General features: G+C 35.6%; 1 protein-coding gene across 1 annotated transcript; it reads right to left on the bottom strand.

Moving 5' to 3' along the window:
- Positions 1-11,418: 11,418 nt before the first annotated feature.
- LOC116176114 (integrin alpha-5-like) lies at positions 11,419-50,918 on the bottom strand. Its single transcript, XM_031494589.1, has 3 exons — positions 50,741-50,918; positions 43,660-43,748; positions 11,419-11,550 (listed from the first exon to the last, which is right to left on the bottom strand). The coding sequence occupies exons 1-3, from the start codon at positions 50,901-50,903 to the stop codon at positions 11,419-11,421; spliced, it is 384 nt and encodes a 127-aa protein (XP_031350449.1). The 5' UTR covers positions 50,904-50,918.
- Positions 50,919-64,101: the final 13,183 nt, after the last annotated feature.

The following is a 64,101-nucleotide window of genomic DNA, read 5'->3' as shown; positions in this document are numbered from 1 at the left end:
ATATTCAGATTAATAACAATAATTCAATTTGTTCAGTATAATTTTACTAAATTTACACAAATACCTACATTTAGTTATTTAAATTGGACAAATGAAATTAAATTAAATCTGGATTTAAATTATCATTAAGATTAAAAAGAGTAATCAAAACGTAGCAATTTGTTGTTAAAGTTAAATATAATTGTATTAAATTGACTCTATAAATACATTTGATTGTTTAAATGGAACTTTATCTATAAGATAAAAAATATTAGTTGTTAGTTATACCGTAAAAATGAAAACCATCCGGAAATTATCCTAAATTTTTAGATGTTCCGCTTTTATATAGCGCTTATTTTAAGAATTATCGTATGCGTTGTTGCGTGTTGTTGAACTGCTGTGGCAGGTAAAGCAATTTGCAATTTTGGGAAATATTTTACTCGTGTGAAATCAGCAATAATCATTCAGCAATAAATTTTGCATATTTCCTACGAAAGTAGAAATAACAATATAAATATGCATATGAATGCATAAAAGGAGTATTTAGGCACTAAGTAACACAAATTTGGCAGTTGGATGCTATTTCAGGCACCTTGAAGGCAGTGCACCTGCGCATTTTTGTTGATTATTTATCCTCGGACTAAGGGGTGGCTTTTTCAACCCTTTGGACGGTCGTGCAGCTTGGTATTTTTGTTAAAAAGTGGAATTGTTTCAGTACCTATATGGTGGGTCGCTTCGGGTGTATTCGGAAATTTTGGCCGTTCTTTTCGAACATGAATCAAAATATATCATTCAGCAGATTATCGGGAAACGCTGGAACTCTTGTACTAGTTGCTGTAACGGGAGTCCGTTTACGGATTTTATTTGATTCGAATTTCATTTAACTTTTTTGCTGCATAGAAAGCTTGGGGCGCTAGTAAAATTAGTTTTATTGATAGAAAGAGTTCCGAAATGTGTGTCCACCAACAAAGAAAAGTACTTAGTGGGAAGTAGGCAATTCGCGTCGAACCGCGAGAGGAAATTAGCGTCAAGCGGCCACAGCACATAAATCGGTCACCTGTAATTTGGGATAGGGGGTTGTTCAATGTGGTAAGTCAACCACGTTTAATTTACCACTTAGAAACAATTATGTATGTATGCTTTATTGGTGATTTATACTTACAAGTATTTTCACACGTCATTTTGCACAGACATAATTGACCATAAATAAAATTATCTACCAATACAATATAAATTTAAAACCTATTTTCTTAGACAAGATGACAATTAGGTAAAATGACAAAGGACAAAATAAATATACATTTAGACAACAAAATCGCAACATCTTCACAAACAGAGCTAGCAATCTAAGTCATTGAAACTATTGTTCAAAAATTAGTAGTGAGTAGAATGCTCGACGTTTTAAATATTCCTTTACACTAGCTTTGAATGATAGTGAATCTAAGTTTTTAGTTTTCGTGGGTAATGCATTATTAAACTTCATCCCATAATATGATACGCCATCCTTTGTTTTATTGAGCCTATGAAAAGTTATGTAAATGTGTTCTTTGTTCCTTGTGTTATAACTATGCAAATCCTGTTTTACAGTTTGTGAAACTATGTTCTCTTTAATATAGAGTAGGCATTGAAGTATATATGTACAAGGGAGTGTCAAGATACCTAGCTCAACAAATCCACTCCTACAGCACTCTCTGTACTTGATATTTTTTATTATTCGGATACACTTCCGTTGTAAGGCAAATAAAGTATTTGCATGTTTCGAATGGCCCCATGCAAGAATTGCATATGATAAAATTGAATGAAAAATGCCATAATAGGCTGTAATTACAGTTTCCATTGAAGCAACTCTTTTAAGATTCCTGATAACAAATATAGCTTTAGATAATTTAGCACTTTGAATAGCTACATGTCTGTTCCAAGTTAGATGTGGATCTAACGTTACTCCCAATATCCTAAAATCTGAATTTTGATTAATGAATTTTTGTTTCCTTAGCGTCAGTGTCATGGTTTGTGTCTTTGATATAGGTCACAATGGGGAAGATCATTAATATAAGGAACAAGATGGGCTCCAAAACAGATCCCTGTGGCACACCGTGCTTTAATTGTGACAATTTTGAAACACCATTATCGTAAATTACATACATGTCTATTTGATAAATAAGAGTGGATTAACTGTACACTTTTGTTTCCAAAGCCATAATTTCGTAGTTTATCGATTAAGATTTTGTGTGATACGCAGTCAAATGCTTTGGTAAAATCAAGACCTGCTAAACTAATGTATTTTTTATTTTCAAATCCTTTCATAACTGTTCGTGCTAAATTAGTCACAGCCAGAGCAGTAGACTTTCCTTTTCTAAGCCCAAATTGCGATTGACTAATTATATGATGATCCTCGAAATAAGTTTCCATTTGAAGTTTTAAAACAGATTCAAAAATTTTGCTAAACACGGGCGTCAAAGAAATAGCTCTATAGTTATTAGGATCAGACAAGCAACCTTTTTTAAAAAATGGTACGACTTTAGAAATTTCTAATACGGAAGGAAACGTACCACTCGCAATACATTTATTAATTAACTTTGTCAATGGATATAGTATAACATCCTTCATTACGGTAAATACGAATAATAGTGGAACATTTTAACCCACAAAGAATTAAAATCGTGTAACTTTGAATAAAGTTGAAGCGGATATTGTTGTGAGTCTTACATACTTTACGTTTAAATGTTGGCGTTATTTTTATTTAACGGATAATTGAATATCAATTGCAACATTTGATATAATTTAGTGACGATCAGTCATAAATAGAATGGATCCATTCATATGCATATGTTGTGGTGGATGTTACAAACTTTATAATAATATAATACGGAAAATAAATAATAAAATTATAAATGAAAAATCTTCGCACTGTAAAAATGTTGAATGTATATCAATATGCATATTCTAGGTTGTCGATCAGTGAGGTGACTGCTCTTTTCAAAGTTCTTAAAACAAGTTGTAAATCAGCATATGCACGATTAAAGCGCATTTTTGGTAATGCAGGTCAGTATTTTATTAGTGAAGTTTAAAATTATCGATCTCACTACTCACTAGTAATTTTGGCTGCGTTTAATAATTAATTTTATTTAATTTCAATTGACGGTACGTCTTCATTTTGAAAAACAAATCACAAAGTAAATAATAAGTTTTTATACTGATAGCGCTATCTAACGGTAAAATTATAGCACCTCCGAAACCCATATCGAAATTATTTTCTTCAATTATCGATCTCACAAGTAATAACTCAAAATAGACTAGAGCCTGCACATCTACACTATAGCAGAAAGCTTTTAGTGAAAATTTGAATTCTCTAGCTATTGTAGTTGAGGAGATCTCACGCGGACAGCCGGCCTGCCAGCAATAACGAATATAATAGCGTATTTTTTTCAAAAATGCGCTAAAAATCAGGCATTGCATTTGAAACCGGAAGTGATGCCGTACATTTTAATATGCCAACGGATAGATCGTGATGTCGCATATTTGACCATTTTTTCGAATTTCGCCAAATAAAAGAGATGTCCCTATAACTCACTGTATACACTATACAGGTTGTCCTTGCCCCCACTTAAATGATAAAAGTTGAAGATATTTCTGGTGAAACCGGAAGAAAAGTTATACGCCATTGTACAAGCTAAGACGATAAAGGGATATTTTAAAAATTGATTGACAGCGCAGCCACAAGTGAATTATCTTTCACGAGATGGTTAGTTTCCCTTTATATCGTCGTGTATAATACAAAATTTTATTTTATCACAGCTTCTAACAACTCTGAAATTAATTGACGTCAAAAATTGAAAGCTTAGGTTCTGCCAATGCGGTCGTATCTATAGATACAGCATTGTCATATGTTCTGAACGTCATATCGTGCTTCGCGTCCCATTTGAAATAACAATGACAGTTGCCATTAGAACGCACAATGCACAATCGTCAGTTTCACTTAATCTACCCGTTCTGAATCATACTTCTATTACCCTCAGCTTAATTTTAAACTGCGTTTGATCGTGAGATTCACCTGATACAGTGTATAGGTTAACTGTGGGAAAAATTGCGCCTTTTTTGACACTAAGAAAAGGCAATTTAAAATCTGAGTTATCTGCATCGAAAAACTGAAAATGTCCAATGTCGTTTTTATTTTCCCGAACTTATAAATGGGCGAGAATGGACGGGGTTCTCGGTAGCACCTTCCATGGACAATTTTTGCGAGAATCTGAATCTGTTATCTGAATTTCCATATAAAGCGCTAGATGTAGAAGCTATACAGAGGCTACTATTATACCTACGTTCTTATTTCTTACGGGCGCCATGTTGGATTTTTACAGAATGAGAGTGTCCAATGAAAACGAAAACAACATTTGACATTTTCAGTTTTTCGGTAATAGCTCGGTTACTTTCAAAGATTTTTCAAAAATTTCAAATGCGTTTTTTAGCTACGGAAAGGGGCAACTTTGCCCCGATTTAACCTAAACTGTATCCCTAACCGTTATACGGAGATTCCAATGGTGTGGCACGAATTTGAACCACCCTGTACAGTTGACCGTAGTGCGAAAAATCCCAAAAACAAAAATATTGTGAGATTTAAATTTAAGCTTGAGCCCCAAGCAACAACCCTGACGTTACCAGATTTCGAATGACCCATTAATTACAGATCAAGATGTAATTGAAGTAAAAATAGTGAGCGCTTTTTGGGTCACGACCGTCGTAAATGTTTATTATCGTAATCTAATTTATCGAGATTCGATTAATGTCGCACGAATTAAAGGACGACAAACAGATCGCCCTTAAATTCGATTAGGCATACGCACGAAATGGGATGTCGCGTATTAAACAATTGAAAACGTTTATGAATATAATTTCCAGGATGTTTTTCGAAAGTCGCTACCTGTTCGGTCGGAGCCTTTTAACGTGACGTGTGACGTACCTACTCGATCGCTATGGAAACAACCTACATAAGTTAATTGGTTTTTCATTTGCGTTTACATGAATGTACACCGGTTTCAAGGGCGTTTGTGAGGCGTCTTCGAAACTTTTGTGATTTCCCGCGCGATCGATTTGTCGTGCCTTGTAAACATATAAGCGCAAATCATTTGTAAAGTACACATTCTAATAAATGTACTTTATTTTCCAGTCAAAAAAGTTCTGCGAATCCTTGGAACTGGACGACTGTGACTGCGACGGGCGAATAACAGCAACCTCCACCTCCAGATAGATGGAGGTCCTTTCCGTACAGGTCCGGCAGCAGCCTATTCACAGGGTTTCCAGATTATCACTTCAAATGATAAGACAAAATTCCGCAGGTAGGTGAACCGCATAAATTTCGCGCAACACTGGCTCTAAGAGCAATGACTGAGAAAAAAAGATCAACGTCTGCTGCAGCTGCAAGCTATAAACTGGTACGAAGAAGATGCACTTCGTTCTGGTTCTGGTTAGGTGCGTTTCTGTTTCTCAGATCGACCAAAAAGACCTATTTACACGTTCCAATTGCGTTTTATGTGCACCGATAGGGCGTGGCGGACTGTACGTAACGGCTTTACAAAAAAAAATCTGGAGTAATTAGATTATTCCGAAGGTTAATCCAATAACGAGTTTAGCGGCACCGTCGCGCAATTTTTGCGACAAAATGGCGGAAAACGAAAGTGTGACGTCAGCGCGAGGAAAAAAGGTGTAGTATTTTCGTCCTTTAATGCGAAAAAGAGGAAGACGAAGAAGGTCACCTCTCGTTTCGAATGTGACATCGAACAATCGATACTTTAATGGGAGTAAAGCCGAGGCGAGGGTGAGCGCGCGCGCGCGGCGCTGTAAATTTTTTTAACCTCAATTTCAATGGGACTACTAAACTCGTGAACTCTCCTCCATTATGTATTTTCTAATATTAAATGGACGAAGCGTAAAGCTCAAGTTTTACGGTCGTAATCGCGTACGAAAACTTGAAAACACTCCATTTGCCAACTTTTTCGTGTTGGTGGAAGACTCTGCTTGAATAAAATGAATATTTAGGCTATTTATTTAGGTACAAATTATGTATGCAAAGCATTACCTACTTATTGACTATTGCAATGAAAGTACCTACATTACGTTCAAAAAGTTAATTTAATTCATCGTTGCTGGCCCAAATGTTTTCAAAGTTTATTTAATCCAAGTACCATCCATATTCGTTCATTAAGCTACCCTTAGGTGCCTTATAGCACAATATTTTGCTGTATGTTGTTTTATATTGTAAATATTGAACTAAGAGTAGGTACATAATCCCTCAGACAAGCCGCAGGTTAGATTTTCTTTGTAGCCGAATTGAATAAAGATAGAAACACAAAACCTTCCCCATACTTGTTTATTAGCCAATCAACGCGACTATAGTCCATTTGTTATTACTGTTCCGATATGTAATTTACCCCAATAAATGCAGCGTTAACTTTTTCTACCTCACGACGTCGATTTAAACATAAACAATTCTCTCAAACAAACTGCAACGCGCTATTGTTGACGTGCAGAATAAGAATGAACAAAGTACGGTGCCGCAACGGTTAATCGACTCTAGATCGTATTGCTTACGTCAATTAATATTAATTGGACTGAATTTCGCTTACATCCAGTTTTTGTTTACAACAATGTTGTTTACGCCTACTTAATGCCATGCCATGCAAGCGAAATTCACTTCAATTAACATTCTTTAACGTAAGCGATACGAGCTAGAATCGCTTAACCGTTGCGGTAAGTTACTTTGTTCATTCTTATTCTGCACGTCAACAATAACGCGTTGCAGTTTCTTGGAGAGAATTATTTATATTAAATCGACGACGTAAAGTAAAAAAAAAGTTAACGCTGCATTTAGTGGGGTTAATTACATATCGGGAATAGTAATAACGGATGGACTATAGGTCGTCTTCTGGTTTTAAAATTTGGATACTAAAAATATCTTTAAAACGGCCGGCGATAATAACGAATAACAGGGCAAGAATACTCCACAGCTCCCATGAAACTGGGAGTATTCAAGGAAAGCGTTGCAATAGTTGCAATTTCTCTCAACAAAATAATCCAATGATTTTTAAAATTAATGAAATACTCATAACCATCTTAACTTTAATGAAGAAATCGAGAGCATAGGAAGAGACCTCTGTTCCGACGCTTCCAGAAATTCACAAACAAAGAAAAGAAATAAAGGAACCCGAGTTAATCCACTCGGTAATTGAAATGACGATTGCTTAAGGAGCCAAAATACTTGTATTCAGATCCACGACTGCGTTAATTAACGTGTTGCAATCCCGCTCACATTTATAACACCATAAAAATCAAATCGATCATGGTTTGTATTATGTACTTTTGTGTCTATTATTGTTTTTATGCATGGACAATTACTACCTACTATTGTTTACATCTTGTGCCGCAACGTTGGTGCAGTACAATAAACATTATTATGGTCGGTGTTTCTTGTGAGAACTCAGGTCTAGCCTGGTTAACTAATCGCACGGATTAAAATCAAGTAACGATTAGTGTCTGTGTCTGTGTCTGGTGAAGTTATGTAGGGTCCTAAAAAAAAAAAAAAAATAATAAATAAATAAATAAATAAATAAAGAAAAAAAAAAAAAATATTCACACACTCACATTGGAAATCTACGGATAGTATGTAATTCATACTTACCAACATAGCTATTAATGGCCACAATAGTCAACGCTATCAGGAAAGAAGAAAACAAAACAAAAATATCATTATAATAATTCCTGTAGTTTTATTAAATAGAGTTTATTGTGTAAGTGTTTCTTTGGCTTTGCGTTTGGGTTGAATACGAGTGTGGGTTGTGATAACGTGGTGTGTTTCTGTGAAGAAGGAGTTTTGTGTTTTTTAACTGTGCTAGGACGTGTAACTTTATTGGGTGGACCTGTCTTTGTAGTGCAAGTTGCGTTTCTTGTATTTATGGTGTTTCTTTGTTCTAGAGGTTGTATTTGTGTTGTTGCTTGGATTATTATTATTATTATTATTATTATTTGATGGAACCCAAACTGGATTAAGCGGGTTTTACATGCTGAAAGTTTTTGGCGAAAGTTGTCTTAACCGAACACATGCAGAGTAGGTGCTCTTCTTGAAATTAAAATCATTTATTGTGTTGACAGGCCTAAAGGCAGATTCGAGGGCAGATTATTGAGCGAAAATTACAATTGCATAGAAATAAAAGAGAAACAGTTATGAAATGTGTCGATCTAACCTATACTTTTTAGGTTGGTATTAGCAAAATTTCACGTGAATGTGAAGTGTCATTGCAGCACGTAAAGCACCTATGTCACTTTAAAAATGTTCGGAAAGTTATTTCACTTTCGACTTTAATGACATAACTTTCAGCATGTAAAGCGGGCTTTAGAGATATCAGAATTAACTCGCCAATGTCCTATCTTTTCGATTGCGCTAATCTAACACATCAGGTCATTCAGGTCTTATAAGTTATAACACTTATATTATACAGGATGTTACATATGTACAGTGTGTAAAGCGATGGGGTATACAAGAGTAAATTTTTTTTTAATATTGATTTATAAAAAAAATTTATTCTTCATGATATTTTTTGCTTGCTTTTCAAGTACCAATAACGTTTCGATTGTTTGTGGTTTGATCTGCAATACGCTATCTTGATTATAATTTAGAATGATAACAATCAATAAAAAAAATTAATTTTATTATTTTTCCAGATTTCTATAAATAAATTTTAGATTATCGAAACGTTATTGGTACTTTCAAAGCAAGCAAAAAATATCATGAAGAATAAATTTTTTTCATAAATCAATATTTAAAAAAAATTCCCTCTTGTATACCCCATCGCTTCACACACTGTACATATAAGTATGTAAAAAATTGGGCGGTACAGGGGATCAGAACAAGCCCTTTTCCCAAATAAACTGTGCGTCCAACGTGTTTCGTTGGGAACCCACCCTCAAAAAAGTGGTGAAATTTGCTTTTATCTTTTAATTTTTTTCTCAGCAACCATAAGAGTTAGAGAGACTGGTGGCACGCCTTTGAATAGGTTTTGGGGTGTGCTCTTTCCGATTTTGCAAACATTTTTTCAAAATTCCTACCACGAAAGAGGCGAAAAAAATTCTGATTTCGACGAAATTTTGTATCTGTGGGGTTTTGAACATGAAAATCAGTAATCTGAAATTAGTTTTTGAAAAGTCGAAAAAAAAATTCCACTGTAATTCTTGACCGGATTGTGGATTTTTTTTAGAACTTTCAAAACCTAATTTCAGATTCTTGACTTTCATGTTCAAAAACCGTCAGATGCCAAATTTTGTTAAAATCAGAATTGTTTCTTAGGAGTGCGCCCCTCGGTGCGCCCTTCCATGGTAGGAATTTTGAAAAAAGTAAAAGTTAGAAATGATTTGTTTCAACAGGATGGTGCACTCGCGCACAACACCCTAATCCTATCGGTATTCTCGTTGTCTTGTAGAGTTCAAATAGTGGCAAAAAAAAGTTTTTTTTTTATTTTTTAGCGCCGAGGTGTTAAGAGAGGCGCTTATGTTTTCTCCCAATCGGGCGACCGTCACTCGCTGGCTTCATGTCCCTCGATTTAAAAAAGATTAGAAAACAACTGGAGCGGTTGCGATGAAATTTTGCAGGTAGATTCTTTATCAAATTTGTAGATCGGAATTCTTGAATTGGCAATGTAGGCCACAAAATAAGGATGGCCCTTTTGGCATCTCCGTAAGTTATGAACCAAATTTCATGAAATTTAAACGGGGCATAGCTTTAGCGATAAAAACTTCAAACGCGAATTGCGGGTGGACATCCGAAGTGCTGGTACTGCTGGAAGGTACTGCGCAGGGAATATGGGAGCCTCGGCAAGATGGCTAATAGAATAGTGATCTGCCACACAAAAATGCGCGAAAGTCCCTTCGATATCATAATTTTTGTCATCTCGGCCATTTATGAACCGAATTGCATGAAATTCAAACTGGCCCATAAACAGTAACACCACATCAAATGTAATGTCATCGCTTGGGCACTTTTAGATGTCTACAATGAAAGAGGAGAAACAAATAGAACAAAATCGGCAAATGTCGGTTTTTCTGGTACCTATACCTTCGGAAGTAATCGGAATTTTCTACTTTTTTTTACAGCATGATAATAACTCTTTAATTGTGCAACTTTTCCCTAACTTGACCATCTTCGTATGGTTTCCGAGATCCCCATGATAGGAACTTCTAGGGCTACTCTGCTACAAATTCTGTATATAGGTAATTACAACGTTAGTTTCGTTAACATATTAAGAAGGAAAGCTCGTCTTTGGATAAAGTCTTGGGTATGCCCTTTCCAATTTCAATTTATTTTTGAAATATTTCTACTCCAAGATAGCGCTGCCCTAAATGTGGGCGAGAAAAAATCCTATTTCACTGAAGTTTGAAAGCACAAAAATTCCGAATCTGCAATTGGTTTTTAAAAATTCAAAAAAAAATCCGACTGCAAGTCTTCACCGGACAGTTTAGCGATACGATCTTTGAAGCGAAATTTAGGCACATCAAAACAAGAACATTGCTACGTAAGTTACACACCTACGTGTTTTGAAAAATCGTATCAAGAGTGCAACCTAGATTCGAACGTGGTCTACCGCAATTTAATAGTTCTGTTATATATGACATAAGACGATAAAGGGATATTTTAACCATTGAGTGAATTAATTTTACGAGAAGCCATATAAATCATTGCACAGCTATTGACAATTCTGAATTTAATCAAAAAGAGCAAGTTTAGCCTCTGTCGTCGCGGTCGTTTCCATAGAAACAGCATTGTCATATGTTCAGAACGTCATTTTATATCGTGCTCAGAGTGCCATTTGAAATAAGAATGACAGATGCCATTAGAACGCGGATAATACATAATACTTAAAAATTTGGTTTCTCGGGAGTTACAAACTTGAGAAGGGTGTTTTTCATGGAACATAGCCAATCACGTACAATATCACAATGTTAACCTAGCGCACATCAGACCTCTCTCTGCACAGAATGAACTAATTAATGTCAATTAGTCGCTGTTAGTTACTATGTCATTAACTTCTTATTTACATACGCCAACTTCATTGCAAATTTGAGAGATGTTACTGTCGAGGTACAGAAAGAACTCGATTTCTAATTATACAACTTAGTCCAGAAATAGTTCCCAAATTCTTGCGGGAACAAAGAAATTGCTCTCTTCTCAATTTAGAAACGCAAACACTGCAGTTGTTCGACAGATTGTGCTTGTCCATAATCAAAAATGAACGAGTGCAGTTATTCAAAATCGACAACTGTTTTTGATATGATAGTTACCTACGTACATTAATAAACGATGATGCCATCAATAACATAATCATCATACATGATACACTCAAGGTTATTTTTAAAAATATCTTTTATTGCAAAACATAGATATTGCACTTCTGTAATCTACTTACATGTTCGACATGGCGAATATTCGGAAGAATCCCTAAAGTTGTTTTTGGTAATATAGCACGTTCCCACAGGATCTCGCCTTTCCTCTCTACTTTTGGTAAACCACACGTATCGAGGTGCACACGCCTAGAAAGAAAAGAAACCAACTTATAATCGTTATGCAATTTCGAATGTAGGTTAATATCACTTTTAAATTAGCACTTCCGTATTATGGATATATGTATTTATACGTGCATTAGTAGTAATAGTACCGGGCATCTGGATGAATTTTTTTACGAATCCATTAACTGACATTCGAGTGAACGATCTAAGCTCGGGCATGGTCCCCTTGGATGTAAAATTCAAAACGGTTCCAGAAGATTGCGAACCAAAAATATACAGGGTGTTCCGTCTAAATATCGTCATTAAGAACGCGTCGAACTGCGGACTAGTCACAGTACTCAAAATTGTGCACCTGCACACATTTCACGCCTCGACAACGCTTAACTAATTACGCTAGACGTGACGAAGGACAGGTTTCGTGGCACGACCTATACGATCGTAAAGGAAGTTTTTCATAATCTCTCATTTGCAATGAAACAATTCGTCTTTAACGATTTAATTAAAAAACGACTTCCTCGCCGGCATTTTAGTTGTACGTACTTCTCAGATAAAAGTAATGACCTTTCCACAAACGGAGGCCATCTGATTTAACCATTTTACTTGCATTATAAAAGTGTGTAACCCAATTTTAAACAAACCACACATAATTGATGCCATTTTCCCTTAAAATTAGAATCAGGTTCATCGACTTAACTTAATTACAATCGTTAAATGTAACGATTTACCTTACACGTCAAATTACTGCGTTTATTACCCTTATTCTGATGATGACATCGTCTCCAACTCCAACGCTTCATTTCAATCTTCCAAATTAATTTAGACAACCCTGACATCATCATTTGATTAGCAACGGACGGGTGCTATTGTATATATTTCGATTAGTCTAGTATTCCAAGGTGTACCAACTTGTAGATGAGTAGTTTATACACGCCTTGATTAAATTTGTCACACTGTCCCAGTTTTCGTGTAATCAATATAAATGTAAAATGACACAGAATGTACATACGCCAATATTTCAGCCGAAAGGTTAACGATGTTGCACCAGGTCAAAAATGGGTAGCGTTTCATGATAATATGTTTAGATAACACAATATGAAATAGGTTGGGTAATGGCTTAGTGAAATTAAAACACCTACTTGTACATCATCAGTTTTATTCCTAAATTAAAACTCATCTAATTAGCACGGAAAAGTGTAGTTCTGTACTCTTTAGTAAGGTTTTCTTAGCAGCTATCGACTATGTCTTTTTGGATTAAAGATGCGGCAAACGAAGAAGTTTTTAAGATAATATTGACAGGAATATAAGTTTAGAGTGTCCCGAATATTTTACGTTAATTCTATAATAAAAATGATAATAATACGTAAGCCATTTATTGGACATACTTCCACCTCAGTAATATATAATAACAAAACAAGAAAACAATTAAAAAAAAAAGAATAAAAATATAATTGTATGCATTTGTATAGCTAAAAATTAAACTTTTCAAATCGATTTCTCTCCATGTATATTGGACAGAGTGGGGAACGCTGGGATAGCCGGCAGGAGACAAATAAAATACCTCCGACCGACGGTCGGAACAGGAGAGAAACCCCCGAATATAAAACAATTTACAGATTTTGCAATCCTTGCATCGGAGACATTGCAAATGACAAAGAACAACGCCATATGTAAAAGGTAAAACACGAACTCTTATTCACTTCCGTAATAATAAAAAAGCATCAATAAATGCGTCATGCTCGTAATACTACGAGGACTTTTTTTTTGTATACCCCCCTTGTGCCATGTTGCCGCCTGAGTAAGAGTTCTCAGCCGCTGCCTTCATCTTAGTGAATAAATGGAAATCGCTTGGACCTAAATCCAGTTTGTAGGGCGGGTGGTCGAACAACTCCCATCCGAACTTCTTGAACAGTTCCTTTGTTACTGTTGCCGTATAAGCAGAGCCGGCACTGGTTTTAGAGAAAAAATTCAAATACAGCCTAAGTTTTTTGCAACAATCACCTCGCTGTTCGTTTTGGTGCCCCGTCAAGTCAACAACAAGCTTTTCTCAGTCTACGGTGATACGTGTAAATTTTTTTTAAATTACAAGTAGAATACTGGCACTATCCCCCATCACTTTTTGTGACGTCACAGTGCGTAGCCCTGAGGAATGAGATTCCCGGGTTACGTAATTAATGAGTGACCTTGTTTTGTGGTGCAAGTTCGTAGTCTGCTATGGTTAAGATTAATGCAATGAGATTATTGATCTTCAGATATTTGATGCTGCATTATAAAAATTGTTGCCATTTGGGTCTTATTTATTCTATTTTTGAGTGGACGGGGTTTCAGCCAAGGCTGCTCTACCAACCCAACCCACTACACATTTACAAATATCCATACGCGATCGCGGATACGAACCAGCCGAATTTCAACTGCACCACACCAGCGGGCTTAATCGGAAGATTATTTTGATTTTTGAGGTTATTTCATTGAGATTTTAATAATTTTACCCGTAAAATGCTTGATAGACAGAAAGATTTTTTTAATTAATTAGAAACGAGACTATGGTATTTTTTGTTTTTTCAGAACTTACGCCCACAAGATTGCAAATTCTTACAGCTCCAACTCACGAGTGTGCATAAATCTAGGCATAAATGATGTGAACTAAACTTTGCAGAATAAGGACACATGAATACAAACTAAATGATGAAGCAACAGTTCGCCCATCCGTTTCTTAGGGATTTAGGATTATCGTTTAAGCATCATCTACTAAGAACTAAAATTGAACTTGCCTTTCTAACAATTTGTTGCTAAACAAAATTGATGCTCCGGAACTAATGAATTACATACATTCACTTTTACATTGCGCGCCAATGTTATCGTGGTACATTTTAACTTCCACTAGAGGTTTTAAGTCTCGGAAGAAATAATTTTCAGAACTTGTAAAAATTTTCGAGTTTAATTTGTAGATTAACCAATAATTAAGGGTCACTAGAAACTGAATATTTGTCCACCCCTACTAAAATCCATCGCCAGTTGCCCTATGTGCACGAAGAAAAGAGTATGCTCATAAAGAAGTGCGTAGCTGGTACAGGGAGTTCGCAGAAGATCGTATAAACATGCACCCCGGCAGAGCAAGATTTTGACGAATATTTTCAAGTTCACAGGGTGTGTGCTAGGTGAGTGACGCGGATGCTCCCTGATGAACACAAAAAGAATCGCATCGATTCTGCGTCGGAGTGGGTGAAGAATGTTTAGATTCATTTGTAACGGGAGACGAGACTTGGGTCCAATATTTCACGCCAGAGACTAGGGAACAATAAAAAAAACATGGCGGCATTACAGTTTTTCAAGTGTCAAAAAGTTCAAGCAAACGCCGTCAGCAGGGAAGGTGATGGCTTTGGCATTCTGGGACAAGAAACGCGTTCTGCTGATCGACTATCTGACATTCTGAAAAGACGTACAACCCCCATACAGCCCATACCACGACTGATCTCTGCTCCAGTGGGAAATCATTGACCATCCTCCGTACAGCATTGATTTGATCAGTGACTACGATTTGTTCCCCAACTTGAAGCACCACTTGGGGGAATTAAATTCTCAAACGACGAAGAGGTACAGACAGCTGTCGGTCTTCCTGTGCAGGTCGGTGGGAGAGTGGTACGAGTACGACGCGGATACAAAAGAGCTTTCGGAGCCTAAAAGTGAAGTGTGACGGGGACTACGTCACAGATACCACTCGTACACCTTCGTATGCTCGATTGTGCTCAAAAGCTTTTCAGTTCTTCTTTTTATGTCTAGGAATATGTGTACCAAATTTGGGTCCAATCGTTTCAACCGTTTAACCGGAAATGAGAATACAGACCGACAGACCGATCGACATCATCGAAATTTTATTTGACTCGGATTCCTGGTGCTTCAAAACGTGTACTTCCGTAAAAAAGTGGGAGAGGGGGCGCATTTTTTACCCCAATTAACTCAATACCTCCCTTACTAACGTGCGGGTGGTAAAAATAGCTAAGAGTCATTGATTTCAGAATCTGTAATTGGTTGCAATAAAATGATGTTTTTACTATGTGAATAACCATTGGAGACCTCAATTTACGGACAACCCTTGTATATAGGTATTCTTGGAGAAAGCAGTGTGGGAACGCCCCCCCCCCTCTCCTCCCCACTACACCACTGGTTTAAACCAACAGTTTCTTACAAACACTTTTATGAAATATAACAGTAAACAAACGCATTAGGTAAACTAAAAAGCAATACGTGAAAGAGCAAATGGAGTTTATTGAAGCACACTTTCGTCATTACAACATATGAGATTTCTATAGCACACTTTGTAACGGATCGAGTTGGTTTATTTTGCTTGAATTTGTGTCTCATGTCTATTTTTCCTTTTAGAATTGTTTGTAATTGCGTTATTATTTGTTTTTCGCTTTTTAAATTTTTTTATTTAGATTCTTGTGTCTGTTGGGCAGTCAAATTGTCGGGGACGTCCTTCGCTCCTATGGCGCAATGGTGATTTTTCACGAGTACATTATCGTAGTATGAGATTGATATGCCGATATATTACAATTTAATTTCTTACTGTATAATCTCATCAATCTCCAGTTTACATCTTCTTCATATCATGCATTTTGATTTTGAGGGTGATATTGTCATATCCGCTGCAAATCGTCTTCGCTCCCTGCTAACAGAACTGCATTAGTATAGAATATTAACATCCCGATCTCCCATCTCTCAACATACGTACAAGTTTTATTATCTCGCCCATTATGATGTTAAATAGGAGTGGGCGTAGGGAGTCCCCTTGTCGGATACCACAGCCCACAGGTATTGGCTCGCTGAGGTTTCCGTTTATTTTAGCTCGGATTTGATTAGCTGCCTTTATATTTTCTATAGGTACTTTTAATTATGTTTAATTTCTCTATTGTATAAGAGATGCACGAAATCTCTCAACTGTACACGATCGAACGCCTTTTCCAAATCAATAAGTTTAATTGTGTTTAATTGTAAAACGTGAAATTGCATGTTAATATGTAGGCACATCTGGTCGTTTGCGATAAGAGGTTTTGTTATCGGACAACATTTAATTAGCGCATGTGTTCTTATCGCTGTTAGAAGTGGTAACGGAGATGCAGTTGTTTTGTTTGCGTTATCAAGTTTTATTTTGACTGGCAGGAGTTTGTGAAAGATCTTGAGGAAGCCGTTGAAAAAGCATCTACGTTTATTTACACTATACGGGTAGTCCGCCCGATTTGATTACTTGAAGATGTAGTTTGCGTCAGACGGAATGAGCCAGCAGCTGCTGTCGCAATTTTTTGCAAAAAAAAGTTAACAGCCCTCCGATCGCGTTCCGAATTGAAGATATGATATCGGGAGCACCCGAACGAATTATATGTTGAATTGGAACCAGGTGTTCGACAGTGCGATGGTTTGTCCCTATTTCTTTTTTGTTCATTAGTGAAAAAAAGAACTTAAAAATCAATCATATTGTGTACTTTGCTTAAGAGGTGCTTGTTTTCTGTGAGCACAAGTACGGTGGTTCTATCAACGACATGACTTAATCCGGCATACACAAAGCTCAAAGAATTTAACTTAGATACATTCCCTTTGGCACATTGATTTAAATAGGCAAACGCTCACTTGAGCGAAGCGCGGCGCGGCGTGTGAGCGAGAAAGGCGCTTCGCGCCGCGCGTGAGAGTCCGCTTTACGATCGACCCATCTATTCCGTTTGCATATGTTTCTCATTGACGTTTTTAATTTTTAAATTTACAGTTGCCACAATGCAAAGCCAGAAAATTTCAACTATTGCCTTTGTAAACTATCTTGCGCACTACATACGGAACAATCCAACTAAATCGCCACAAGAAATTGCTCGAGACGGCGAAACAGTGTGGAGATGTATGACGGAATCGGAAAAGCAACCTTTCAGAGATATCGCGGATTGTGCTCGGCGGCTGAAAAGAACTAAATCTAAAAGATCAAAAGTGTCAAGGAAGAAGGAATTTAAGAATGAAACTCAGGCGTTTAGTGGTCGATAGAAAGTTCCTGGATATCTACTCGTACTTTTCAAAAGCTCGCTATTGGTTTATAAATATTATAACGTCATTTTTTCAATTTAATCAATAAACTAACTTCGTAGCTTTGTTTATAGTTTTGCTGATGTTCCTTAAAGCCTTTGGAACAATCATTTTGTCCTAAAAAAATCATGCAGGCTTCAACGAAGTTAGAATCTAGGGTTCACAATCTTTGATCAGAGAATTTTCTTTTGGGCATAATAATTAATAATCTTTGAAAGGGTCAATGTAAGGAACAAAATTGTTATGGGTATTCGTGACACAGTTAGACGAGAAGCCTTACTAAGGGTTGATAAGTAAATAGCAAAATGCAATTCTGATATACTCCTGTCGTAAACAGTCCAAATTCACAAATTTTCATGTGGGGGATTCGCCCTCCTCAACTTGACTCAGGTTCTCCGGATTCTTGTATTTTTTTAATTATTGAAATAAGTTCTTCAGATTCGTCCGTTTCTTTAGATATTTTTGCAATTCTTTACATTCTTAAAAATGACCCCTTTCTTGGAATTCTTTTTACTCTTCCAATTTTTCGGATTGTAATGATTCTTTCCATTTTTTAGGTTTTTTGCATTTTTCAAATCCATAAACATTTTCGGTTCAGATTCTACAGACCCTACCCACTTTTTCCGTATGCTTAAGATTTTTAGGATTTTTTTGACAATTTTTGCGAGCCCCCTTTTTTAGGATTAATTAAATTATTCGAATTCACCCGTGCCTTTGGTTCCTTTACAATTCTTTAAATGCGAAAAGCTTTCACGTACTTCAGTCTCTATTTCTTAAAAATTTTCAAAATCATAATATTATTTGAATTCATCCTTCTTTTCGACCCTTCTCCTGAATTCTTTATGTGCTTTTGTCCTTTTCGTGGTTTTTAGATTTGAGATTCTTTAAGTTTGAAATCTTAAAATCATTCCGTTTTTTCAGATTGTTTCATTTCTGCTTAATAGATTCTGCATTTGTGTCACATGCATAGTATCATGCTATCTACTTCAACCCAGGTGCTAGCTTGCTACAATTCTTCATGTCCTTACCTACGTCATAATTTGGATTACATGGGTGGCTGCTTAACTATTGCTGATGTTATGCCATTTGGCACAAAGACTTACTGCAAGTGAAGCTGATTTAAGTATGTCATTTGTACACTTGAAAAGTAGGGCGTGGACATAAAATAAAAAAAGTAAAATAAAAGGATCGATTACATAATATTTGTATATTGAACATTTTGGCAGAGTGTCAAAGTTGGATTACTAATCGCGCTTGCTTTAGAGTGATGCCAAAATGAAATGAGTCGTTGTACCGGCATTTATAGCAATGTTTTTTATAAACTTTTTCAGGTGTGATTGAACCAGAGTGTCTAAATCTAGGTCTAAATTACGAACGGAAATTACGGTTTCACGACACAGTTCTAAATCCGGTTTCTTAGTTTTTGCTATTTTTGTAAAACGAGGACGAATAACGCATCCTTTTTAAAAATTAGATTGTTTTAGCAATTGCTCATACATCCGGACGGATCGACGGACAAATAGTCAGACGTTACAAGTCGGATAAATAGCTCAAAGCGTAGCTTTCGTGCTTTAATATATGTGTACATAGTGCGGACGTAAACCCCCACCCCTCCTCTAAATGAAAATGGTTTAAGATATCGATTTGAAATTTTGGAAGGGACAGTTAGGTGTGAAATACTACTTCTTGACATAAAACGTCCTCTTAAAAGTACCTTCCCATTTGTTTGTTGTTTACATTTTTAATTTTAGAAACAATACATTTTGGCAAAGCTCCATTTTAGCTGGTGTTACAATGGAAACCTAAAACTTTGGAGGTGTACTGCGGATAAAACTTCAAAATAAGGTATCGCATGACACCTCTCCATTTAAAAAAATTCAAAATGGCGCATAGTCGCCATCTTAGAATATTTAGCACATTTTTCTAACGCAAAAATGCTTTATGGTTTCATCTGTACGTCTGTCTGTGAGACTAGATCTCAAAACTGCAAAGAGTTAGAAAACCAGTTAATGTCCCGTTTAATGAAAAAAAGTATAAATCCCCCAGAAATGGCTGCAAGAAACAATTTTTGCAAATTTGGGCAAAATTGTCATTTGGACAAATTTCGTCCGTGGAAAGGTAAAACACATTGCCTTGATGCATACGATCTAAATTTTACCCTTTCTTATCTTGTTCCTTTTCTTTCGATTAAGTTGGTAACTTTTTTTTAAATTTAAGTCGGGAGTAGTAAAGACCCTGCTATTCCCCTGCTTTTGTAGACTAAACCTTACGCCACATTGATAAAAATAAAAAACAATTTAGAAACTTTACATCATTTAATTATTACTTTTGACAAAGTACATTAGCGGTAAGAGAGCGGATAAGGCAAATTTCAAATTTACCGCTCGCAAATGGTCATCGGAACAAAATGGCCACCCCGTTAACGACCTATTGACACCGGTATATAAATATCATTACACCCTGAATATTTACAATGACCCAGCTCACCCAGCCAATCAAAAATTTCAAATTTCTCACACAAATTCAAATTTACCGCCACAAAATGACGCAGCCCTAGGCGCAGCCAATCACAGCACAGCACGTGCAACGTCATAAAAAAGTGCAGGGGATGGCAGGGTCTTTACTACTGTCGGGAAAACGGCAAAACTTATTTCAAGAGGAGAATTTTAAAGTATTTTCAATCTTTTTCATGATTTCAGACAACATAGGCAGTACGCATGTAAAATGCGCTTTCTGAAATAAACGAATATGTGCTTTGTATTTAGAGGGGTAAAGTTGGATACCGATAGTCTTATCCCAACTTAAAATGTGTAGTTAGTAATTACACTTTACTTTCTAACCTTGGTAGTTTTGGTGTATCGTGACATTATAGAAAAACTAAAAGAGGTGCTAGAGGAGCTTTGGTTGTGAACATTTCTTCACCAATGGGATGTTGGACAAATACGCTTTATTTGCACTTATTAATTGAGGAACAGAGTTGTTGCTCCTCATCCGACTGTGAAATGGGTGGATTGCCTTAAAACAAAGCACCAAGTTTTTTATTTACTTTACACTTATGGTATTTTATTAATATTCAGGGCAGAGGTTAATTGGTTATCATTAACGTCTAGATTATAAACAAAAGACTTTCAGCTGCACATTTTCATTGTGTTAAATCATTAAAGTTCTGTAGCTACGTACTACTATTACATTATTTTGTATTAATATGTTATATAGATCAGACAGTTGGCGAGTTAGTTTAGAAAAATCGAAAAAAGTCAGAAATTTTTGCAGATTTTTGACCACAAAAATTCCATTGGCAAACCTGGATTTTCTCTCTCTTTACTATTTAAACAAGTCGGAAAAATAAAATCTTCTACCGGACCTATATGTAACCATAAAGTAGAAATTGACTGAACTATATATAAACTATGGTAGTTTTATTGTTTCCGAAATTTTGAAGAATCTCATTAATCCTATTACGCAAGATGATACCAAGATTAGTAATGAACGTAATTACATAGACTGAATTGTAAGAATATAAATTATGAACATTTAATGCAGTGGACGCATAACACGTACCCATTACTGTTCAACACTATAAATTCACCTTTCAAGATCCGTAAAATACAGTTATAAATTAATAATTCCTCCTCCTTGGAGTAATGAAATCAACGCTGCGCGACTGATATTTAAAGATTAATGCCATTAAAAAAACGTAAAATCATACAGATTATTCATTTATCCGCCATTTATCTCTGTTTACGATCTCGATAGCAATCATTTAAAATTACGATCTTTTCGTGCATACCCAATACCGTGTAATGGCAATAATAAATCGGCGTACAAAAAAAAGATGATAATGCGTAACGAGGTATTTTGTAATCGTGACTCTATTGTTACACATCTCATTCATCGGTAATTAAGCTTTTAGCAAAAAATTTTAGTGATTCACAAATAATGGGGGTGCTTCCGAGCGAGTGCAAAAAGCGCGCGTAATTAAGGACAATAAACATTTTTGCCGATCCTTTATTTAATAAATTGCAAGGTAATAATTCGAAAGTGGTACCAATAAATTTTATTTAAACGTTTAATTGCTTTAATAAACTCTTGTACTTATATACCTAAAACGTTAGCTTCTATTCCGTTATTTTATAACTTAGGGATTAAAAATCCTCGTATGTATTTAAACCCATATAAATTACCATCTGTTATTATTATATTTGAATATAGTTTAAGGTTTTTTGCTTTACCTACACAAATATAATTTATTAAAACAATTTACAACATTTCGTAAAAAAATTAAAAGATACCTACTATGTCATTCCCAAACGTATATAGTCTCCTTCCTTTCTCGTAAGGTAATTGAATACGGAGTACAATGTGTAGTCCGCTCTGTTTACTAAAATTTCAAAATCGGTGAAGTCCAATTTAATGAAATTTTCCACTGCTTAACTTGTTACATAAATTTGTACACACATTTCTACTGTAAGAACATTTACGATATCTAATTTTCTTATAAAACCAGGTGCCAAATTCTTGACACAACAGCTTCCTAGGTCAAACGAAAAAGCGTTTTTCACGCGCTTTTTTAGTGCATTTTTTAAAAATTCCGTCGGGTCCCACTTCTGCCGTGTTGAACTACTTTTATGGGAATGGTCGTAGACTCCTAGGATAGGTAGCCTATACCTTCAGCGCCAGACAGCATTTTAAATGCTACAACCAATTGGTCTCAGATTTTGCATAATGGAGGTTTGTCGGAGTAGAGTACTCACAATGGCAAAATGAATCACCTGCTCCTGAATATCTCGAAAATGTTGGAGGAAGGTATCTACAAAGGAAAAAACAATATTTTGGACAATTTTTCTAAGGGTTTAAATCTTTCATTTGATATAGCGTAGATTTCGGATGTATACCAGGCGGTCTTTCAATGTCTCCATCAATCATTTACCAAGAAAGTAAACATCGAGCATGTTACTACCTTATAACCCGATCATTTACTAAGCTATTTCAGTTTAAAAAAGGTGCTTCATCTGCACAAGAGTTGTGTACAATTTATACTAGTTTACTTTTGTTTGTGTTTATTACTAATAATAATTTATTTATTGTCTAAAGTCAAGCAACCTTGCTCCCGGTTGGTATTTGAATGGATAACCATTCAAAATCTCCGTTAGTTGTCTGTTTGTTTATTTTAACTTTTTTAGCTTCCTAGCTTGAGCTAGTAGTCACTATACAAAATTAGCGCTCAATTCACAATTTCTACAAATACAAGAATTTTACAGCATTACAGATATATAGAAATCCCCGGGCATGCAACTTGATTACGGCCTGATTCACCAGCGTATTTACAAGAGGTCATCGAACCAGGAGAAATCCATAGGTGGAAATTTGGCAATTTTGAATTTTTCTCGAAAATTTCAAAAGATTGCACAATTTACATAATCCGACGGAAAACGAATTTGGTAATGAAGATTAAGTGTAACTTAAACGTGTCTGCTTCCACATATATAAACGCGACCATATTTGAATACATACTTTTCTGTTATCTATATAAATAAAATGGATCGCCCAAATGTATATGCGCGCATCACTTCAGAACGATTGCCAAATTAGATAATTCTTTTTTTGATGTGTTTGTTATTATCAGGACACGATTTGTATAAAAGATCATTTCCAAAAAAATGCACTGATGCCCGTTTGCACCGATAAATTTAAGCGGAGCTTAGCTTAAGCGTCCCTTAAAATCCATGGCAACCATTGTCTCAATAATCGTTGCCATGGATTTTAAGGGACGCTTAAGCTAAGCTCCACTTAAATTTGTCGGTGCAAACGGGCATTAAAGACGTAAAAAACAATTATTGTTATTGTTTTTTTCGTCATTTTAAATCGTAATATAACTAACAGATGGTGCCAAAGATTAATCTATACTACAGTGACTTTATAGAGACAGTGGCGACAATAGAGTGTCTAATTTTTGATTGGCCGTTAAAATCGGCCGCCATTTTGCGTCAAATTTCACGTGTTTCCGGTAATAGATATGCTCACGCGCATTCCCGCGCTTCTATAAACGTCACTGGTTGACAAATTTGAAGTACAGGTGCCATGATTCCTGCAAAAAATAGTATCATGACAGATGACAGCCTGACATTAGCGACTTCTGCAGTCAAATGCCAGAGGCAGACGATGAAAAATTTGTGTTTCGATGGCCGTGAATTCAGTACCTAACTGTATTTCCGCGTGCAATTAGCATTGGAGGACAAACGCATCGAAAAATAGCTGAAAACGAATGGGGCGGAATATGTGTGACAATGTGGCAGCAATTGAGGATATTGTTGTGAAACGCGATACCATATTCGACTCGCAGTGCAATAGCCCATCGAACAATTTCTATGAGTTGGATTCAGCGAAGAGCTTATGTTGACGAGGCAGAGTAAGACGTTCAATTGAAAGGATGGTTTTCAGAAAGCAGGTTGATGGAATCTGGACCATCCAATCAAGCGGAGCTGTGGAAGTTGAAAGATATGATGCTGAACCTTTGCTGAACCCACTGATGTGTGACCTGCAGTATGATCAAAAAGTGTTCTCAATTAGACTGAAGACTTACTCAATGGTAGCGAAAATCATAATTATAGGTATTTTGCTTGGACCAATTATTTTCTAATAAACTGATTGGAGAGGAATTTTGTGTTTTATTTAATAAGTGTAATAATCCGTTCTTCTTGATACTTATTACTGTCTTTTCATTTCCTTCACCTGTAAAGATATTCAAAATTTTACATTGAATAAATGTTCTTAATTCTGATATTCAGTCCATTTTCATCTAAAAAGGAAAATGTCATGTCACATACCTACGTGTATTGTGTGTTGCCAACTTTTTGACGCAAAATGGCGACCGAACTCCTATTGTCGCCACTGTCTCTAGAAAGTCACTGTAATCTATACTAAAGTCCCTAGATTACTAAAGTAACGCGAATGGCAGCCATCTTGGCTCAGTTTGGGAACCGCGAAATTTGAAATTGAACAACACTGGGAAAGTCGCTCTTGGGTAGGGCAAGTTTTGTGAGTGTATTAAAAGTTTTCGAAAAATTGTCTTCACTTCTGAGTAATTTCTTTTTTCTGTTTCGGTTTTCTTGCAAAAGTGCGTAGATGCGCTTCTCGTGAATATGTACACACAACTATTATAATACAAAACAACAAATGTCAAACCTGACACTAGGTGTCAAACGGCCATTTTGGCTCAGTTAGCAGTTTGTTTTTGTCTAATACACTGGCCTAATGAATCGCGTTACTTTAGTAATCTAGGGACTTTACCTATACAGCTCTAGAACAATCTAAACCGTCGACTTCGGGCGAGAAAATAAACTGTCAAACGTATCAATATTCAATTACATTATTTCCTCGAAGGTTTCTAATGTAATAAACACTTTCTAAAATTCCAACGGGATCATACAAGTACAAAATAAATACTGATCACACAATCCCTACAAAGAATACGCAGTGTACTCTTTTGGGATTATACAATGGACCAACACAGATTGAGAACAAGTACAGAGAAACACCCGTACACTATTAACAAAAAACCATATACATCACCCTCACACCTCTGCTATACGACTTTACCTTCCTCGTTCGCAAGAGGATAGAGGACTTACAGACATAAGACGAATGCACCAAACACAAATACTTCCGACAATGCTTTTATAACGAATCAGGCACTTCAATCCAAACTTACATATATCAGCAATTTTATTTATTTATTTATTTTTTTTACGCACGCTTGGTTTTCTCAATGTGATATCTTCCAGGAACTGAAGATTTCAGTCAATACAAGACCAGGTCATTAACACACGCAACTATAAAAAACATATAATTAACGACAAAATACTGCTACATGATACTTGTCGACTCTGTTCACAAACATCAGAAACAATGCAACACCTAATATCGGCATGTACACGACTTGCACAAACAGCGATCAGGTACCTAAAGTCATGCATAAAAAATTAGCTCTTAAACATAATCTCATAACATATAACACCCATACCATAAGCACACTCCACAGATAACACTTCAAAACCACATACATAAATTATATTTAGATAAGACACTATTCACTGACAGCACTATTTACTATTTACAATAATCGAACAGACATTACACTTATAGATAATAAAACACAAAAATCGATTTACATAATAGACATTGCCATTTCCACGACTCAAATTGACTAAAACGCAGATCAGATTTGTATAGTCTTCTTCATTTGCTTTATGCATCAGGGCACAGTGGCGGTTTTTAGGGGGGGGGGCGACAGGGGCGATCGCCCCCCCCCCCAAACATACTGCTCAATTGTTTTTTTATTTCATTAGGTTTACATAATAATCGAATTAAATAGACCTAACCACAAACCACCTGACGGAAAAGTAAAATTGAATAAAATACAAAATAATGCCGGCGGGTGCGGAATCGTGTATTGTCCAGACTGCGACTCACGACTGCACTCAGCACTGATGACCACCGCACAAACTTCAATAAATGCATATTAATAACACGCCTGCTCATCTGCTGTAATGTCAAACAACCCTAATCCGCAGTTCGACAGTTCGACGATGATCCGAATGATCGCATTCGAAGTTTAGATTCTCTTTTTGTCTGTATTATTATTTATTCGCGATTTGCTCGGCTCCGGCTTTTCGTATTTTTTCTATCCTTCGTCAGTATTCGGAAATTAATGCGGCAATAGATAGTTTAACAAAAAAACAGCTGAAATTGGGTCAAGCTACTTAAAAAAAATTCCCGCGGACCTCTGCATCTGCAACTCTGTAGCTTTTTTGTTTTCGCCCCCCCCCCCCCCCCCCCGATGTGTCAAGATGTATTTCTCCTTATCGAACGAGTAATTGTGAGAAATTATTGTATTACTATCGAGAGAACATAATAAATAAATGCATTTTGTTAAGAAAATATTAAGTTCGATCAGCTAGAAAAGTTGTTTGCAATCAGGAGAACAGAATAAGGAATAGGATTTCTGCATATCAGCTTAGATTTTAACTCTGATTAGCTGACTAGCACCTTGTTTTTTAGGTTAAAATGTTGTCTATCGTTCATGTTACATAAAAAAAATGTGTGTATCACTTCTGTTCTGTTGCTGTTCAGATATCACTTTTCCCGACGAGTACCTACCCTGGAATACTGGTACTGCACGAATGTCTGTGCTTTATACAATGTGTACAATTTTGATGTGGCAATAGAGTATCATGTTAGCTCAATTTCTACTTGATCCAAGAAAGATATATTCAACAGGTTACCTCCACATAACCTACCATAATAATAAATTACAACCATAAATCGAATTCCACCCCAATTAAATAAATAATGCGTTTTTAATCTGTTACATTTATGCGCATATAAAGCGCCACGTCCTTTTTTGTGATGCAACATTTATAATTGACTGGGAAATAATAAGAATTCAATTTAATTACCTTGCGCTATCCTTTTAACATGTAATTGCTCGATACATGTCAGGATTCTGGTTTATTATGATTTATGTCATTTTAATTTTAGCTTATTCTGGAATTAGAATTTAATGATTCACGTCAAAAGACCTCTTCGAGTTAATTGAAAGGAAAAGAAATTGTCGAGATGTACCGTCGAAAAAAAGAGTAGCAATCAGGTTTGATATAGTTGTTCAAATTAAATTAATGGTAGTTTAATAATGCCGTACTTAATTGATATACCTATTCCATTAACGAGCAAGTAATTATTTTTAGTTGGAGTTTTATGGAAATTCACTCTCATTAAAGCGGTGCGTTTTGCCGTTTGTTTACGAAAGAGTAAAGCAAAGTTTGTTAAATTTACAAAAACTCCCTTTTTGACATTTATAGAGTATCTCCCGTAATTGTTAGAGCTACAAAAAAGTAATATAGGGACCATGTGCTCTTTTTGAGCTAAACTTTAAATGGAAAAATCAAAATTTGAAAATATTCCGATACGAAAATTGAAAAAATTGTCAATTTCAGAATGACCCTATATTTTGTTAACTAAAAGAGATACCGAAATATGTTTATCACAATAATTTCTATAATAATTGTTGAATAAGTTTCAATTTCAAATGTCAGACAAAGAAGTCCTAACCTAACCTAATTTTTTAAATGAAACACCTAATATATTTTAATCTAAAAAAGAGCATATTATTCTCTTTTCAAAAATATAATACAGCAGGGATAATATCCAAAAATTATTTAAAAAGTACAAAAATAAATTAAATGGATGTTTGAATTTTTTTAAAATCTTATGAATTTTTTTAATCAATATTGAATATTTTCAGTGTTATATATTGAAGAGAATTTAATATATCTTCTTAAAACAAAATATACAGAGTGTTTCATAAAAAAATTAAGGTTAAGTCCATCCACTTTTTTACTTGACCTCGTATATTTATTTTAAAAACGGTAGGTTATTCATGGTATCTAATGAAAGGTCTCATCGAAAGGAATTCGTTTGTACAAAAAAGAACTTTCCTACGCGACTCTTTTTTGAGATTAAAGGGCGAAAGGGGGAGAGGAACTGGTTCTACCGTTCATGGCATTGTAATGAATGGTCTCAACAAAATCAATTAATTTCTATCAACCATAGTCCTCCTCCTCGACGCCTTATCGGGATCGGATATAATTCCTTATATTTCAAAAACAGATTGTCGGGAGAGGGTACTCAGAAAGGGCGATTTTCTGGAAGAAATATCCATTGGTAATGAACTTTAAAAGCGAATATCTCGAAAACAGTTTGCTGGACGAGACATATCTATTGGTGAAGTCGAAACAAATATCTTGAACACGAAGTGTCGGGCGAAGGTACTCATAAAGGGCAAGTCGAGCGTCAGGACGATACATATCTACTGGTGACGTCAAAACTTTCATTGCAAATATCTGCAGAACGGAGTGTCGGAGGAGGGGCACTCTCAAAGAGCGGAAAGATCGTCTAGACCTATAGATGAAACACATATAATGGCGATGTAAAAACTTAATTGTGATTTGTGAATATTTGAAAATGTTGGAGGTAGGTTTCTACAAAGGGAAAATGCAATATTTCTGAGAAAGGTCTTGATTCTTCTTGCATTATATAACGTTATCTGCAGAAGAGTTGTGCACAATTTACACTTGTTTCTCTATAAACACAAGTTGTCTCAAAATCACAGCCCAACGTAATTTACCATAAATATATATAATATAATATGTATAATATAATATAATATAACATAATATAATATAATAAATAATACACGTTAGTTACTTTACATCATAAGTAGATGGAATAAACCAAAATGGCAATTTGTTATCGAGAAAAACTATACCACCATTCAACAATAGTTTATGAAATGTTTAGGGGTAAATAAACAAACAGAAAATAATACAATCCCCAGTTAATGGCAAAGGTGCCATGTGGTAGGTATTACTCTCATAAATAAAGTCGAAATTCAAACGTAAAAAGAAATCAGTTTTCATGGACCAAGTTTGACCATCCACCATGTTTGCATTTGGCGTTGGACGATCATTCTTGGAATACGTTCACTTTTCAGAATGCCTTTCTTCGGTTAAATCCTTTTAAGTCTGACAAAAGAATACTTGATTGCCTGTATTCGAATTTTGCACAACGCTCGACCCACATTGAAAAGGTTACGACGCTTTTATTATGTTCGCGAAGAAGTGCATATTCGCCCATCGCGGTATTGCGAATCGTCCGTCCACTTCGTCATAGTCCTTTTGAGAATTGAGTATTATATGTGTGACAATCATTGACAGAAGATCGAAGTTAAAACCCGAACTCGATCTACCGCATTACAGAACCGATATGTCCGTATTTGTTACAACTGACCGCGGTTTTTATTGCACACCGATCCATTACAATTCTTTAGACGTTCCGGGTAGCGGTTCAACGTCCACCGACTCTACACCCTTATTTTTCATTCTCGGCATGTTTTCGGCTCGAAAAACAAGTACAAATTGTTATTCGCCAAAAGGAAGTTTCGTTAAAGACGAGCCGTGTTTATTTTAGCGATGCCTCCAAATTTATGCGTTTCTATTTTCTTCTTTGTTTAAATCTCTGTTCCCCGAGAGGTAATTGGCACAATAGCTGTAAATGTTGACAACATCTGTCGCTTAGCACGTGCTCGCCAGTACTAATGAAGCTTGAAGACTGCTGGAAAGGGGGTTAAAAATAGTAAGGCTCTCATTATGGTAGTTAAGCTTACAGTGAAACAATTTTGATGAGCGTAACTTTTGAACAAAAAATTCGACTACAAATTCTAGGCCGTAGAGTTCTTAGTATGGGGTTGCACTGCGTAAGCAAAGTATTTTTTGTCGGTGGAGTGGATAAATGTACCTACACCCTACCCTATTCGGCGGTGTATGTATTTCCATAGTACTGTGCAAGTTCATTACTTGATAGGTAGGTACCATACTACAAATGGCAGTATACGGGTATAGGAAAACAGTTGCCAATCATATTGCCATTGTAAGTTTTGCTAATTATTTACTGTTGAGCAAATAATAATTGACAACATTTAACACTAACTGCTTGAATTTGACACTTCACCACTTTACTGTTTTTGAATTTTACTACACTTGTGACATCAAAATAACACACATGGTTTTTGAATGCGGCAGCCATCTTGTATTTTTTTAAATAATAACATTGCTCCTGTGATGCTTCATTAGAAACCTTATTTTGGCATCTTTATTATTAGTTTAAACATGCATGGTGATAAATTAGAAAATAATGCAAAAAAATTAGAAAAACCTTGCCATACTCTTGACCAGCTCTAATGTATTGCACTTTGCAATTAACACAGGCAGGAAGAAGAGCCAGTGAACAAAAACAAATTGTTCAGGAATCAAGAAGCAAGATAATTCGATTTTATTTCGAATTGCTTTTATTGCGGTAAAAATGAAGAAAAAAGAAATAATAAAGATGTTTTAATGAATTTAGTTGCAAAAAAACGCTATTTACCTACTATGTCAAAATCGGTAGGTATATATCTTAAAACTGTTCCCCCAGTTTTTGCCGCTTTTCTTAAAATTTTTCTATTAGAATAATATTTTTTATTTTTGATTATTAAAATGTAAGTCCTTACGAAAATTTTGCAACCCACGCACCTCTGTACGATGAAAAAAAATAGATTTTTCATCCCCTTGAAAAAGAGGTGTTTTCAGAAATCGTGAGATCTTGGAAACGGTTCAACCTTATGGGCCCAAAAATTATCTTCTTTTTTATCATAAAACAAGTTATGTTTCCTCCAAATTTCAAACCCCTAAGACTATTTTTCGCAAAAATAAGAATAAAGACTTTGTGAAATATAAACCATTTAACAGACCTTTTCTCCATTATTTTCTAATTTAACACCATTAATTATTAAAGTAGTAAGAAAGAGAAGAATAAGGATTGTAACTAATGACGTATCACATGACCTATATGCTGCTATTTAAAAAAATTCATGATGGAGGTGGCATTCAAGAGCATATGTCAAAAAAGCATTTTTTTTAACCTTAAAATACATTAAATAATTTCAAATGAAAGCGTTCTAATTTTCATGTCTACATCTCAAACGGTTTTAGCGTGAGAGCTTTGTTTCCATTTTTATAGCGACCATACCATATAGGTATATTGTTGCAGTTCACACTAGGCGCATTTAAAATTCTTACTTGTTTGTGAAAGAAAATGTGTTTCAAAATTGGATTTGTACTTCGTGACAAAATGACATCGGTCACATTTTAAATACTTGGCAGGTTCATGCTTTAACAAATGTTAGATCTTAAGAAGTGCTTTAAGACTGGATTTATGTTGCTAACGAAATCGCACTGGGCACATTTTAAATTCTTGTTGACCTTGTATGTTAATAGACGTATTTTATAATTAGATCTATGATTTGTTGCATGATCGCACCGGGCACATTTTAAATTCTTGGTAGACTGTGTACTAAAATGCTATTGCGCATGTGCAAAGTATATCTCTATCTGTGATAGGTATGTTGGCCCACTTATTGAAAGTAAATTGGAGGCTACGTCAGGCAATGATGAATTTCATTGAATTAGAGAATTTATACTGGCCTCTCATTCTAATGTAATGTAGCAAATGTTTAAGTTATTATAGTGTCCACCCAGGTATTCTTATCACGTTCTCCCTTTCATAATGTGTCACTTTATTTGAAATCCTGCGATCGGCATCATGATACGCCCATTGCTTAACCGATTCGTCAGATCCAGAAACGTGAAACTATACCCTTCTTCTTTGTCTGCTAGAGGTATTAAAAGGCAATTCGGGACGAAAAGTGACAGTACATAATGAAATGTCAAACAATTTAATCATCAGTGGTTACCTTCAAATGCACATTGTGGTTCTTGCACTATATTTTATAATCATTATACCGGTTTCCAGATTTCCTGTTGAATTTGGGAGGGAATCATCGTTTTATAACTGCTTCTACGGAGTTTTGGATTATAATTTCTGCATCGGTTATTTTCTACAAGAATCCTTAAATTAAACTGAAATCTATTATTTACCGTAACAATCAGTACAAGGTATTTTGATTTTACAAACAAAATTCTTTCTTTCAAATGTAAACTTTGATCTTGTATTAAACAACAACATTTAAGTCAAAGGCTGTTCTTTAGTACAATTAATATTCCCAAAGGAGAATGGATTTGTTTTTTTTTATCTAAAAATTTACTAAACTCTTCGTGCTTCTGCTTGAGACCACCTGATTGTAAAGAAATAGAATTGCGAATTTTTGGAATGTTGACATATATTAAAAGGAAAATTTAAAAATCAGTACTTACTAAAGTTGTACGAGATTAATCAAGTAACTTTTCTATTTAAATGTAACCTATCGTCCCCTTGATCAAATCGTGAAAACGATTATTACATTTTTTTACAAAGACATTACAATATTAACATCTTTGAACTCAACTGGAAGATTCTCGTTACTTAATATTACATTCAAAAGAAAAAAAAACTTTACTTTCTTCTTGCTCGGTCCACACATGGAAAATCAATCTAATGAAAATATCCGATTCTGGAAGGGTTTTTTCTTTACTATTTGATTGGCAATAATAAATTCTAAATTAAACATTCTTAAAGTACGAATAATCTAAGGATATGAAGAATCTAAAAACCGGAAAGATACGAAGCGGATGAATCTGAAGAATCGATCATTGAAATATGAAGTTTCAATGGAACTTGAAAAAAGTGGGAGTAGGTACAACGCTCGTAGAATCGAATGAATCTAAAAGACTCAAAGAAATGAAACAAATCCTGAGGAAGTTACAGACGTGCAAACATTGATAAATACGAACAGTATTAAGCGTCCAAGGAAATCATTTTAAAAAATCTTAGTAACAGAAGGAAACTGACGGATCAGTAGAATGCGAATACTGTGATATATACGAAGCAACAAAGGTAGTCGAAGAAAGTAAAAAATCGGAAGATCGAAAAATCTCAAAAATCTGAAAGACCTAAAAAACTGGGAAATAGGGAAAAATTAAGGAATCGAGTTAATCCTAAATATGAGAAGAAATGAAAGAACCCGAAAAACCAGGAAAATCTAAACATTTGAACAATCTGAATGCTAAAAATGATAAGATTTTAAACAATTTGAAAAACCGAAAGGATATGAAGACTAACCTAGAGAATCAGAAGTCGACTTTTCTGATAAATTCAACACGTCTTAAAAGCGTCTGGAGAGTCTAAAAAAAACTGAACGTTTTCAATAGTCTAAAAAATCACTAAAAAACTGAAGAACCCGCAGAATCTGAAGGACCTCAAGAATCTGAATACCAGTTTTTGGAACCACTAGCGGCATGCATATTCAAAATTTGAGACAAATTGGTTGTCGCTCCTATAAGACGTCAAAATTTGAACGCCGTCTGGAACACCTTCAAGGTATAGGGTACGTATTGCAAAATCTTCCAGGACTCTCCACCCAATTCTCCTAAAAGTAGTTCAAAGCCCGCGCAGTCGGTCTGGACAGACAGACGGACAGACACAAAACGCACACAATAGCATATATTTTTTTAATTCTTAAAAAATAAACTAAAAATGTGTATTGAGAGGGGTGCCCAAAAACTGATGTATATCCGTTAGTTTCACAGTTCTATATGCAGAGAAAAAATTTTGGGTCCTTCAAAAGCATGCTTATTTTGGTCGGATTTTCAAGCCAATTCTTTCAAATCATACCATGCGTTTGAGGACTGCATTGCAGAAAAATGTCGCCATTTTGATAATAAATGGAGAACTTTGCATTAGAACGGGAAAATTTGAGACCAGGGGTACACTGCGGTCGAGATGAGAGAGTCACCTCAATATCTCTTTTATTTGGCGAGATACGAAGAATTTGTCAAATATAATTGTATATGTGACATTACGATCTATACGAACGTAGGTATATAAAACTTCACTTCCGGTTTAACCAGAATTGGAGGACACTTTTGTTTATTCAATGCAATACCTATGTTTGTAAGTGAAAAGTACCTTTTTACCATCAGGTGACGCCACTACTGTTAATGCCGCTCTAGAAGTAATACTACTACTACTTTCGATACCAATGGCAACATTACAGCAGAAATTACACTTCAGTGGAAAAGGAAAAAGAATCTTCGGCTTGCTTTATTTGCCTTTAATATCAGCATGTTACAAATTTGCACCAAGTTAAAAAACCTGCGCTTTGATGTTTAAATAAAGAACATTCAGGAAGTTTTAGAATCGCATTATACTATTATTGCTTAGTGCCTTTGCTCTTGGAATTTCCGGTCGTTAATTGCAGCGACCTGTCTACATCCCTTATGGAAAGAACATTTTTAGTAGCGACACAGTACAATGTAACGCATAAACTACTCATTTATGTTTTTAAGACATGCTTATGAATACATGAAATTCGTCTTCTAATTACACGTTTCTGTATGCATACCGTATGGGTACAGACAATATTAGTGAGTATAGCTCATTACAAATAGTAGTTATTTCCCCTCGATGTACCTACACTTTGAAGTGTCTGACAGAAAGCCAACAATGGACAAGGCAACATCAATAATTATAAGTGTGGGAATAAAAGTGAATAATTCTGAAACTGGCATTCGTACATATGCATAGGTTACTACGCTTAGAAACAATGTAAAAATAGCGACTTCAAAGATCCAGAGTTCTATTAATACTAAATATAGTTACAACGGTAATGCAATAGTTCAAAAATATAGTTGACCAACTGTCTCATGTTGCGGTAAACTTTTTTTGAGATTGTCAGTAGTTAATACAATCGGCTACCTTCATCGTTCGATGACTAACCGCAAAAATGTTGAGCACCAATCGTCTATATTTTGTTTGATTCGGATTCATAGTGCTTCAAAACGTCTATTTCCGTCAAAAAGGGGGGGGGGGGGGTTACAAGGGGTTTCCCCCTATTTTGACCCCACCGAATCCGATTCTGCCTGTTGCCAAGTCTGAAAATGGACCGGAAGACATTCAAGATGGCGTCCAATATGACGGTTTTTGGACCTCTCTGGCGTATTCCCCATATAAAATACCCGATTTTTACAGTTCAAGGATCTCGGCCCACGTTTTTGTGATCAAGGAACAGTGAACACGATGGAAGGGTTAAAAATGAGGCCGAAAGTGATAAACCCCGACTTCTCATATTTGGGCCAAAATTGTGCTAAACATTTCGGTTTTTCTACCTTTTATCAGAATGCTCTGAATTTTAAGATTCTGGTATGCGGATATAGGTTTCTGGAGTCAAAGAACACAATAGAATGGAAAAAAATGAGGTCAGATATGGTAGAAACATGATTTCTCATATTTCGGCCGCCTAAATGGCGCCACATAATTGAATTGTTCTAACTTTTTCAAAAATACACTTTCATTCAAGTTTCTTTATCTGGCTGTAGGTTTTTGAGGTCGAGGAGTGCAATTAAAGGAACTACAACGGGTTATCCGCCACAAGGCATTCCCGTTGTAGGTTGTCTCGTTTTTCGTTGAAATGCGCCGGTTCGTATTTTCGCCTCTGTACGAGGAGTAAGATATTCGCATCGTGCTCGAAATCATATTTCTTTAGCGTTTCGGTTTTTTATTGTGGTAAGTACTCCCTAAAGTTTCCGCTCGCAATGGAAAGTTTTGAAATTTCGCGCTCTGTGCTTACTGCGAATAGTGAGTTTCCTGTCAACTCAATTAAAATCTCTGCCAATGATGCTCGAAGTTATGTAGTTTGGAAGTAGACCGAATTTTTTACACCAACTAGTGACGCCCTACGCCTTCACATAATGAGATGCCAATACCAAGTATAAGATTCATGCGCATGTCTTACCTGGCCATTATAACATTGGAAATGTTTATGTTTTCGTCNCACAGCAGCAACCATCTTCCTGGCATTATGAGAAAAGTAGCAACACTTCCAAATTTTGGCGCCATTTCAGCCCAAGACCAGATCTAGGAATGACATTCACAATTTAAACCTTAGGCATAGAGGGCTACTAATTATATCCCAACATAAAACAGTACTATTTGAGCGGCCATTTAGCTACACCATTGCTGTGATGTACAATGCATTGCCGTCGCCTGTTAAGAGTTTACCAACTCGTCAGTTCAAAAAACAATTGTTTGGCCTTTTATTTCACTCTTTAATTTGATTTCTTGTTGCTGTTGATTATTCCTGTTCGTATTGTCTTTTATCTTTCAATCTGTTTATTCATCATTTCACTATACTTAGTAAGTAATTACTCTAATATAATTTTGTTTTCTTTCGTTGTTTTGCTCTGTACAAATACTCTTTGTTTTGTGATGGTGTAGATGGAAGAGCAGCGTTTTGCTGAATCTATGCCATGAGGTTCTAAACATTTTTTTTAAATAAATATGATTATTATTATTATCATTATTATTAAATAAGAAAAATCGCGGTTTTCCAATTCCGGTCACATTTTTGACCCTTCTATTATGTTCTCTGGCCCCAAAAACCTACGCCAACATACAAGACACTTGAATGTAAATGTATTCTGGCAAACGTTAGACCAATTTAAATATTTGGCATCATTTTTGCCAAACTATGGGAAATCACGTTTCTGCCCTATCCGATCTAATTTTTTTTCCATTCCATTGTGTTCGTTGACCCAAAAACGGACCTATGTCGGCATACCAGAATCTTAAATTTCAGAGCAGTCTGAACAAGATACGAAGAGTCGCATACGATTTTCAATAGGGGAATTTTTTACCACTCAGTTCGCATTCCGAAACCAGACTTTTGACCCGGCTCATATTCAAAAGCACTGATCCTTGAACTCGTAGAAATCGATTGGTGAAGGTTATGGCATCGCTGTCTCTTTTCATTCTTGAGTTAGACGGGGAACAGACAGACGGGCAAAACCATAACATTAGGGGAATTTTTTTCTTTCGAAAAATTCCTAAAAAAAGGTAGAAACATAGGAATTTTTATCACCATTTTGGCTCATATATAAGAAATCGCGGTTTCTCATTTCCGGCCTCATTTTAACCCTTCCATCGTGTTCCGTGACCCTAAAAACGTGGGTCCAGCGCCCCTGAACTGTAAAAATCGAGCATTTCAGGGTAGTCCAAAAACTGTCATATTCGACGCCATCTTGAAAATCTCGCTTCCAGTCCATTCTCAGACTTGGCAACAGGTAGAATCGGATTCAGTCGAAGTAGGGGAAAACCACTTATAACTCAATTATTGTTATAGCCCTGACCGAAGTTTGGATTGGCGAAGGACCTCAAAGAGCTTGCGGAAATGTTGCTGGTGTTGCTCGTGGTCGGACGATGTATCAGTAATGTCGTCCAAATAAGCCCTAGCGAAAGGCAGGTCGCGGAGCAAATGGTCCATCGCTCGTTGCAGGGACTGAGCTGCGTTGCGTTGGACCATAGACGATCGGGTGAATTCGAAACGTTGTGAGTTGTGACCACCGATGAGTTGAACAATTGACAAATTCCCAATTTTATTGCAAACATTTGCGCGTCTGGTACCAAATTACGATTGGATAATGCAATTACATTTTTCCTTTAACCATCAGAAACCCAATGTTTGATTGACTTAATATTAGAGCGAAGAGATTCTATCTGAGAATGTTAGTTACAAACTAAATATTCGTAGAGAAGATCCTATCTGTATATTTAAATGATGCACCCAACCTTTGTTTCATCTATTTTTTATGAATAAGCAATAGGAAGTAATATCTACCACCGACGATCTGGTTTCGTTGAAAGAACGTGCTCCAAGTAGTATTAAGACACTTAAAATGGCCATGAAGTGCCTCAAGCAGAATTAAAGAAAGCACGTGCACGAGCCATATCCTCCCTTGATTGTATCGAGCGAGACGTAATAAGTTATTTCACCTTTCTTCAAGTTCTTGTCGGGCCCCTACTTGTAGCAAAAGATGACATGGCTTTTTATATAGATATGATTGATCTAACAATTGATTCTTCGTGTAAGTAAGCTACTTCGAACAAGAGGCAAGGGTCGCCCGGGTCAGGCGTTTTGTACTTTTTTGGACATACGGTCGGTTACGCCCAACACGCGGCGGAAAATACAAAGAAGATGCAAACGTAACGGGTAAGTTTAACCTAGAATTAATTTCTTACAACTTACACTCGACTGAAGAATAGGCACATACCAAACTTGGGAGATGGCATGGTCTTTGTGCGAGACGCCGGTTTAAGAATCATGTAATCGCATAGTTGGAGTCCGACTAATTTGTTGTGATGCGGGTCATTTGTCTTCGATGTCGTTTGCTTTTTTTCGTGCCGAAACCAGTTAACTACCAATTCACGAAAACCTACGATACAATACCCGCTACCCGTTGAGGGTGATTCATGCACCTGTTAAATTAAAAAAGAACCTCGACTTTACGTCTCATTAATTACGTTTGATTGTATTAGCAGATAGACTTGCATGACTTAATTGCTTTATTTATAACCGAAGAAATTAGTAGACGAAGAGAAAGGGTTACATTTCTACGATTCTTTACATAAGGAGAGCAGTTATTTTTAATATCTCTACAGGATGAAAACCGAAACTTACTGACCTTATTATCGGTTCTATATTTATAGTTGTGCTGGACGTATGCTACAACGAAATGAATTGGTTCAAATATCGCTAAATTAATTATTGATACAATTGTGGTTTTTATTCAATGATACAATTCAGTCCAATATATGCGACACGGTATTCAAATGAACTGAAAATATCACTTTTATAGAATCAACGACGAAAATATCCCAAGATTTTGAAACAGGAAGTAGTCGGCGGAAATCAACATGCCATTTTGAATTCCTATTTATATTGCTTTCGAAAAAGAAACGTACCTACTTTCTGTAAAAAAACCAGTCACCCTACACAAAATGTATATATATTATTAACAAAGCTTCCGTTGTGACCGTAGACCACGGGTAGAAATGAGCCATTTTGGATTTGGACTGTTTTCCACATCAATTACTATTTCCTCCGTTGTCAGATGAAGGCCTACAAGAAATAATTTGAAATCTTGAAAGCTAAAATTTCAAAATACGAGGTTAGAAAAGGGCACAAATAATATTGCACGCAGAGGTACTGGAAAGGAAATGTCAAACCGTCGGTAATCGACGGGTACTGTTAGCACCTTCTATGGGCCCTTTTTTTCGGAGAATCTGAATCTGTTTCACTATTTCCATAACACACTAGATGTAGGAGCTACAGGCCACTACTTTCTTATGGACGCCATATTGGATCTTTACAGAATGAGATAGACGACAAAAACAAGATCTACCCGTGGATGTTTTGTTGAGAAATGAATGTAAAACATTTTATTATTTTTCTTGGAAATTTATGTAAAAGTATAGAGTGTGACACGTCGATATTTTCTTTTTTCGTCTCTACCTCATTCCAACATGGCGTCCAGAAGAAGTAAGAAAGTGGTAGCCTGTAGCTCCTACATCTAGCGTGTTATGGAAATTCTGACAATCAGATACTCCGAAAAAAAGTGCCCATATAAGGTACTAACGGGAATCGTGCATTTCCAACCGTTTAAGCTAGGCAAAATGAAAACGAAATTTTCAGTTTTTTAATAAGATCTCAGTTGTTTTCGAAGACTTCAAACATTTTAAATGCGTTTTTTTAGTCACAAAAAGGGGCCACTTTGCTCTCATTTAACCTACACCTCTCTCACCGTTGCGGAGATCCTATTGATGAGTCACGAACTTGAACCACCCGGTACAAAAAAAATAACGGAGAGTAGTAAGTCGGTAATGAAAGTAATTTCAATCACAACATCGATAACCACATTTTCTTGATGCGAAGGTAGAAAGAAATTTTCTAGAGAAGTGCGAAGATACATAAATAGCCCTACCCCTTCTGAATTTGAAACCGCTTGAGGGGGGTCAGTATCTAAATAAGGTATGAAGTAAAATTGATAGTTCCATAGGTATCCCCAGGATGGCGGTTGTGCACCATTTTGAATTTTTTAATGGGAAGGGAGATCGTGTGATACCTCATTTTGGTATCCGGAGTTCACCTCCTCAGTTTCAAGTCTCGACTGTAACCCCAGCTAAAATTGCGCTGGGTCAAAATTTATTGTCTCTGAAATTAAAAATGTAAAAAAACAATACTACAACATTAAATTAGTTTAGGTATATTTGTGACCATACGTACTTATAGGATTGCTTATCACTACAAATTAATTAATGCCACGTAAAAATCTGAGCAAAGTAAATTGATTTAATTTGGCGTTAGACTGTTAATTGTAACAAAATGTTGTAATGTTTACTTGCAGATCGATGTGGGTGTTAATAATTACGGCCGTTCAAATTAAATGAAATTAAAATGCACCTGTTAATTAAATGTAGAGGAGAGAAAAAAAAACTACAAAGTTAGATTTTAGATCTTAAAAACTGGTCACAGTGGAATTATTTCAGTCCATTATTTTTTTAAGAAAAAAGAAGATGGTATATTTAGATCTTTATTGTTCGGTTAATTATTTCGATTCAGGGGTTCTTATTTTTCGTTGGTACAAGGAACTTACTATTTATTTAGTAGATCTCAGGTTTCTTCTCTCTTTATCGCTTTATCTTAACGTCTCGATAAATAGTACATTGCACTACAGTATTGTAATAACCTACACGCGCAGAGCCAAAAAAACCATTCAGTTTTTGGATTCAAGAAATCAAGTATACGGTCCATTAACTGAAAAAATGCAAAAAAGTTTTCGCCCTCAGGCACATTTTCCATGCATTGATCAGTACCTTCCAAAAGGCCATAGCTATGTTTTTTTAGTACAAGCATCTATGGTTACGGTTTTTTCTTTGCCGATTTAAATTGCATTTAAGTAACCGTCGATTTGTACTCTTATTTAAATTTTTACGCCATCCGCGCGGTATAGATTTTGTATTGCAATAGTTCTTTATTTTGCCCACGGACGTCGTGCAGATGTTCTATCCTGTTTTAATTTGGTCTTGCTGTACTTCTTCTGCAGATAGAAAAATACGAATTTTTTCTCAAAATAATCTATATTAAACTTTTCTGTAGGTTATCGATTTCGAAACAATGTTTCATCTTCAGACCTAGGCGTCTAAATTTTCTGATTAATATAAAAACAATTGAAATTAAAATATTTGTACATATTAAAATTGTTGGACGAGGACAAGTTACATATTAAAATCTGATGTTGATAGTGGCAGAAAAAATGGCAAATGTGTTGATTTTAAGGTGAGGTGTCACCTAACTTCCACTATCGACATCAAATTTTAATATGTAACTCGTCCTCGTCCAACAATTTTAATATGTACAAATATTTTAATTTCAATTGTTTTTATATTAATCAGAAAATTTAGACGCCTAGGTCTGAAGATGAAACATATCAAAAGTTGAGAAAGTCTTGTGTCAGTATTCGCCTCTTTCAAATTTCGAAGTTATCTAAATAACAATTTTTCATATCAAATTTTTGGCATAACACAGATATTCGTTTGGAACCGATTTTTTAGTTTTTTTGTTATAATTTTAACCTGAATTTTTAGCGAGGATAAATTGTTTTGAGAGACAAACATGCATCACTTTTACATGTAACGATCAATTTGTCTAAAAGTGTGTATACATATGGCCCTAGTTATACCAAGTTAAAGAGAATTGAAATGGGGGGGGGGTACTTTTCATGGGTTTCAAACAACTAAAGCCCTCCCTCCCACCCTCTTAGTTTAATTAATTAGTGAGTGGTTGTAGGGGGAATGGAGAATATTAAAAACTGGTTTTATCCGTCATTGTATTCTAGTTAACAGTCTCATTTCTGCCAATGGGGGTTTACAGTATAGTTGAATTCCGTAGTTGTAATTTAATAAGCGTGTACCTGAAACCATAAAACATTTTTTTGGACAGTAATAGTTTATTTAAAAATAAGAGGCTGATTAGCAAAAAAATAATGAACATGTGCGGTTTTAAGGGATTATTCAAAACGATATGATTGTGGCCGGCTCTGTGACGTAATAAGCCCGACCAATCAGGTCATAGAACCATTCAGATGACATAACGAATTGGCAATATTGCAAGAGAATGTCATTTGTAACTTGCGTCACCTATCACAGGCACTTGTCACTTGTCGTTCACTTTCGCGTTAGATGCAGTTAAACATGCTTCTTAAAACGTGAAATCCGACAAACGTCAGACCCTCGCACAAGGTTGCCGGCTCACTTCTACGTGATTGGTTGTAGGTTTGTGACGTATTTCGACTGAAGCGTTTCAAATTCGGACTAAAAACACAGATTTTCAATAAATTATTTTGGGTTTATTTTACTCGCAAATAAAAATTGAGGACACACGGGTCTATGTACCATGTATTTTGTCAGGTGATCTTTAAATGTTCATGTTTAGAACCCTCTTCCCCATTAATCATTTATGGAAAACTTGCGCTACCAATTTATGTGAAACCTTGACCTTGTCTTGATTTATTTCCAGTGGTTCCCAATAATTTACTAAGCTATTTTGGCTTAATACTGGCTAAATATACTTGATATATTTTCCAAACGATCGCCAGAAAAAAAACCAATGTTTTAAATCAAGGTTCTTGTGCGTAAAAGAAGAAATTGTTGCAATCTTACTCTCTCCCTCTCTCCTTTGAAATTGTATTGATAATCCGAAATGAAAGATTTTAAGTAGCAGATCATCCATAAAATGTGAAATAAAATGAAATGAAATGAAATTTTATATAATCCTATAGCAGACTAGCTCGAGGATGGGACATAAGTTTTGTTTCACCTTCACCTCACCTCGTTCGATTTGACTACATCGTAAACCTTGCGGGCATACGTCCAGCCATTCTCCAAAGTTTCATCGCCATCGGATGAACGATTTAGGGAGGCATAAGAGACATACACACAGACCGACAAACATTCATTTTTAGTTATAAGCAAAATTTAAAAAAAGTAGGTAGCTTTTAATTAGCTTTCAAATATTTTTTTCAGTGCTTATAATTCAGAGAGAGGGATAATTGTCAAATTAAAACTAAAAATCGACCTGTTTAAGGTTTTTTCGCAATACTACAACTCAGTACAAGTTGGTGCTAACAAGTTAAAACTTCGTAGGTATTTGTCGACCCGTGTGGCGCAGTTGAGTTGAAGCTCGACTGCGGTACTAAGGGTCCCTGGTTCGAATCCGGGTTCGGGCAAGGATATTTGTAAATGTATAGTGTGTTGGGTTGGTAGAGCAGCATTGGCTGATACCCCGCCCACTCGAAAATAAAGAAAAAAAAATAAAATAAACCCTAATAAAATGAATTTATTCCATACATATGGATTGTTGTTTATTTACCTCGTATAGCCTTCGTCCTTGCACTTTACAGCAGCAACCTGCGAAATTTCGAAAGAAAGACAGTGTGTGTCGTCAAATTAAAAGACATCCTTTCACAGAACAACTTCCTAAATGACTATCAGGGAAAGTTTCTTTGTAGACGGTAATTAGCGAATAACTATATTACGGGGAGTTAAAATGATCACTGTATTTCCGAAAACTACTTTGTAAATAATAGCCATTCGAAATATCATTACTTATCTGTTAGGCATGTTATTAATGTTAGCATGTCAGAAACCTACCACAATAGGCAAGTCAGGTCCAGCGCTGCTAACTGTCGCTCCAAACCATTGAAAATCCTTATCATCGATTGGCTTCTTGTCTCTTTCACCTGCAAATGAAAACGATTCAGTGCCACAATTGAAGAACACTCTGTAAGAGTCATGCAAAAATTCGAATTACGGAAGAATAATAGAGCTCTAACAAGGAAAGAGTTGAATTGGGTTAGACGTATGACGACATGGCATATTTAGAAATCCCACGATCTACCTACCCATTCACTTAAAGAAAGTTAGTTCCCAAATAACAAATTTGTCCACAAAGCGAAATGCTCTCTTTTCTAAAACGAGTCGAAAATTGGGCTGTAACGGTATTTAAGTGAATCTTCAGGTGCGTTACTGTAATTAACGAAAGTAATTGCGCAATGGCGCCATTGCGTTCGTAAATACTATAACTTTTTATGTAATATCTTACCGACCTTGTTAGGCAACAACAGGTGAGGCTGAATATATTATAAACCCACATTTGAGCGTCAATGAATTTAATATATGCATCCCACTAAATTCGTTCATTCAGGTGCCGGACGAGCGCAGCTACCGTTTAATCTTGCAAAAAAAAGAGATTAAAACCGACACGATTCGTAGGTATTCATTACGGAGTAAATCATTACCCCGATGGTAGTGATTAAAATGGATCGCATTCTTATGCTGTCAGATAAATTTTCAATGTCGAGGATTCAATTGTGTTAGCTGGACCACATGGTGTGCCAGTAACGATCTATCTCGTTGTCCCATAATTGAAGTTGAAACTTTCTAAAAAGGGTTGCAAATAGACTGTTTGTGGTTGCGGTTAGTGTCCGGTAAAGGGACACCATCGCGGAAATGATCAAATTAATCTTGATTGTGTTGTTCCCACTGACCTAATAATTTTTATATGAAAAGAGATACGAAAGCGCGCAACTGTTCTAACATTTCGTTTACGAACATCTAATTTGGGATGCAGATCGAAAGTTTTGATGACATGTGTGAAGAATAAGTATCGACGTAACAATTGTGAATGGAAATTAAAACCATTATTGTACTTGTGACCAAGATAATTAAAACTAATTAATATGCTATAAACGTTTGCTTTGCTTGACTGTATAGGTACCATTATCTACTACACAAAAACTTTATGTTTCTAACGAAATACAACCTTATTTGCATTTCTAGCTGGTTGTCTAATGGGGTGGCATGACATTCTCGTTCTAACGGTACAGAATCCTGTCGGTATAAGAAAGTTAGCACATTTTGGGAAGCTTCTAAGACGCCAGCAAGTGGTTTTACATTCAAGATATAACTGCAACATTGTGACTCATAATTAGGGACTGGACTTATATGCATGAAAACACGTCAAAAATGCACAGATATGTACAGTGTGTCCCCGCATGGACTGAACAAGAGGGAAAAAATTTTTAATTTTAACTTTACTCAAAAATGTCATTCTTTATAAAAATTTTTGCTTGCCTCAAAACCACCTATTCTGAAATAAAAATCTAAATATTCCTTTTAGCAGCTGAGAAAATTACAAAAAACGCAAAATCTACAGCGGAAATTTTTCTAAGTTGCATGTTTTTGATTAAATCAGACTATCATTGTATCTTCCATGGCAACCTGATAAGCAAATCAAGTTAAAAAAGACACCTTAGAGCTTAAGAAAAAGAATGACATTTTTGCGTAAAGTTAGAATTAAAAATTTTTTCCCTCTTGTTCAGGCCATCCGGGGACACACTGTATATGCACAAAAAATATGGCAAAAAAGCGTGAAGATATGGATGAAAAATTAAATAATGCACAAAAAATTATTGAAACTTTTTTAATTCAAACTATTTAAACATAAGCTGTATTAAAACAATTAATGATTAAGTATTGTTCCAAGTGGTCTATCTTAAAATATGTGCGCCTATTACTTAGTACGTGGTTATTACACAGAGAAACATCTTTCCGCATCGACACGAGTAATTGGAGCGTACTTTAGTTGAGGTATCAGAGGCGGTTCTACATTTAAATGTTTAACATTTTCCCCAGCCCCATCTTATTTGTTGAACTTTAAAAGTTCCTTACATTATAAATTAATGCTGAATTGAACACCGCTGAAGTTTTATAATTTAACAACCTTGGGCGCCATATTTTTTTGTATTTCATTTACTTTTGTATTTTTTCTTTTTTTTTTCTTTTTCTTTTTTTTCTATTTTTATTGTTTTCTTTTGTTCTGTTTCTATCTTATAATTTTTATTTTATTTGATTTATTATTTGTTTATGTTGCAATTAGTACCATGGAAACTTGTTTTGTAATAAAATTGGTTCAAAAAATTAATAAAATGCTAATCTATCTTTATATATGCACCAAAACCCCAAAAATGCAAAATATGCACTATTTTTTTGCGCCAATGTGTCATTGTTGTTAGTTCGTGTAAATTATTGCTTTATTTTCAGCTGCATACAATATTTAGGTAATGCATAAAGCATGAAATCCGGTCTCTACTCATAATGAATTAGGTATTGTCACGCTGTATACAGGCTGTTTCACGCAAACCGTTACCTAAAAGTATTCAGGCTCTCATTAATAATTTAAATCTGAAGATTTGCATAGCATAATAGTTTTTCGTAATCTATCGAAAGCACATATTACCATGATCGTTCCACTTCCGGTTTTACCGGATGTGGATAGCAACGTTCTTATTTTAAATCGAACATATTTTATTGCATTTTCGAGTATCAGAGGTTTTCAAATTGTTAAAGATTTTTCAAAATTTTTGACGTTTGACTTTATAAGTTATAAAATGATTTTGACCAGGACCATATATAATTATGTTGTAACATGCCAAACAAAGCATGTTTCTCGCAGTTCACACATTAATGGCACTTTGTATCTTTATAGGGAGCAGAATATTGGGTAATTACAAATCTAAAGAGTGTCGTCATACAATATTGTTGTGTAAACGGACGTTGTATGAGGCTTCAGTAAGTACCTACAGTAATGATGGGTCATCCTGTATATATAATTTCGATTATTTTTGACGTTAAATGTGGTTATAAATTGGGATTGAACGCAAATCTCGATCATATTAGTTGAAACTTGAATCAGAATTATTTAATGTTTAATTTTGTTTTATAAATTTAAATTACGTGTTAAAAGACTAGATTTATTCAGTTAGGAATTATTCGCGTGGTATTTGTAAAAATGTACCTCATATTGTCTCCGGCCGTAGATAGGAGTCTTTATCGCTGTGTAAGCTAATTAATTTCAAGATAAGATGTTTTTTGCTGATAAGAAAACACAGGTGTTTATTTTATTAGAAGACCCATAAATCTGTTAATGAGGCGGAAGTTGACAAGTAAAAGAAATTGTTTTAAATAAAAATGGAATTTAGGCTTCTTTGGTGGTAGACGTTTGAAACGTAGCCGTTTGTTTTGATGTATTGCAATTTTTCAGCGTAAATATTTGAAAAGACAGTCTGTCTGATTTAATTTAATACAGTTGTGTAGAAAAAAAAGAAAAAGAGTGTCATGATAAAAATCGAGTTGAGCGGAGGCGTGTTTTCACGTTCACGAAGAAGTTTAGTCAGAGTACTGTGGTTATAGAGCGTTTGTCGCTAAAGAGAAGATTTATCCGTTAAAGGGAGTTTAACCACCATGAAAGGACAAATACTACAATTGTAATAACAACCAGTCAGTGTCGCTCGAGGTGTCGTCTAATTCGGGTTTTATGTGAAGTTAAAAAAGTTCCGAAGCATCGTTAGCTTGGTTTTTGTGTTGTGTTAGTGCGCCTGTTTGTTAAAAGCTGCAATAAGGATTATTCAACTTAAGGTAATTAAAAAAACTTTATTTAAACTTAATTTGTTTAATCGATCGCTAGTTGCGTGGTACATGTGTTATCTGGCCCTGAATGCCTACTTTAGCACCTCACCTCGGGGAGGGGCTACAGTTTCTCGAAGACAAGAACCGTCCTAAACATGTGAGGGCGATGGTATGGGTTGTCGGGGTGCCCACAGGAACCGGAAAATCCACAACCCAGGCATGACCGTGGAAAGAGGAACATAAAAGGTACACTAGATTTCCAGAGGTGAAGCGAATTCAAAAAAATATCCATTACCTGGAAAAGAAGTGATATAACCTATGATTAAGGTGATTCAAATTAATCTGCGTCACTCATAGGCTAATACAGTGGCCTTGAGTGATAAATAAATGAAACAGGTCAAGATTTTTCCTTTACTCCAAGAACCCTGGGTATATAAAAGCCAAGTCAAGGACTTCGGCCTTTTTTGTGGCGGTTACCACATTCCCTTTGTTGGTACTCACTTCTGAGGTCCCGTTCACACGCAATTTCCATTCTAGTGGATTTCGCTAAAAACCTTCCACAAAATAGTACTCAATTTTTTTGGGGGCACTTCTCATAGCTCGAGCTTCTACTGTCGACACGAGAAGGAGAGGCCGCGATTTGAGCTCTAAGAAACTTTTGGGCGCCCAAAGTTGACTACCCCTCGAAAAGGCGCGTCTTGCAAAAGGTGGTTAATTTCACCCCTAGGAAAAAAACGAGATTCTGTCACGCAGACGTGCGTGTTTACAAGTTTTTCCGCCGACCCTACACCATGTAACCCCTTCCCTAAGATTGTAAATTACCCGGTCCCGGTAGGTAAACGCACACTCGTCTTTCTACAAGCGTTCTTCTACGGGCCCGCATTTGCTGCCAGCCAACCAGCCAGCGGGCCAAAGTGAGATTAAAAGCTACCTTTTTAGAAATAAATTTGCAAAAAAGCCCTAAAAATGCATTACTGTAACACCATTATGGAATGGCTTCGTCATGGTTTTGAATTAGTGTAGAACAAAAATGTCTCGGATCCGTTCAGGAACTTAGAGGTTTTTTTATGTGGCTGAGGGAGCAAGTGAGTGGAAGAGATATCGTACCTCTCTCACAGAGTATAACAAAGTAATAAGATGAGCTAAGAAAGAATCATGGGAGGCAGTATCGAAAAGATACTTGAAGTGACGAGGTTCCAAAGGGTTTTTCAAAAAGGGCAAATAGGAAACCTTCGAAAAAGTAATGGGAGCTACACGAAACCAAGAACACTGGAACTTTTGCTTCAAAACTATAAAGAATAGAGAAAACTCAAACCTGCCAATTCCAGATTGAAAACGAAAAGGACGAATAGGGAAGTATCAAATACGACTATACAGAGTGCCCCACAATAAAAGGGGCCAAATTTTGCTACGGGTTTTCTTAGGTGAATTTGAGTCGAAGATGGGTCCACAAATGCTTCGTTATCGAGACATGATTTTTTGGCTTTGTGCAAGAGTGCATCCGAAACCACGTCCAGCTGGCGGAAAATATCACGTCTAGCAGCTAGCTGATGTGGGTACCCGGACAAGGTTACGAAATGCCCGTCGACTAGCCAAAGAAGGTTCTCGGCAGTTGCCTGACAGGTAAAGGAATTAAAAGCATTTCAAAAGAATGGCACGAGAAATACTGAAAGCAGCTGACTGGGCAGAACTACGCCAAAGCGTTGGATAAGAAGCCAGATAAGGGGCTGAATACGTATATGCTAAATCACAGACCAAGCTCAGACACCATCTTTGTGTTTAAGTCCATAACTAGACAGTGCCAAGTCGCAAACATCTAGGTATCAGATCTTCTGCTGTGTTTGCTGGTGAGTGAATGGAGAAGGGAGCGGTTTGTAACAATCCAAACAGTCGGATGTATCGTGCGCTACTATTATGTCGTAAATGGGTCACATGCCAAATGGAATTGCTCGCCTCCACGTGTTACTGTAGTAGCATTCATTGGTAGTAGTTAATGGTACCTACGGCAACTGCGACTGCAATGATGTACCACGCCACCACAACTCACTTAAAAATGTATGAGGTAATACGAGAACTTGAGGGGGATATAAAAACGAATTTCAAAGGAACTTGAACAAGCTTGAGAAAAAATTGAAAGGAACATAAAAGAAGTTGACAAAAGTTGGAGGGCGAAGAGAATTTCGGGAGAGAATTTGATGGAAACTTTTTATTTATTTTATTTTATTTTGCCTTTGTTTTTGAGTGGGTGGGGTTTCAGCCAAGGCTGCTCTACCAACCACTCACTATACATTTACAAATATCCATGCCCGAACCCGGATTCGAACCAGGGACCCTTAGCACCACAGATCAGCTTTAACTGAACTGCCCCACACGGGCATGTTCGTCTAATCCGTCTCTGAGGATACGAGGATGTAAGTTTGTTCCACTAAGGGACGAGAAGGATAGAATAGGTTCCTAGTGACGTCACTTTGTCGCAGGTGTCTTCCTTCTACTATTGTCTGCATTAGTAGTGACGAGATGTGTAAGGTGTAGTTACGATGTTTATTAGATATTGATCAAGTCAGGTTAGCGGTGTCGTTGCCGTATAAGTAGCAAAAGTTGCAGACTATACGTAACGCTAACTTTTTGTAATGAAAAAAGTCTAAGTGATTGAAAAATCTTGACCTCGTTATGCAAATATAGACTTTTGCTAGAAATACGCTTACAACAGGATTGCATATTTAACACATGGGTACCGCTTTGGATTCATAAATGACAAATATATTTTAGGTAGAAATTAAATTTGGAAGTTGACTTTGAAATAGTTATATCGGGAAGCATAGAATAAATAAACAGATATTGCATTGCAATCTACGTCATACATATCTTATACAGTTGTTAAAATTAGCATAAATAAAAACTGAAATTCGAATAAAGCGCAGTTCTCTTCGAAAAAGGAAAACAGTTTTACGATATTACAAAATCGGTGTAATAAAATATATCTCTATATATAGAGTAAAGCGTGCGGATATCTACATACAATGCGGCCATGAACAGGTCAGAGGCGTCCGTCACAGATAGTTGTGAGACTCTGCCAACTTGATACCATATTAACATAAAATATGTAACTACCTTATATAACAAACTACTGTATACGTTCGTGCTGCATGAAGAAATACTTACATGGGCGAGGAATAATTCCTTTACGTAAAGCATCAGACGTGTTAGTTAAAATTAAGTGCTGTTAGAAAAAGGCTGATTAAAATGATAAAAAGTGTTTAATTACTTCTTTCGTCGTTGAAAATAATTTCATCACAACCATTATCGCTTGTTGTTATGCACTTGTATACGGATCCTCCTCGTACGATTCCAGTGTTTAATTCACTCTGTGCTTCGGGAGCACCGACAATCACCCTGTAACAAAAAAATATATGTACTTTCCATAACATAATAAATAAAAGGTGATATAAAATGCAGTCCTAGTATGTAAAATCGAATCGGAAGAAATCAATATAATAATCAATAATAAATTTTTAAAATCGCTTGAAAAAATTATTTAAGTGACTATATAAAAGCACAGATTAGTTAATCTGTGATAAAGGTAATGAAATGTATATATACTTTATACATCAGTTATTATAGTTACTGTATATTTTTGGAAGACATCTATGTCGGTTAAGCTGATTAGCAGACAATAAATAGTATTGAAATGATTTTTCAAATTAAATTTTGCCTTCCTTTCTCAATTTTTTTATTTTATGATTTTAACAATGTTTTCTTGCTTTTGAGTTTTAATAATTATTATCAACCCTTCTGACTGCTTCATACATTTGAATTTTGTAGTTTTGAAATACTTCTACCTCCATTCTTACAAAACCTTTTCTGAATATTTTTGGAATTCACGAGTTTTATAGTTTCTCACAGCTTTTTGGCATTCTGAAACTTGTACGCCTTGTTTAAAATTCATCAAACTGTTCTAAATGTTTATGATTATTTCATAGTATTTTCTCTACCTTTTCTAATTTTTTAATAAGGGAACGTTTCGCTAATTTACCTTTGGCGCCTACTTTTTTGTTATTCAAACAGCTCCTGTCATTTTGCTGAACGACTTTTTTGTATCTGATTCTGAATTTTTTGAAAATTTCAGAGACCTTTGGGATCAAGGGTAGAGGTGGAAGGCGAAGTTAAAACAAGTAAACTGGACTATCGTTATACGCATGGATACGTAAACTTGATTATTCTTTTAAACGTGTTTTTAGTTAAGTTCTGAAGTTTTCAGCAAGTTTCTGAATTTCTCAAGTTTTCTTTTTTGCACGAATTTAACGTGTACCTAAATTTTTTTAATTTTCGCAATTTCCTAAATTTTTCTGAATCTTAATTTCGTTGAATATTGGCGAGTTTTTCGAATTTTTTCAATTATGACCAAAGTTTTCAATTTTCAAAATTTCCGAATTCTGGAGATTAAAAAAGTGTTTAATTCTGTAAATTTCTTTGAATTCTTTTTTGTACATTTTTATACATTTTTGGAGAGCTTTTCGAATTTTACCCAATTTCTTGAAGATTCAAAATTTTTTAAATTCCAAAAATTCCTCTGGATTTTAAAATTTGTTAAATCGTTTGAAATTCTTTGAATTTTCCCAATATTTTTTCTGAATTTTAATCCATTTTTTAAAATTTCGGCAAACTTTCCGAAGTTTACTTAATTTCTTGAATGCTCGATATTTTTGTGAATTATTCAGATTCAAATTTTTAATAATGTTAAACTTTGTTCTGAGCTAAAGATCCAGATTGTTCTTTTTTATTATACCTGAATCACAATCTCCGTTTTAAACACTCAAATGCGTGCGAAAAAAGGCCTTTAAAACACACGTGCTTTAACGTTGCTAAGTAACGATACTTCAAGTATGACTTTTGAAAATGTCATCTGGGTGAAATAAAAAAACTTCCTAAGTCGCTTTCTGTAAATGCAGAACATTTCTTTGGCTTGTACATATCCTTTGGTTGAAGCTTTTACAAACGCGCGTAATTTAGGGTATGCTTCCAAATCTGTTCCACTTTTTAGTCCCAGCAATAAGTGAAGTTTTGAATTAATGCACCAAAAGATAGAAGATTTAAATACCTTTGACATTTCCTTCATATATGCCAGCATTATCGATGCATTTAAGACTTTATTCGTAAGTAACTTCCTATTCATCCATGGAAACAACTTTTCATATGCTTGATAATAGGATTTACTGGATTGAGATTTTACACCTACCAACGTTTGTTTAGATTTTACAATAAGCGATTTAATGGACGGTGTATTATCTTTTTCAACGGAAATCGTTTTATTCACAAAGACGACAATTTTTATAAGCAAACGTCAAGTGACATTTCCATGGTAATCGTGAAATTACGAACACCCAGCCCACTTAATTAGACATGTATTCGAGTATAACGTCAATATGATTTCATTGTATTTCCTATTTTTAAATTATACTGCAGGTATAATAAAAAATACTATAGGATACACGTGTATAATTGGTCTTTAAAGCACTTGCAACGTTAAAGGCACTCCGCTTTGCGTCGTGCCCTTAAACTCGTTGCGCGTGCTTTAAAGACTTGATTATACACTTGTATCTTAATATACTATTTAGTGTATTCCTATAATAGCTATATCAGGTGTCCAAGATAAAAATAAACAGCACGAGGATTTCGGATGCCATTAAACTTAGAAATCCGTATTGCATAGTAATTTTGCGAACGTCATCTTGTACAACTATAAAAGTTGCAATGACAAAATGCATTTTATTTCTGTTTCTCTTGAAGTAACCTAAAAAAATAAGTAAATCATGATATTTCGTATTTTTTCATCTCGGGAAGTAAGCATACTTTTCTAATTGTCGAAATGGCATAATTTTGAAATGTTGTTGCTGTTCATTTTCATCTTGAACACATGGTCTGCTTACTCCTACTTTGAGAAAAAAAAACACTTTCAATTTTTGGTTACATTTACTAGAATTTTTAGAAATTTTCCGAAGTTTTTAATTTTTGTTCTGCATTTTTAGAAATTTTGAATTTTCTTCTTAGAATTTTAGTATAAATTTCTTTAATTTTCTCATTTTTCCGAAGAATTTGGCCGTGTTTCTAACTCTTAATGGAATTCCATTCCTATTTTTTGAAATTTTTTGTTTTGTTTACTTTTGTTTTCACTTTTCTAATTTTTCGTAGGATCCTGCTAGATTTGAATTGTTGTGTACACCTAATTGTCTATCTATCCGATTCTGCCTCTAACAGTTAACTTATAAAGACCATTTTCAGAACTGCCATAATTTAGCGCCTATCGGGTAATAAATAGATTACTATTTGTAAAAGTGAAGATCCAATTGCTATCCCATCCACAAATGTTATTTTAGTTAGCTATCTGCCCAATCCTTGCTTTTTAATACGCTTTTATTACGTGAATAAGGTCCTAGTAGGCCTCTCCGTTAAACTAATTACTTTGCAGATTGTACGTATTGCATGGGTAAATATTTATATCGAACCTTTAGCATCAATAGAATCTGCAGTTATATCTGTATCGCAAGGTAAATTTCACGCACGAACTAGCTGGAATAGCAGCGATCCATCTTTCATGCAAAAAAGTAGTAATGCTGACATTTTTAAAGGGTAGATAACCAACCAACCTACAGACATGACAGAAAGATTTTAAATAATCTTCTTATCGGCCTATAAAATTAAACTCGAAAGTTTTTACAAGCTCGGCAACGTATTTCAAATATCGCCCTAAACTAAAAACCTAATAACCCTCAAAATGTTTTTAAGATGCCGAAAGATCATTAAAATTTTTAAATCTACTGAAACTAGAACATTTTTACAAATTTTGAAACGTATTTCGAATATCATCCTAATCTTTTTTTACCAGCATAAAATCGCGAAACTGCGAAAATTATCGACCACTGCCTTTTTGGCATTCCCAACGCTGTCTTGTAAACTATCCATTCGGTTTTGATAATATTTGAAATATGGTTAATTGGCATTAAGGTAAATAAGATTCCGAATACAGAAAAGTCCTTTTGGCACACGTAACCCCAGACCACGACTTTGGTTCAGTTTCCAAGGCCACGACTTTGGTGCAGAATCCAAGACCACAACCTTGGTCCAGAATCCAAGGTCCCGACATTGGATCAAAATCCAAGGTCACTAAAAAGGACGTGCAATTACCAAAAACCGGTTCGTGATTATTGAAATAGATTCTCGATTTCTAAAAAGAGATCGTCGTTTCCAAAAAGAGATCGCGTTTACTAGAAATAGTTCACGATTGTAAGAGCGATATTTTATGGTAGTCCTTGATAATGAAAAAGTAGAATGTCAACGCAACCCCCGTTTCATAGATGTGGCAAGCTGACTGGTCAAGTATGCAAGTTTGGCGTATAGGTAATAGCCCTGGAATATGAGTGTCTCTCACGTATAGTGTAACGAAGCACCTATTTTCCGCTTTGAAGTTTCATAACCGAAGTTGTGACCGCACCGTATGTTTGTGGAATCGGCCAGCTGTGCTGAACGCCTGGTATAAAGCAGCGTCGTTGCGAACATGTTGTGCCGAAAGTGTTTGTGTTGACAACCGTTCCCTTCAAGATATTTCAATTGTATTTGTTGCGTCCGAACGCTCTTGTCATTTGGAGGACGAGGGCGAGTTAATGTTTTAGAATTTCAGTCACCTTAAGCCGTTATTTACAGGTTTTAGTGCCCTATGTTAATTTAAAACGAGCATTGGAACTACAGGACTATTCAGGATTGCGCCGTTTTCCGCTTGATAGCGCCGACTCCGCCAATTGATCCCAACATTCTAATATCGATTTTAGACATTTAAATCCGGCCAATTAAGTAAGTGGAATTAACAGTAGTTAGCTACAAATGCGTTGCAGTAAACGTCATAGTCGCGTGGGGTGTCAAATGTCTTAATTGATTTGAATTTTGGGACCAATTACAGATTTTTAGGACGTCAGCAGGCCGCACTATTAATTAAAGAAGTTGTGATTTTTTTATGTAGATAACCGAAAACGCAAGCCGATTTGGAATTTCCTACGTTGCCTCCATGGCATAACCGAATTTAATAGAGGTAAACGCTTAATTTTGGAGGGATCTTTTGCCTTTTGCATCTTTGCAAGTTACGTTTGTTGGTAAGGTAATTTTTGAGATTTCCCTTAAATTTACTTTGTACCGTACCGTATCTAAATTTTGTTTTTACATTAAGGGTGTACCGCACCGTATCTAAAGCTTTTGCTTTTTCTTGCACAGTAATTTCTACCGCTCCTCCAAGGTAAGCTTTTTGTTATTTTCCGTTTCATTAATTGAAAGGAGGGATATTGTTTCGCTTTCCTGCTTTTGCTTTCCCGTAGATACGTTACCGACCCAATACGAAAAATCTATGGCCTAACATAAACAGTGAGGGGGTGATCTCGACCTGCAGGTGTGTTCGCAGGGGGTAATGACAGACATAGATCGACGTTACTGATCTACTGGCCGAGGATCCTCGTCAGAGGGCCGAGGCGAGATGTATATCCTAAATACTACACGTGCGCGTGGCGTAACCATTTCTCAAATTGGCGATGATGCGAAAGATGACCAGTCAGACTGAATGTTGCTGCCTTGCTACTCCTTATGATCGTACGCCTACATTACAGAGGGATGTTCCTAATGAAAGGTATACAGTACATTTGTCGCGCCTTTAATAATGAGTTCTGCTTAACAATTCGCCCCATTTAATTAGCTATACTTCCTTTGTTAAAAATTAATCCCTCCATCTCGTCATTAGACGATGGTAAAAATAGTCTTCGCCATTATAAAGAATTTGCTGTAGCTAGCACAGATACCACCCGCACACCTGTTTGGTTCCAATCGGTTCAGCCATTTAGCCGGAAATGAGAGTACAGACAGACAGACCGATCGACATCATCGAGATTTTGTTTGATTCGGATTCCTGGTGCTTCATAACGTGTACTTCCATAAAAAAAAATGGGAAGAGGGAGGTTATTTTTACCCCAATGCAATACCACCCTTACTAAAGTGCTGATGGTAAAAAATAGTTCCTCATTAGTAAACAGTGTTTGCGGTTTTAAACGAGATGAATTCATGATTGGGAAAAGGGTTTCGGTCGCGAAATCGCGATTTCCAAAAGTGGTGCTCAATTTATAAAAAAAAACTTCATTAATTCAGCCATGTTGATCGGGAAAAACGCAAAACGCCCTACTACTTTTTTTCTCGTTTTTTTCATTATTTGGGATACAGCATACAAGCTCAAAAGAAGTTGTCGATGGAATCCGAAATTGGAACGAAAAAAAATCAGAGTTCAAAGGACTAAAAGAAGCTGGTACAGAATAAGATTAAAATGTAATGCAATGATAGAAATGAAGTCGAGTTGGTTGACAATGTTATCTTACCGGTTGTGCTTGAATAACACAAAGACTAACCTGGAGTTAAATGTTAAAAAATTCAATTAATAGCCATTTAATTGAACTATTTAATACCTTTTAAGAAATCCTGCAATTATCCCCTACTGTATGTGAACAGGCATTAAACTTGATTCAATAAAAACAATTTTATAATAATGACGGAAACAGATATTTATTTATTTATCTTTTAAAAAACCTCATTATCTATCGCTTTCAAGTGTAAGGTTATCGTCGAGTATGTACAACATTAAGTAATTAATAACTGAATCCAAATTGTCGAGATGAAGTAGAATGCAATGACTTTTTATGGCAGTGGTAATTTGTCACGTGGCGAGAACTTCCGGCCCGGATATCAAGTATTGAAAGATTTTTAGAGCTATAGCAGATTCTACATTGCAGTTATCCTCGTTAGAAGGAGACCTATACAAGCAAGGCTGTACATCATCATCTTTCATTAATCGATGGAATATTGCACCATTACACAGCATTAAAGGTGCGCCGTCTTCCTGTTTCAATTTATCAAATTAGTTTATTAGGTTATATGAGCCCATTGTCTGCGTTATGATTACCTTTTAACCTTTTTCTGTTAAAGTTCATCAACTTTTGAATTACCATCGTAAAACTTCCAATATTACGAGTCATCCACATAATTAATGGGGAGGAAGTGGCAGGAACTGCAGTGCGATCGAATTACCCCATTCGCTTCGTACCTACGATAAATTTATCCACGTATACCTCGAAAAGTGTAGAAAATAAAAACGTTAATGATTCAGTGCGAGTTGGCTTGATTTCAAGTTCGGTAACAAAATTAGAGGTTACGCTTTATTTTCTTCTTTACTCCACTACAAAATGTGTCACTTTAATTCAGCGGTTACCGAAATAACCTCGATCTAAATAAACGTCTCCAGATGAGCATAGAGTAGATAGGGAACACAATATCCGTACCGTACGAAAAACACGTATTGTTTCACTAGTTCCTAGAAGTCTGCAATACTAATTATAGATCGGAAAAATCTAAATTGGGAGATTGCAGCTACCCACGAATCACGAATATAATATGCACATTTGTATAATATGCGTAACCAAATTTAAAATTCACTAATCAAAAGTGATGACTAATAATCAAACTTGTTTCTTACAATTTAAATTCTAACGAAGTTGGGTCATCATAGTGTTTAAGAAGTATGTAGTGATTTCATTTCAAAATGACACCTTATACACGGCGTTAGTCAGCCTGTTGTGGGTGGACTATAGTGTGCATAATAGTTGAGAAGTCTCACATACGTTTAGGCCTAAAAGTCACGTGATTTCTAGCTTCCTAGATTGAGCTAAAGGGCTATTGCGTTCACAGTTGTTTGAACATGTCAAAATTTCATCAAATGTCGACGTTTTAGTTCGTTTTTAAAGAATACATTTTTTTTCCCGCGTGTATGTATGTACGTACTTCGGCAATTTTCTGAAATAACGGCTCGACGGCTTTTGTTCAAATGTTGGATGTGTGTATTAGCAATACGGGAACGAAAAATAACGGATTTTTGAAAAAAATTTGAAACTTTGTGTTTCAAATAGCACCACAAATTTTGTATAACATTATTCGAAAGACTTTTTTCTGTGACGGAGAAAAAAGTTAAAAACTATAATTTTTTCGCCAAAATTGATATTTTGATATCGTTAACATTTTGCCAGTGTACATTACGCATAAAGGATGTAAGACTGTCATCAATTTTTTTTTATATCTGGTTTGAGCTAGGAATCTGTCATGTCAAGTACCATATATATTTTGAATTTTTTGATACCCCATATAGATAATAGTTCTTTTACGTAGATTCCAGTGGTATAATTAGATTTTTTATAAGCGTGGCCATTTTTAGCAAACAACACACCTTATGGTTTTTTTTAAATAAAATATACATTTTTTGTTTTGCTTTTTTTTCAGGGTTCCAAAATATATCACGTGGTACTTCTTGTACCTAATAACTGTCAAATTGAAACAAGTTAAAAAGTAATCGTAAACGATTTACAAAAAGCGAATTTCCACTTGCATTCATTTCCCATTTGTAAGATGCAACTTCTGTTAAAATCGTAAAAATCGGGCCACAAATATGAAAGATAGCATTGCACATGTGCAATCCATTTTTGACGTGCTACTTCAATTTCTGTTTATAAGAAGAATTTCATTTCAAAGCTTTCATAAATAAGAAAGTTGGAACTGCGCATGCGCAAATCGAAATTTTGAAACTAACGTTAGATTTTCCTTTGTTCCAAGCGCCTATGTATCAAATTTCATTCAAATACTTTTATAAATAAAAAAGTTTGCAATTCGGTTTATAAATGGTCGAGATGCGAAAAGGGTACTGTGAATTTTGAATCGATTCGATTCAACTTTTGGCATTGCGTATTATATGGCTAAAGCTATGCCCATATTGAATTTCATACAATTCAGTTAATAACTGACGGAGATGTAAAAGCGATCGGACATTTCTAAACAAAGTTATCGTTCACACTGACAGATAGAGGGACAGACAGACAAAGGACATACCAACAGACAGACGACAGACAGCAATACAAAATTATAAACGATCTCTAGGATCGTTAATAAACGGCAAAAGTGAAAAATTATGGAACATGTAAAAAACGGTTTTTTGGTTGTTTTACAATAACTTTTTTTTTAGCAATAAACGCAGAAACAAATTCCTTCCTTGGTGCAAGCCTCGACACCATAACGAACCAAATAGCGAAAAAAGTAGAACAACAGATCGAACTAGTAGCGTCTCAACGAACGAGCGGACGGACGGACAAAGTGGCCACAATAGCGCATTTTATTTTTATTTTTGTGGAAATGCGCTAAAAACGTTGATATTTTACAGAGTTATAGCAATATTGAACACAGCGCCAGAGACTTTTTTGTTACTACTTTTTTTTTCTTGGATTTTAGTGCCAAGTGTTACATATTTTTGGAAAGCTTAAAAAAATGCAATAACATAAAACATAAAAAATTGAAGTTTTACTTAAAAAAACATATGTAGGAGCATAAAACCGCCCACAATTAAAAGAAATCGAAATACACTACCGAAATCTACGTAACAACTCCACTGTAACTCGTTTTCACCTTTTGCATAACTGTTAGCATAGTCGAGATATGAAGGGGGTGTGAAAATGTTAAATTTTCAAAATCAGTCCATAACACAAAAACAAAGTTGGTCATGAAAACTTTGAATATCGTACAAAAAAGTACCTAGCAGAGATTTATGAAAACTGCAAGTGTTATCTTTGATAAGGACGAAATCTCTGTTTCCCATTGAAATTACGGTAAGGTTTCAGTTGAAAATAGGAGCAAAAGTTAAGTTGAACAAAATATTAAAATCACCAGATCATTGTTAGAATTCCGCCCATTATCAAGGTGACATGATAGCTAATAGGTACCTATGTATCAAATAAAATGTTATACTTCAACACAATAAATCTGCATTTTTACGCGTTTTCACGACGTTCGTTTGGGATTACTCACATGATTACCTGTTTTAGTCACACTTTGAAAGCGTGCAATTATAGAATGATGATAAATTTATATTTTATGCGGAACAATTAATTACACACGAGACTTGCATTTTCCGGAAATGCAATAGGTATACTTACTTTTAATTAATAACCGGCTTTGTACGATTAATATGAAACGTTTCTGTCCATATTTGATTATTTCGAGAACATTCTTCAAGACAATCTCATAAACAATGTATGTTTTTTTTGTATCTAAAAATCGCGGAAACGAACTCTTGTAATTTGTAATTTCGGTGGTTGTGCCTCTACTTCCACCAGAAGTACTTCTCCGATACAAAAGTAAATAAGCATAATTCTTAGGTATAGCTACAAATTATAAAAGGCTCTATCGTGCTAACAAGAAAAAATCAAACGACGACACCGTAACAGGATTGTTCTTTTGAAAACCATTTTTTGTGTATTATTCAACGAGGAATGGAAAAATACCCAAACAAATTTTGGCGGCAGAATAAACACTTTGTCACCTATGTTTATGAATCCAGTGAATTTTGAGTTTCATATTAGTTTGAGCAATTCGAGTGGTTACCTATTTGTTTCTTCAGGACAGATATGATGACCACTTTCTCCGTCCGTCCGTCCGAGGTCTTAACTACTCCTACAGGTCTTAAAATATTGTTCTATTTGCAATCGGCACCTAGCTTATAGCTCCAGCGCTAAGAAAAATCTTGATGATTAAGTTGCGCATTCGCAAACTGCGCAATGTAAACTTTCTTATTTATGCAGATATTTTTTGACATTCTAACCATCTGGTAAAGACAAATATATCTCATATTTTAAATATCAGGTGTGCGCATGCGCAGACTGTGAAATGCTAAATTCCTTATTTATAAGAAAATTTATGCAATAACTTTTTTCGCTTGTACACAGAAATAGTCGCGGAATCGAACTATCGTAAATCGAAATTTCGGTGGTTGTATCTTTACTTCCACCAGGAGTACTCCGTTACAATGTAAATTCGTATAATTCGTAGGTATGGCTATAAACATAGAGTAATTACTCTCTGCTATAAATTACAAAAGGCTCTATCGTGATAACAAGAAAAGGTAGGACAAGAACGACACCTTATCAGGATTCATTTTCCGAAAACCATTTTGTGTGTATTTCTCAAGGAGGAATTGAAAAATACCTTAAACAATTTCTTTACGGAAAAATTTTGTCACGTGTGTTTACGATCTCAGTTAATTTTGAGTTTCATGTTAGTTTGGGCAATCCGAGTGGTAATTTGTAAAATAAGTGTTTGTTAAAATATGCAATTAGTTTTGTCGGTTGAAGTCATTTTCAGTGACTAATAGGCACATCAGAGTAAATTTAGCACCCACTGAGCACCAGATATGAGCGCGAGTACCCGACATGAGCACCAAGGAAGAGCATTCGACATGAGCACCAAGAACGAGCACCGTATATGAGTACTAATCACGAACACCGGACTTAAGCACCAAGCACGAGCACCCGACATTAGCATTAAACACGCGCACCAAGCACGAGCACCGGACATGAGCACCAAGCAAGAGGACCGGACATGAGCATCAAACAAACAAATTATCACATTATTATTAAACCAGTTAAAAAGTAATCGTAAACGATTTACAAAAAGCGCATTTCCACTTGCATTCACCCATGTGAGATGCAACTTCTTTTAAAATCGTAAACATCCGGCCACAAATATGAAAGATGTATTTCTAAATAAGAAAGTTGCCACTGCGCATGCGCATATCCAAATTTAGAAACCGGCGTTAGATTTTCCTTTATTCAAAGTGCCTATGTATCAAATTTCATTTAAATTGTTCCATAAATAAACAAGTATAAATTGTGCACAGGTCTTGTGCAGATAAAACGCATTTTTTTAACCGAAATAGCTTTCGTTTTGACATCACCAATGGATATATTTCTTGCAGACGTTTCAATCGCCCTTTGTGAGTACCCTCTTCCGAGTCCGACAATCCGTTCTTGAGGTATAAAGGAATATACCCGATCACGATAAGAGGTCGAGGAGGAGGGCTATGGTTGATAGAAATTAATTCCTTTCGTTGAAACGTTTCATTAGAGTACCATGAAGGATAAAACTCGAGATAAAACTAGTTCCACTTCCCTCCCCCTGCACTCCGTACTTTGATAAGAGGACAGAAAGAAGGACAGTACTTGGTATAAAATGGTTCCTTTCGTTGAGACCGTTACTTAGAATACAATTAGAGATAAAATTAATTTTTAACCCCTCCCCCCCCTCCCCAGGCCCCGTCGCTCTCGAAAAAGATTCGCACGGGAAAGTTACAGTTTGTACAAACAGAAAAACGGGTCAAAGTAAAACAAACTCGCCACTTTTTGTCAACGGTATGTTCTCTTTTTCTACAATCCTATACAATTGCAAATTAAGAACACAAAGAAATTGGAGCCATTATAAAATCTGGGATATATTCACTCTAAATTTTGGGGATAGATTTGAAAACTATTGGCGTCTTCCAATTTTTGACATCTAGCGTTCGACAAAATCACCTACATTTTGAGACAATGGTGTCATAAGCTTTCGGCACATAAATTTGGATACCTTTGGTATATAATTCTTGCCACCTATCCCATTGCAAATTATGACTTTTAGAGCAATGTTGTTTGCAGATTGTTTGATGTTTCCAGTCGAAGACTGCTAACATGCTTCCAGATTAGAAATTCATCTGAATTCCGAATTTGCGTATCATATGCAGGAGGTTATAACTATAAGTATAATGTTTTCCATTCGTTCGCATTGCATAAGATTGTATTTTTAACATTTAACACTACAATAATGTTTAATTTTGAAACTAGGCAGGAACAATAAACAAAAATAGAAGCAATAGATGATTATAAACTTCTATTTATATCTAAACTAAATATTTTTATTACCTACTTAATTTTATATACGGACCAATTAAATGAAGTGCAAGTTTTGTTACCTATTAAGAAATCGTCTATTTTAAGAATACGCGAAAATGTTATTTAACATTAAGAACAAACAACCGGTTGGCCTCTATTAATGTAAACACATAACTTTACCTTAAATAAAGCGGTATTGGCGTTACGTAATTGTAAGTAGGTAAATTGAAATTTGGAAAAGAAAGAGAATGGCATTTGGCAAAACTGGAATCCAAAGAATGGGTAGATTTCTACTTCGCAAACTTGACCAAGGACAATTATAAGAAAAGTAGAATTTCTAGTTTTTGTATAGTATTTGAAGAACTAATAGATCGTAAGACATCGACGACCTGAACATTTCATTGACATTAACAACGGAACGTCTTCAGGAGGTACAATGTGTGTGAATTCATAAGAAAAACTGACAACCAGGAGAATTTTTAATGTTTACGTATAAATCAGGTCGTAACACCTCTACGCTTTGAACCCACTTCTTTTTTCAACATCAGTTACCTTATTTGGACATGATACATTCAGAGAAAACCGCATGACACTCGATTCACGTAAAATACATTGAAATCGCGTCCTTATCCTTTGACCAAGTATGAAAATGACGACACCTCAATGCACAAAAGGTGTTGACTAATCGTAACAGAGATATTGATCCAGGTCGCCGCCTTGGGCTCGCGACCTTTCACCTCAAATTAGAAGATGAATCTGCAACAAATTCGGGGAGGGTTGACTAAACAATGTAAATCGAGCGACATGTGAG

This window comes from Photinus pyralis, unplaced genomic scaffold (assembly GCF_008802855.1).
Source record: "Photinus pyralis isolate 1611_PpyrPB1 unplaced genomic scaffold, Ppyr1.3 Ppyr1.4_LG7, whole genome shotgun sequence".
NCBI lineage: Eukaryota > Metazoa > Arthropoda > Insecta > Coleoptera > Lampyridae > Photinus > Photinus pyralis.
Note: the sequence above shows the minus strand (reverse complement) of the source record. Positions and strands in the feature narration are given on the sequence as shown.

Bases quoted from the DNA above. Each gene is read 5' to 3' on its own strand.
- LOC116176114 (XM_031494589.1), bottom strand. From the start codon at position 50,903: ATGTTATGGAAAGTACATATATTTTTTTGTTACAGGGTGATTGTCGGT. The intron at 43,749-50,740 runs GTAATTAAACAC...TTTCATTTGCAG, and splicing joins TATTTTCAACGACGAAAGAA to GTGAAAGAGACAAGAAGCCA. The intron at 11,551-43,659 runs GTAGGTTTCTGA...TTTTCTTTCTAG, and splicing joins GACCTGACTTGCCTATTGTG to GCGTGTGCACCTCGATACGT.